Source organism: Primulina eburnea, chromosome 5, assembly GCF_022965805.1.
Source record: "Primulina eburnea isolate SZY01 chromosome 5, ASM2296580v1, whole genome shotgun sequence".
Classification (NCBI taxonomy): Eukaryota; Viridiplantae; Streptophyta; class Magnoliopsida; order Lamiales; family Gesneriaceae; genus Primulina; species Primulina eburnea.
In genome coordinates, this window is record NC_133105.1 from 5,793,298 (window position 1) to 5,865,386 (window position 72,089).

General features: G+C 35.8%; 5 protein-coding genes, 1 non-coding gene and 1 pseudogene across 10 annotated transcripts; 4 read left to right on the top strand and 3 right to left on the bottom strand.

The window, feature by feature from the left end:
- Nucleotides 1-15,361: 15,361 nt before the first annotated feature.
- Nucleotides 15,362-19,493, top strand: LOC140832678 (probable LRR receptor-like serine/threonine-protein kinase At2g16250). The gene is given in 6 exon segments (XM_073196816.1): nt 15,362-15,701; nt 15,820-17,127; nt 17,129-17,835; nt 18,039-18,167; nt 18,283-18,305; nt 18,499-19,493. Coding segments are annotated over 5 exon segments (2,694 nt in total). The 5' UTR covers nt 15,362-15,701; nt 15,820-15,897; the 3' UTR covers nt 19,104-19,493.
- Nucleotides 19,494-19,717: 224 nt separating this feature from the next.
- Nucleotides 19,718-30,599, bottom strand: LOC140832680 (uncharacterized). Of its 2 annotated transcripts, none has more exons than XM_073196818.1 (17): nt 29,868-30,599; nt 28,800-29,092; nt 28,440-28,517; nt 28,108-28,322; nt 25,048-25,140; nt 23,725-23,808; nt 23,526-23,642; nt 22,804-22,909; nt 22,549-22,608; nt 22,356-22,409; nt 21,678-21,735; nt 21,071-21,147; nt 20,665-20,735; nt 20,428-20,488; nt 20,224-20,332; nt 20,056-20,118; nt 19,718-19,973 (listed from the first exon to the last, which is right to left on the bottom strand). In XM_073196818.1, the coding sequence occupies exons 1-17, from the start codon at nt 30,157-30,159 to the stop codon at nt 19,945-19,947; spliced, it is 1,860 nt and encodes a 619-aa protein (XP_073052919.1). In that variant the 5' UTR covers nt 30,160-30,599; the 3' UTR covers nt 19,718-19,944. The 2 variants fall into 2 exon arrangements, with proteins under 2 accessions (XP_073052919.1, XP_073052918.1); XM_073196817.1 differs by having other exon boundaries at nt 20,224-20,283; nt 29,868-30,598.
- A 19,507-nt stretch (nt 30,600-50,106) lies between these two features.
- On the top strand, nt 50,107-50,179 carry TRNAA-UGC (transfer RNA alanine (anticodon UGC)). The gene has a single exon. It is a non-coding gene; the product is annotated as a tRNA-Ala (tRNA).
- Nucleotides 50,180-50,190: 11 nt separating this feature from the next.
- Nucleotides 50,191-52,338, top strand: LOC140832682 (uncharacterized). Its single transcript, XM_073196824.1, has 6 exons — nt 50,191-50,480; nt 50,575-50,682; nt 50,767-50,897; nt 51,624-51,724; nt 51,875-51,934; nt 52,064-52,338. The coding sequence occupies exons 1-6, from the start codon at nt 50,258-50,260 to the stop codon at nt 52,146-52,148; spliced, it is 708 nt and encodes a 235-aa protein (XP_073052925.1). The 5' UTR covers nt 50,191-50,257; the 3' UTR covers nt 52,149-52,338.
- A 136-nt stretch (nt 52,339-52,474) lies between these two features.
- Nucleotides 52,475-53,809, bottom strand: LOC140832683 (uncharacterized; annotated as a pseudogene).
- A 991-nt stretch (nt 53,810-54,800) lies between these two features.
- On the bottom strand, nt 54,801-61,338 carry LOC140832681 (uncharacterized). 4 transcript variants are annotated; one of them, XM_073196823.1, is made up of 9 exons: nt 61,057-61,338; nt 60,887-60,963; nt 60,115-60,779; nt 59,059-59,112; nt 56,331-56,433; nt 55,770-55,946; nt 55,591-55,689; nt 55,249-55,494; nt 54,801-55,172 (listed from the first exon to the last, which is right to left on the bottom strand). In XM_073196823.1, the coding sequence occupies exons 5-9, from the start codon at nt 56,394-56,396 to the stop codon at nt 54,891-54,893; spliced, it is 870 nt and encodes a 289-aa protein (XP_073052924.1). In that variant the 5' UTR covers nt 56,397-56,433; nt 59,059-59,112; nt 60,115-60,779; nt 60,887-60,963; nt 61,057-61,338; the 3' UTR covers nt 54,801-54,890. The 4 variants fall into 4 exon arrangements, with proteins under 4 accessions (XP_073052924.1, XP_073052923.1, XP_073052922.1 ...); XM_073196822.1 differs by having other exon boundaries at nt 59,268-60,779; XM_073196821.1 differs by lacking the exons at nt 59,059-59,112; nt 60,115-60,779; nt 60,887-60,963; nt 61,057-61,338 and adding exons at nt 56,557-56,602; nt 56,978-57,234.
- A 4,045-nt stretch (nt 61,339-65,383) lies between these two features.
- On the top strand, nt 65,384-70,715 carry LOC140831914 (uncharacterized). Its single transcript, XM_073195623.1, has 6 exons — nt 65,384-65,753; nt 67,049-67,107; nt 67,219-68,271; nt 68,516-69,565; nt 69,652-69,763; nt 69,881-70,715. The coding sequence occupies exons 1-6, from the start codon at nt 65,642-65,644 to the stop codon at nt 70,495-70,497; spliced, it is 3,003 nt and encodes a 1,000-aa protein (XP_073051724.1). The 5' UTR covers nt 65,384-65,641; the 3' UTR covers nt 70,498-70,715.
- Nucleotides 70,716-72,089: the final 1,374 nt, after the last annotated feature.

Below are 72,089 nucleotides of genomic sequence, written 5' to 3' on the forward strand. Positions count from 1 at the left end.
TCAAGATTGCGAATATGAAATGTTCTAACACTTGTAAATGCTAATGATAGGCTGAGAATACGAGGTGATTTTCCTTTAACTCGTCTGACGACTACCCAGCGCGAACCTGAACTGATTAAAACTAATTAAAATTTTTAAAGGCTTCCACAACTTTGGAGGAACCTTTTTTCTTACTTTCTTTTATGAAAGATACCTATCGAGATACTTATCTTGCTTATCATTTAGGATTCCTTATCATTTTCGGTTATTCCTTGTGAAAATGTCATATGTGATCACATCATTACTGGGCTGCCTCTCTCTTTTATTTAAAACCTTTGAACTTGTTTGGTCTTCCATCCTACAATTGGAGCTTCCCACCTTCAGAGGCAGGGGTCCAGGGACGTATCTATGTAGGTGCTACGGCGGGCTGTCTAAACCCATGGATGAGCTTTGTCTGATATATATGTTGAGTTGGATTTAATTTTAATATATGTTGTTGGATTTGAAATATATATATATATATATGTGTATATATATATATATCAGACAAAGCTCATCCATGGGTTTAGACAGCCCACCGTGTAGGTATATATATATATATATATATATATATATATATATATATATATATATATATATATATATATATATATATATATATATATATATATCTCAAATATTAATCTAACTATGTATGTGTATTATACCATCGTTAAAAACCTATTAAAAATCCATCAAAAAGGAAAAAAATGTTAATAAAAACATTATTTTTACCTACTTTTTGTGTATTTAATTAAATATATACATCGCGCTATATTTGATTAATTATTAATATTAATTTTGATAACATTAAATTTTAAGAATTTATTTCTACTAAAAGTTTACAATTTGTATCTAATTCAATCCACTGGGATATAAAATCTTGGATCCGTTCCTACAGAGGTCGAAAGTGTATAAACTTTAGAGTGATTCTTTCATGCCAACTATTGGGAATGTATTCTGTGACTTGGATGGGTGGAGGACAATAATCAATATTTTTTTATATATATACATTTTTTCAATCCTAATTTGGGTTAAAATATATATAAATTATTAAGATATCAGTCTTCTGAATTAATAAAATTTGAATATAATTTCATGTTACTTACGGGCAGACCCGTCCTTGAGGTGAGTTTCGCGAGGCAATCGTGTTAGGGCTCCTTCGCAAAACGGGCTCGATAGATAACCAATGCTCTAAACTAAGAATACGTCTATTGTGAGGGACGGTTTCACGAATCTTTATCTGTGAAACGGGTCAACTCTACCGATATTCACGGTAAAAAGTAATACTCTTAGTATAAAAAATAATATTTTTTTATGGATGACTCAAATAAGATATCAGTCTCACAAAATACGACTCGTGAGACCGTTTCACACAAATTTTTACCTTAAACTAATTTATCTCCGACTTAATTAAAAACATTGAATGGATATGATTTTTTAGATTGATGCATATTTATTTAATCGATTAAATTGATAAGCTATAATGGTATTCTCAATTAATATTTATGTATAAAATAATTGAATAAAAAATCATTTATAAAATGATAGAGTGTGAATCTATTAGTTATTTAACATTTATTATAATTTTATACAGTTTTACATTTTTTTACGAAGATTAAATTCACCGTCGTTGTTCTTCGATGCGTATTAAATAAACAATTAGACTAACGTATTAGCCTGCAATCACACTAACAAAGTAAACCACATTGGACTCACTTGATAAAGTGTTAATAGGGAGAAATTAAACGTTTCATCGTTATTCAAGCTCTCACTCACTCTACCGACTCCAAAATGATCATTGGCCAATTTTACATGGTTTTAATTGTATATAAATAAGGGTTAATCTTACTCAGAAAGCTTAAATGAAAATCTTATTAAGAAAAAGGTTCGGACATGGGGCAAGCACGCAACCTTGGGTAATTTTATGCTCCTTCAACTGTTTTACGCCCCATCTAATGGACGATTGACACACGCGTATCATCTTATGCAAAAAAAAAAAAAAATGAGATAAACTTGACCAATTTTTCCAAAAAAAAGAAAAAGAAAAAAGGTCAACTTATAGGTATTATAACAATAGCAACAGTTCCCCAAGATCTCGATCTCAATCTCAATTTTAACTCAAGAAAAGTTAAATTTAAATATCGAAAATAGGTTAAGTGGCCGTCAACGATCAAGGAAAATAAGCCGAGAAGAACCCCAAAAATAAATGTTAGAGAACAATTATTTTTACCTAAACAAAATCGTTGAAAAGCCATTATCCAAAATCAAAATGAGATTCTTTAAAAGATCGAAATAATAATGTTGAGCTTCAATGTTTAATCACTTGTATTCATGTTGAACTTCATTGTTTATTGTCATTCAGTGTGTTGTATCTATCAACACAAATGTTGTAAGTAGGGTGTAAAATATCTACTTAGAATAGAGGAATTTGGTTGCGATATTAGTAAATTGTTTCAATTATTTAATCTTTCAATTCCAAGGGTTTGTTGAAGCCTTTGTACTTTGGTGTTGAACGAAAATACTTTAGAGTCCATTTAGGGAGATTAATTTAAAATCTATAAATTTTGTTTATAGTATTTTTACTTATTGTTGAGTTAAACATACATGAGTGAGAAACCTCTTAGAAAATTCCCATGCGTCAAACTGTTGATGATTCGTCCTTTGATTTGGTTGATCAGATGAGTCATAAAATAGTGATGTGAGATCTTAACTAGTAACATTATCTCTTCTCGGGAAGAGCCGACAATAGAGAAAGAGTAAGACCGACCTCTAAAGACATGAAACATCACCAGTAGATGGACATGCACATTCTCGAACTCATGAGTCTATCAATCCGACCCATTCACACCCAAATAGTTGCACTATACACTACCACGAATATTAGAAAAGAAAATTATGTCTTGGTTAATAGTTATAATTTTTGGATTAATGGTAAGTACTGTCTTGGTTAATATTAGAAAAGAAAATTATGTCTTGAGGGGGAATGTTGGGTTAAACATGCATAAATAAGAGTAGTAATGTAATGAATGACTTCTTAAGAAGTTCTCGTGCGTTAAACTACTGACTTTGTGTTGCTTGATCTGATAGGCTAGGTGGACCATGAAAGAGTAACGTCAGATCTTAACGGATAATATTGTTTTTGCTGGGGAAAATGGTAGAGAAATTGTGATAATAATATGTAAGAGATATGCGACAATATCAGCAAATAAACAAACACCTCATCGGACTCATGCATCTAACAACCCAACCCATTAAGATTCAAGTAGGTGCACTTTGAGCTGCCACAAGTATAAATAAATAAATGTGTGTCTTGGCTAATAACTATAGTGTTTTGCCTAGTAGAAAGTGTTTGATCCTAACACTTACAATAAAACAGTAGATCAAATATTAAATCCACACTTCACTTATGTACACATTAGTAATACAAATTAGAATAGCTTTCAAATGTCACTTATTTGGTGAACTTGAAATTCATCTTAATTAATTTGAAATATTACAGAAACATGTAAAAAACGAATTTGTCGTTTATGGTCTTATTTTTCAAAACAATAAAAATATATTTGAACATATTTGAAATTCATCAATCTTAAGTGCAATATTAGGCAATGCTTGAGAGGAAGGATTTGGGCTGATTTGTTTTTTAATCTAGGACCCAAATCCATTTCCCCAGTTCGGCTGCAAAATTAATAATTAATATGGGCATATCAATTCATGTATTTTTGTGTGGATTTGAAGCCAACTGATCTCTTGAAAAAACCACCCATCTCTCTAGCCATTTCAAACCCCTCTTCTTCAAATGAACGTGGTTAAGTCGATGTTATTTAAGAGGACACTGCTTCCATATGATTTAGATGAACAAGATTCACACACATATGTGATTTTAAAAAAATTAATGGACTCTGTGTATGTATGTCTAAATTTGAGCCCTTGATTCTATCATGTGAGTAGTGTCCCTACATGTAGGATAAAATCAACCCATACGACCTATCTTTTCTTCGAATTGACGCACATCTTTAGCTCCTCTTTGTATCAATCTTGCTAGTTTTAATCAAAAACTTTTTTCTACTAATTTAATTTTGTATATCTTTGTACGTAAATTTGATTAAATGAATGATTACTGATTTTACTATGACATTTTAAGTATCTTTTGCGTAAATATGGTTCTGAATTCCATATTTTGCTCATATATTTGATATTTAATTATAATTCCACTGGATACTTGGTCTGAGAACCTGATTTTTTCCCATCTTGTAATTAATAAGTGTAAGAGATTTTTAGCATAGGATTTTTTTGTATTTTATAAGGTTATGCTTAAGGAAATATTTGTTGGGAATCTTTGGTATCAAGTTAATGATATTAACTCTTATGCATGATTATTTTCGAAAATTTGAGTAAGGAATATACAAGATTTGGGATAACACACAAATTAAAGAATTAAGGTATGATATGGCAAGGGGATTTCGAAAAAACCATCCTAGATTAAATGCCAAATTGGTGAGGGTTAAATATTGGGAAGGTAATCATCAAACTTGCACCAAAACCGTTAGATCTAGCAACCATATTTTTTCAAGCCAAATCAAGGGCCATGAGATCAAGAAATCTCACAACTTAGGTAGATGGATTTTCGAAATTTGGCAAGGAGAATTGGAGTCAATATTGAGAGAGTCAAAGCAAATATTGGTATGATTTGAGTGAATTAAACATCATTCTCCTCCCTATAAATACCTCATCACCCCTTTCATTCTCCTACACCCTATTTTCGAAATTCTTGCTGCATATTTTCGAGAATTCAGCAACTCTCCCTAGCCGAAACTCTGCCCAAATATCGTCTCGAAGTTAGCCTAAAAATCAAGCCGAAGTGCTGTCCGAACAAGAAGGAGAAGCGATCCAATTCTCGAAGCCAAACACCTACGTTTCTAGCATAAATACATACTGTAAGTGAGCTGTTTTAAAGGTTTAAAATTTCGGATATATGCATATGTGATTTTTCGGTATTTTTGAAAATACAGTCGAGTACATATTCTTTCCTACTCCTTTTCTTGTGTCGAATTGTCATACTGTTTTAAGCACTGTGAGGAGTCGACTGTATATGGGTGGGAATCCCAACCATGACGTACCCTTACGCGGTGGGGGATATAACCGCTATACGGCCTCGCCCCCTTAGAGGAGTAAAAATTAGGGACTGACGTCAGTGAACCATAGAAAGTTGGATAAATCACAGTGGCTGATGAATGTTATGCAAGTTTATGAAGTATGTATGAACTCATGATCTATGATTCGAAAGTTATGCATGTTGTTTTATTGTGCTCGATATTCCCCCACTTGCTGAGTGACGACCATATCACTCACCCCTTACTTACTCCCCACCCAGATAAGAACGAAGAACAAATGGGTGAAGAAAAACAAGAGCAAATTTGAGACGGAGATATCGAGTTATTCCAGAAGATTTAAAGATTAGTTTATGTTTATCGTTTCCGCACTATTAAAACATTTTAATCAGTTTATTTTGGTATTCAAGTTGTAAAGACGATTCTTTTATTGATTATGAGAAATAAACTGGTTTTGGTATATACTGTACTGCGAGGCTTGTTGTTTGACGATTATGTGATTGTTGGACAACGCCGGTGTCGACTAACCCCGGTCTCGGGGCGTGACATTTAAGTGGTATCAGAGCTGCCAGGTTCATAATCCGAGTGGGAAAAAAATTCGAATTTCAAAAAAAAAAAAATCGGAAATTTTTGGATTTTCGGCCAAACAGCGCCTTAGCGCGCTGCCGCGTTTTTCGCCGATTCCGGCCGCGTCCGGTAGTATTTTTTTCGATCGCCAACCTGTTCTAGCATTTTCTCGACGAAACGAACAAAAGCGCTCATTCAATTTCAGATTTCGTATTCAGGTAAAGCCGAAATTTCAGATCTAAGAATTTGGGAATAAACCCTAAAACGCCGAAAATATTTTCGTCCAATTGCCCTACCAATCCTACTCCGATTTTAAATTAATTTTACCCAAACGATACGCAATCCATGGGTAACGTTTAGCATCAATCAATTTTGGAATCTGATCAAGAAATCAAAAACACCCAATTTCGAAGGAGTGGACCGATTTTGAGCGAGTTTCGGCCAAATTAGGCTGTTTTCCGACCGATTCTGGTCATTCCGTCACCGGTTCCGTGACCCTTACCCCGTCGCCGACATACGCCTCTGCTCCGACCGTACTCCGGCGAGTCAACACGGCGAGTCAACTCGGCCGAGTCAACGAGTCAACCCGCCAGCATGTGTTCTTCAAAATTTTTTGTAGGAAACTGAATTCGGTTCCGTCAACTGATCTGAAATCCTCTCGATATACCCTTCGAATCCATATGTTCTTATCTAAACTTTTCATTTTTGGAAAATATCTCGAAAAATCTCTTTCAACGCGTTCTCGCAGTGCTTATCGGAGTTTTATGGAATTTTAGTAAGGAAACAATTAGTATTGACCTATATTGTTGGGATTGTATTTGTCTGAGATAAGTTGACTTAAGCTTCTGACTTAAGGTGAAATATTTGATTTGGGGACAATAAATTATTTATGGGAAGAAAAAAAACTAGTATGTGAAAATCTGAGATTAAGAGTTATAATGAGTTTTGGATATTCCAATATAGAATTTGATTTTGGGTCGATAGTTAACTATGTGGGCATTATGTTTGGGTTAGTAAAAATGTTAAGCGCTAACTTTAAATATGTAGGACATTGGAAGATCTTGTGAGAAAATATCATCAGGTTAAGGAATTTATATTATTTTGAGATAACAAGTAGGTTACGACCTTACGTAAATAAAATAAGTTATGAGATATTGATGGTTATCAAGGAAAGTATAGTACAGTAAGTTTCGACTTTTATGGTACTAAGAATGATTCAAAGAGAATGACATTCAATTAACTCATTTGTATTAGAGCATGATAGGCTCATGATCTTGATGAAAGTAAGATTTAGTAAAAGAATAATTATTTAAGGTAACGACTAGGTTATAATTTTCGGGATTTAAGTCAATAAACTATAGATTGATACTGAGTTAAGTTTCCATATTCTATATGTGTTTTAAGTTTTGAGATAGTAATCGGGTTAATTTAAAGGTAAGATAAAATTAGTATCAATTCGTATATATTCAGTGCCGACTTGATTCAAATCACTTCGGTAGATTCGACGTCATCCTAAGGATGAACTGATTAGCTAAGAACCGTGCAATAGTAGATGGCCAGAGTAAGAATGTCAAACTCTGAACCCCGAACCAAGAAGAAATCAGGTACCATGGTGATAGCAAGGAACATAAATACATTATTTTCTGTGACCCAGACTTGGAAGCCATACTATTGGGAGAAGAAGTTTACCTAGCAATGGTAAATAAAGTGCAAGAAGGAGAGGAGCGGAAGTTGGAAGATATTTCAGTAATACGAAAATTTTCGGACGTTTTTTTTTTTCTCTAGAAAGGCTTCTTGGAATGTTCTCAGACTAAGAAGTAGAGTTCGAGATAAATTTGGTACTGGTGATGCATTAATCTCCAATACACTGTACCGAGTGGTTCCAAATGAACTCGAGGAGCTAAGAGAACAACTTCAAGAGTTGTTAGACAAATACAAATTAGACCAAGTGCGTACAGTCCTATGTGTAAGGAACAAAGATGGAAGTATGAGATTGCGTATAGACTATAGAGAACTCTATAAGATCACAATCAAGAATAAATATCTTCTTCCAATGATAAAAGATCTTTTCAATCAACGTAAAGGAGCTATAGTCTTCTCCAAGCTTGACCTAAGGACGTGCTATCATCAGCTATAGGTCAGAGCAGAAAACACCACAATGTCAGCATTCAGAATAAGGTCATGTAAGATCAAAATCAGGAGTATCAGTGGACCCAAAGAAAGTAGAGGAAATTCTAAATTAGCAGAAACATAAGAATGCAACAGAAATTGGAAGTTTCTTTGGATTACCAGGCTATTAGCTGAAATTTGTCGATGGCTTCTCTTCAGTAGGCGTATCACTGAGAGACTCGCACAAAAGAACTATGAATTCAACTGGAGAGAAAAATGTTAAAGAGCTTTCAAACATTAAAGTAGAAGCTAGCATCTACACCGATTTTGGTATTATCTGCTGAGGACAAGGATTTTACCATCTACACTAAAGCATCAAAGGAAGATATCATATACGTATTCATGCGAGACAGGTGAGTCAACTAAAACCGCATGAGAAAAACTGTTCTACTCACGATCTCGAGTTGGCAGCAGTAATATTTGCTTTGAAAACTTGGAGACACTATCTCTTCGATGCAAAATGTGAAATCTTCAAAGACCACCAAGCCTCAAGTGTTTGCTCATTCAAAAAGAATTAAAAATGAGGCAAGAATGTGGATAGAGTTATTCAAGGACTCTGAGTTGACAATAAGCTACCACGCCAGCAAGGCAAATAAGGTTGTCGATGCTTTAAGTCGGAAAAATCACGAGTAAGATAACCATAGCATCACTCTCTGTACAACCATGTCTTCGGGAAACAGCCAAGTTAAATTAGATTCGAGACATAACACTAGAGAAGTTCAATGAACAAGCCAAGGAAATAAAGTCGTCAGAATTTCAAGTGGATCCAGGTGGAACCCTAGGGATGGGAGGATGATTGGGTGTGCCAGGCATCGACAATATTCGATAAGAAGTGATGTAAGAGACGCATAAGTCAACATCCCAAATCTATACCGTCAGTACAAAGATGTATAGGGATTTGAAAGAAATTTTCTGGCGAAGAAGGATGAAAATAGACGTCGCCGAGTTTATATTTAAGTGACAAGTATGCCAACAAGTGAAAGTCGAGCATAAATGACTGGAAGGACTACTGCGACCGTTAGAATCCTAGAATGGAAATGAGAACATATTTCCATGGATTTCGTTGTATAATTGTCAAAGTCAATACAGAGTCATGACGGGATACGTATAATCGCAGATAGACTCATAAAATATGTGTACTTTCTACTCGTCCAAAGGAATTATAATATTGACAAGTTGACTACTCTATACATGGATAACATTATACGGCTACATAAAGTGCCTACAATCATAATGTCGAATAGAGATCCAAGATTTGTGTCACGTCTGTGGTAGAGCTTTTAAAAAGCTACGAGAACAAAAATTACTCTTAGTACGGCTTATCACCCTCAAAATGATGGTCAAACAAAGAGAATGATTCAAATTCTAGAGGATATAATAAGGGCACGTTCCATAGACTCCATTTGAAATCTTTTACGGACGAAAGTACCGATCACCACTGTACTAGGACAAAATAGAAGAAACAATCATAACTGTGCTAGAACTAATCCAATAGACAATGGAAAGGTGGCCATCATCAGAGACAAACTCAAGGCTGCATAAGACCGGCAAAAGAGCTAGTCTGATCTTAAAAAGGTGACCAGTGGAATTCACATCGGGTGAAAAAGTCTTATATAAGGGTCTCACTAAGGAAAGAATCATTAGATTCAGTAAAGTTGGAAAAGTGAAACCTCGTTACGTAGGACTATTCGAAATTCTGGAGAAATTGGTAAATTGGCTTACAGAATAGCACTGCCACCAAACATGTCAAGAATCAACAACGTGTTCCACGTATCCAAACTAAGGGGGTACATTCCAGACCCAAGTCACGTTTTAGAAGTAGAACCACTCTTGACCGAAGAAAACTTGGGAGAAGAACTGAAATACGAAGAAGTTCCTATCAGAATTGTGGACACCAAAGAACAATTTCTTAGGTGACGTATCATTTCCTACGTCAAGGTACAGTGGTCCAACCACACAGAGCGGGAAGCAACTTGGGAAGTTGAAGAAAATATGCGAGAGGAATATCCCTACCTATTTGGAGACCAGGCCAACTCCAGTTTCGAGGACGAAACTTCTCATAAGGAGGGAGGGATGTGAGAACCTGATTTTTTCCCATCTTGTAATTAATAAGTGTAAGAGATTTTTAGAATAGGATTTTTTTGTATTTTATAAGGTTATGCTTAAGGAAATATTTGTTGGGAATCTTTGGTATCAAGTTAATGATATTAACTCTTATGCATGATTATTTTCGAAAATTTGAGTAAGGAATATACAAGATTTGGGATATCACACAAATTAAAGAATTAAGGTATGATATGGCAAGGGGATTTCGAAAAAACCATCCTAGATTAAATGCCAAATTGGTGAGGGTTAGATATTGAGAAGGTAATCATCAAACTTGCACCAAAACCGTTAGATCTAGCCACCATATTTTTTCAAGCCAAATCAAGGGCCATGAGATCAAGAAATCTCACAACTTAGGTAGATGGATTTTCGAAATTTGGCAAGGAGAATTGGAGTCAATATTGAGAGAGTCAAAGCAAATATTGGTATGATTTGAGTGAATTAAACATCATTCTCCTCCCTATAAATACCTCATCACCCCTTTCATTCTCCTACACCTTATTTTCGAAATTCTTGCTGCATATTTTCGAGAATTCATCAACTCTCCCTAGCCGAAACTCTGCCCAAATATCGTCTCGAAGTTAGCCTAAAAATCAAGCCGAAGTGCTGTCCGAACAAGAAGGAGAAGCGATCCAATTCTCGAAGCCAAACACCTACGTTTCTAGCATAAATACATACTGTAAGTGGGCTGTTTTAAAGGTTTAAAATTTCGGATATATGCATATGTGATTTTTCGGTATTTTTGAAAATACAGTCGAGTACATATTCTTTCCTACTCCTTTTCTTGTGTCGAATTGTCATACTGTTTTAAGCACTGTGAGGAGTCGACTGTATATGGGTGGGAATCCCAACCATGACGTACCCTTACGCGGTGGGGGATATAACCGCTATACGGCCTCGCCCCCTTAGAGGAGTAAAAATTAGGAACTGACGTCAGTAAACCATAGAAAGTTGGATAAATCACAGTGGCTGATGAATGTTATGCAAGTTTATGAAGTATGTATGAACTCATGATCTATGATTCGAAAGTTATGCATGTTGTTTTATTGTGCTCGATATTCCCCCACTTGCTGAGTGACGACCATATCACTCACCCCTTACTTACTCCCCACCCAGATAAGAACGAAGAGCAAATGGGTGAAGAAAAACAAGAGCAAATTTGAGACGGTAGAAGATATCGAGTTATTCCAGAAGATTTAAAGATTAGTTTATGTTTATCGTTTCCGCACTATTAAAACATTTTAATCAGTTTATTTTGGTATTCAAGTTGTAAAGACGATTCTTTTATTGATTATGAGAAATAAACTGGTTTTGGTATATACTGTACTGCGAGGCTTGTTGTTTGACGATTATGTGATTGTTGGACAACGCCGGTGTCGACTAACCCCGGTCTCGGGGCGTGACACTTGGATTATTTATTTGTACTTATTTGGGCAACAGATTTTTGTAGTAATAACGTAGATAAACACAGCATATCCAAATACATGGTTATTTTGTGTTTTTAAGATTTTCCAATTCAAGCAACGATCATTCGATTGGAAGCATGATGTCTGGGCATTGATCGAAGATTATTTTTTTTTATGTAGTTCAAATTTATTTGAATTGATAATGGATAATGAATTTCAAATTTGGTTGTACTTGAATGGATAGATTTGAGAATTGAGATAATTGGATTTCAAGTTTTTGAGTTGCTCGGATGTACAAAAATCGGATTAAATTGAATTTCAAATCTATCCATATCCAGTTATGTAATTTTTATACACATTTCTTGTATCATTTTCGAAATCAAATCTCTCACTTCAAAACAAATTTATCGATCCACGTGCCATTTTTTGAATTCCTTTTATTAATAAAAGATGAAATATAGAATATTGTTATAAATCATAAAAGAAAGATATATGAGTAGAGAGAATTCTAAAAGAAAAGAGAGAATGAGTCAATATTCATGTGTAATTTTCATTGAACACAATCACCCTATTTATAGAGTAATATTACAACATACAGATTTTTATATATATTATCTTGTCATATTTATCTTGATTACAAATCTTTCAAACCTAACTAACTAATATAATCATATGCAAAAAAAATATATTTATAACAAAAATGTACATCTTACAGTATTTTTACATTATTTGTTTAACAAACACCTTTAATTTCATCAAATCATTATTTTAATACTTCATCAGTTTTCGAAAAAGTTATTCCGAGTCTTTCAATCAGTTCTTAAGATCGAATTCAGTGTAATATTTTGATGTTCAATTCAAATAAGAAGATTTCAAGAAGATAACTATTAAACTCTTTATGCTCCCGAGTCTGAAAAATTCTTCTTACAATTATATGTCGACCGCTCTCCAATCTCTCAAAGATCATTATTATTTCCCAACACATTGTATATATAAATAAATAAAAAAAAAAGAAAAAAAAAAACAGATGCCAATTCCAACTTCAATTCCAGTCTTTCGAAGGTCATTATCGGTAGAAGAAATTTGTTGCCATCAAACAATTAATGATAGATTACCATCAAACATCGATAATTATTAATGAAAACATTTTTTCCATTTAAAAAAAAAACAAGTCAACTCATAAAAATAACCTAACGACAAGTGAGTAAACGCTTCTGGTCAACGTCATTTTTGGACACCGATGCCGTTTAATATTCAATATTTTTAGGCTGTTTTTAGGCTGAATGTTGAAGAGAATTAAGTAGTGATAGTACCCAAATTGCCTACAACTTGTATAATCTGTAGTATAAGATTTTTTGTCAGACTTCTCAATCAAACTGGGTTAACTTATCTTATATCAGGCGTGTTTAGATAACGTGAGTTTATCACATTTTTATAAAAGTTGACATATACGTTGATGATCTGAAAGTTAACATTTGACCATATTATAGGGATAAAATAATCTATCAAATGGGGTGGATGCCATTTATCGCCTAATAATTTAAATTCTCAATAATTGAGCAGAAAATATTCATCTCTAATTATAAACACACGTGTAGTTAAATGTCGGAGTAGCTCTATTGTGATGTAATATCACGATTCTTTTTTTGTGAGACGAGTCAATCCGATTAATATTTAAAGTGAAAAGTAATATTTTTTGAATAAAAATTAATATATTTTTTCGTGAATTTTATTTAACACTCGTGAGATTATAAAGTTTTTGTTTAAATATCGATTACTCGAGGACAAAATTAGGGCTAGCAATAAGATTGAGACATAATTTTCAAAAGAAAGAAATTTAATGATATAAAATTTTACAAGTCGGCCATGTGGGTCATAAATAACGCGTTGAAACATTGGCTACCTCATAATAATTTTACGCAAAAATCAATCATTCTAAATTTATTCTTTTTAATAATATAATTTCTTTTCTTTTTTAAAAAAAATGTAAATTTCATTTACGAATTATGTCGATGGAGATTAAACAAGATAAAAAATTGTGAAAAAAGTACTCTGGATAACATGAAACGTGAAATGTAACAAATATAGACGACTAAAATAAAATTCGACAAAATGAAATCAAAATCGCAAAGAAATGAATGTACAATATCAACGAATTTGTTACCCTGTATCGTAGGCGGTGCATGATTGGTCAGCTTTTTTAAAAAAAAAAAACAAAACAAAAAATTTGTGTGGTTGTGGGTGTGCCACGTAGGCAGACGCCCACAAATGTGCAGGAAAAGAGTATGCAGAGTATCATTGCTCCAATATCAAAATTGCTAATTATTATATATATGTTGTGAAAAAGTAAAAATTTATGGTAAAAAGTAAAAATCTCAAACTCTCAAAATTTACCAAACTACACACTTTATAATATTTTTCTCTCTACTCAATTGTGATTTTCTTCACAAATGAGAGATCTATTTATAGAAAATCTTTACAAATAATCCAAAAATAAAATAGATCATTACCTCATCATCACACACAAATTTCTAATTTTTACAACTCTTATTTTCAACATTCAAATATTCAACTATTACTTTTCAATATTCAAATATATTATTTTCAACACTCCCCCTTGTGATGATGATCATGATACGATGATGTCTTCATTACGTGTTTTTGTACTGCCTCGTTAAAAACTTTACTAGAAAAACTCATTGGGATAAAAACCATAGTAAGGGAAAAAGAGTGCAGTCACGTAAACTCTCTCTCATGTTGACACGAACAATTCTTCACAAATTTTGTAGATTGCGCATCCCAATATTATATATGTGTTTTCTGAATATTGTCGTAGGAAGTGCCTTTGTGAAGAGATCTGATGATTTTTCACTTGATTGAATGTGACGAACATCAATACATTTATTTTTCTCAAGCTCTTTGGTGAATGCGAAGAACTTGGGAGGAATATTAAATTAGATGAGATTGGTAAAAGAGAAGACTTGGACTCACTTTTTTTCCTAGTTTGCTGTGTTGATCCAATTCTAGTAGAGTGGGTAATTTGAACATCTCCCAATTGAAAAGATTTTCAATTTTACTTTGTATAATATATATTTATTTTTGAGAAAAAAGTCTAATTTCTCGTTTTACCTTCGTAAAATTATACTACTTTTGGATTAAATGGTTAAGTAAGCATGAGTTTAGTATACACTTCTGTAATAAATTTATGTGATAATTATGTTCTTATTTTATAGTGGTACTTTATTCATTTGTAAAGTTCACATATGAAATTGTATTGAATTTTCACTCATCTTGGGAAAATAATTGTTGTGAATTAAATTTTGGAAAAAATATAAATTTGATAATATATCTATATTTTTTTTTTTTGATTTTGACCTTCAATATTGTCAAATTTCAGTTTTACCATGTACGGTTTAATTTTTGACAATTTTAGTCGTTCTTTCGCGAGAGTATGAAATGGCACGTGAGATGTTAGCGTCATGTCAGCTTTTATGTTGGAACCATGTTATCGTTGTCAGAAAAATGGCTAAAATTGTGAGAATAACAAATATAGCGGACTAAAATAAAATTCGACAATATGAAATCAAAACCGCAAAGAAATGAATATACAATATCAAAATTGCTAATTATATATATATACATATGTTTATTACTAGAGCTATATATGTTATCGTCATGCGACAAGATGTTTACGTAAATATCTTATAGATCTTCACTACATATTTAAATTCTTGCGAGATGTAACATCTCACGTTGGTTTCAAGCATATAAAATTATTTATTTATAAATTAAAAATGGTTACTTTCTTTGGTGTGATTATTTTATAACAAAGTAGACTTAGAATTGTAACTTATGATTTAAGTTTTAACTCAAGTCATTGTCCTTTTAAACTGGGAACTTCATATCTAATCACATAATTGCCGCCATAAATTAACTACGTCGTCCATATATAATAATAATTAATAATCAATAAACGCTATTTTCTCCTTGCATTACTTGGCAATCTGCCGCGATATATCGCCAGCGCCACCGGCCATAGGCTGAGCGCCGCCAAGTCAACTCAGGCTCCCCATTCATTGATTGGCTCTCTCCCTCTGCCATGTAAACATCAAGAAAATCAAAATATGTACAAACAGTGGTAGCCGTAGACCAGTATACGTCTTGCCATCAATAACGCAAACTTCAGTCTTCATTGTATAAATACATTTTCCCACACACAAACACGTATCTACACCTTCACACTTCACGCGCAAACTTGTTGAAGTGATTGTGTTGAAATGAAGAACCAAAACCCGTGATTATATACCTGTGCGTATTTATAGCAGTGCGTATATTGCTCCCATTTTTCACTCGCGCGCTCATGATTGTGTTGTTTTCTTCATATTGAATACCATCTTCTTCTTCTTCTTTTTTTCCATATTTATTTTTTTTTCTTTTTTCAGAGAGAGAATAGTAAGAGGGCTCGGTACGATGAAGATCAGAACAATTCAGGGACAAAGTTGAGGGCTTGGGTAGAAATCATGGATGCCTATTTCAAGATTTTGGTTGTGATTTTCTTGTTTTTTCTTAATTCGTTAGTGATTCAGTCACTGAGTGATGATTCAGAATGGCGGGCACTGTTGGAGCTTCGGTCATCACTGGGAATCATTGCTAAAAATTGGCCTAAGAAAACCAATCCATGTCTTAATTGGACTGGAATAGCGTGTGAAAATGGTCGAGTAACCGGGATAAACTTATCCGGGTTAAGGAGAACCCGGTTTGGGAAACTCAATCCGATGTTTGATATTGATTCTTTACCCAATTTTAAGATGTTATCTTCATTTAATTCATCAGGGTTTTTGCTTCCGGGGCCAATACCAGAGTGGTTGGGCCTAAGGTTACCTAATCTTGAAGTCCTTGATCTTAGGTCAAGTTCAATTTACGGTTCGATTCCACCATCAATTGGAAGTTTAAGTAAGCTTAATTCTTTGTATTTATCGGATAATTCGATTACTGGAATATTCCCATCTGCACTGGGGAAGCTGTATTCGTTGTCGGTTCTTGATCTGTCCCAGAATTTATTGACAGGGAATATTCCTAGTGAGATTTCAGCACTTGTAAATCTCAGAAATCTTGACCTTTCTTCAAATTTCCTATCAGGATCAATTCCTATTGGTTTTGGTTCACTTTCAAGTCTCAAGCTGTTGAATTTGAGCAACAATAGCCTAAGTTCTTTCATTCCCAATCAACTAGGGAACCTCTCCCAACTTACAGAACTTGATCTCGAGTACAATTCTTTGATGGGATCACTGCCGAATGAATTAGGGAGATTAAGAAATTTGAGGAAAATGTTGATTGGAAACAATGAGCTTCAAGGTTCACTGTTAGATGGCTTGTTTCAGAATCTCATTAAGTTGGAATATTTATCTCTCGGTATCAACTATTTTGATGGAAAATTTCCAGATGTTTTATGGGGAATGCCCCAATTGAAGTACCTAGACGTATCCAGGAATAATATTACCGGTGTTTTCCCAATCTTTGATGTTTCATTCAATGTTAGCGGTGCAGTCTTCAACTTTTCCAAAAATCGATTTTATGGAGATTTGACTTTTGTGATCGAAAAACTTCTCATCCTTGATGTGTCCAACAACTACTTTAAAGGATTAGCTCCCAATGCAAGCATAAGCAGTATTGTTCTACTTTCCAACAATTGTTTTTCTAACGTACGAGATCAAAGAAATTCAGAGACTTGTGCAGACTTCTATGCAGAAAAAGGGACTAGCGTATAACGATAATGCAGCGCCTGATGGAAGTCCAAAGAAAGATAAGCACAAGAGAAGGAAAAGATTGATATATATAATGATAGGCATTTTTGGTGGGCTTGGCGTTGTTATATTTTTAATATTCGGACTGTTGTTGGGTCTGAGGAAACGCAACTCTAGGAGTAAAAATCAAGTAACAGGGAGTAGAAGTGTTGAGCATGATATAGGAAAAGGTAACGATCCACCCCCTGATGCATCCATTGATTTGTCTAACCTGGGAGAATCATTTACATATGAGCAGATGGTCCAAGCGACATGCAATTTCAGTAATGAGAACCTCATCAAACGAGGTCATTCGGGACACTTATTTAGTGGAAAACTTGAGGATGAGCGGCTTGTAGTTATCAAGAAAGTAGATTTACGTTCCTTCAGGAAAGAATCATTCGTGTCAGAATTGGATTTATTCGGTAAAGTGAGACATAGGAGGTTGGTTCCACTCGTGGGACACTGCTTAGAGGACGAAAATGAGAAGATCTTGGTTTACAAATATATGCCAAATGAGGATTTGTCCAATTCTTTTTACAAGTTAATACATACAGAAGAAGAGGTAGAAGAGGTACGGTCTTTGGACTGGATTACGAGATGGAAAATAGCTATAGGAGCTGCTGAGGCCCTATCTTACTTACATCACGAATGCACCCCTCCTATTATCCATAGGTATGGAAAACTTTAAAACCACAATGCTTTCTCAGCGTACCCATGAGTAGCTAACTGAAATTCATTTTGAATCTTGAAATTTGATCAGTCGGAACTACAAAAATAGGTCTGAAATTCGCTTGCGTGAAAAATATATAGTCTGTTGTTTACTGACTTATATCACAGAACAGTTATCAACTTATGTGTATTCTTTATTTATGAAGAGATATTCAAACTAGCAGTATCCTACTCGATGACAAATATGAGGTGCGGCTCGGAAGTTTGAGTGAAGTTAGTGCTCAAGGAGCAGCTAATCCACCAAATTTGATCTCGAGGTTGCTTCAAACACCACAGTAAGTTGTTTTATAAAAACTTCATCCCTTTGTCTTCTTATCTCGGTGAAACTGTGCGTGACATACTCTGCTTTTTCCCTTAATTTTTAACACCCTTTCTCTTGACAATGTGCAGGACATTGGATAAACGACCTTCTGGTAAGAATACTCCTCTTTTTTCAGCAAGATTGTATTTTCCATTCCGTGGTTGTAATGAGTTTGTAATTTTAGTCTTGGATCTACACTAGTCAAGTCTGAAAATGTTTAGGGTCTGGAAAAGGCAACCCTGATATCAAAAAAATTATCCAAAAATCTTCGTGGAGTCATTAACATTTTGCTCCAAATATTCCAGGATCATCATTTATTACATGTACCTACGATGTGTACTGTTATGGAAAAGTTCTACTAGAACTGGTGACCGGAAGACTCGGACTCAGCAGTCTAAATGATTCCGAGGCCAAAAAATGGCTGGAAAGTAATTTGCCTTATGTTAGTCAACATGACAAGGAACTGATTCTTAAGATTGTTGATCAATCTCTTATCATAGATGAGGATCTTCTTGAAGAGGTATGGGCCGTTGCCATTGTGGCTAAGTCGTGCCTCAATCCTAAAACTTCGAGACGTCCCTCAATGAGGCATGTTCTGAAGGCGTTGGAAAACCCTTTCAAAGTTGTGAGGGAAGAAAGTTTTAGCTCCGGAACGCTGAGACAAACCCCATCTAAGCAGTCTTGGACTGCTGCATTCGTTAGAAGTTGGCATCGTAGTTCATCCGGGAATTCCAATGTTTCAAGCCAAACAAATAGAGAGATCATTGGTGGGTTGAGACAGTCCGGGAGAGTAGGATCACGTGGAAGTGGAGCGAATACTCATTCGTCTTCCCATAAACGATCATCGAGTGACGTTTTTCCTGAACCGGTGGAAATGCCAGATGTAGAAAGACAGGATGATGCTGGTTGAGTGTGGGGTTCAATCGTAGCTACCTTTTTTTTATCAGTTTATCCCACTCGCTGCATAAATGCTGCATTTTATCGAGTTGGTGACGGGGTTGTGGTCAGCTCAAGTACAGAATAGTCGGGGCAGCTTAAGCCACGAGTTCTTGAGAAGGAGAGATTAGGAGTGCAGAATAGTAGTTCTGGAGATAATATTGCCACTTCTTGAATCACAAGTGTAAATTGTACAGGAGCCGGTCGATCTTGGCTCAAATAAAAAATGTCGGAAGATTATTTTGATTCCCATATAGGCGTGTGTGGAGGAGCGTAAAAAAAAAGTTTCTTGAAATAATAAATGGTGATTTATGACGGCACCTTGTTTATATTCTCCGTTTGAATAAAATAACTTGGACCCAGCTATTGTTCTTCCATTACAAAGTTATTTATCGTTGTAGTGATTTCATTCAAAAGCATTTTGCACTTGACGTCTATTATTTATTTATTTATTTATTCCTCGAACACAAAAATCTCTTCTTTAAAAAATAATAAAAGTAAGATATGTATCTTTTTTCCCCAACGGTTAACATTTGTTTTCATTATCAGTTTACCTTCAAACTGCAGATTATATATAATCATAAACAATTTACAATTTCAACTGGGATAATATTAACAGTATACCATCATACAAAAGCTATTCCGTGATTGTGGGGAAACCAATCAAACTATGCTTCCGAAAAACCAATAATAACTGGATATATACAAGGAGGTGAATCATTCACGAAGAGATCATATCAAGTTCATGAGGCATGAAATCTTCGCTTGGCCTGTAGTATTTGTCTGGGGAATATAGGCTCAAATTGGTAACCTGGCTAGTATACAGGCAAGCAAATCGTTCCACCTGAAATAACTCCAAACAAAAATGATTCAAAATCAACAATAAAAGGAAACACACCATCACTTTTGTTTTTTTTACGTCTGACCTGATGTGCAAAGCGAGAATTCTGATAGCCAGTCTTCATCAGTTGTCCCCAAACCTTGTGAAACTGAACATATTTGATTATATATGTAACACTTGACTTTTGGAACGACCGTGGATAAAAATAACCTTGTTATGTGCTAAAGATAAGCAACTAATAGCAACTTCTTACCTCTTGATGACATTCTCTTTGAGCTTCTTGATGACTCAACCGAACTTCTTCCCGCTGAGACTGGTAGGAAAACATTTTGGGCAAAATTCAGGAAAGATATTTTCAGCATCTGAAGCAGATGAACCAATTACGCATAGCAAGAATCCATACTTCTCTTAAAACTTAAAGAATCCGATGCTACTCATCACCATATTATTCACTAACCTGCAATTTTTCAACCTCGGCTAGTTTGCTTTCCTTATTTACAACATTCACCTCATCGAACCTAAAAAGAGATGCACGATTTTTCTATGAGAAGAGGACACAACTTTTCCGGCTCTTTTATATGTCGAATAGTACAGATGAATATGGGACAGCAGCTGTCAGAATGACTTTGACAACTGAAGCTGTAAGGCAATGCCAGATTTCACCACAGAAGAACAACAAAGAGTTGAAAGTCACCTGAGAGACCACTTTAGATGGTGTATCTTGTCTTCGATGTGATCACGTTCATTCCTCAATATTTGAAGTTGCTAAGAGTAGTACATGATTTATTTAGAATAAAAAAGACAACCAAACCAAGATCAGGGAATTGGGGCATTAAGCAAATGAAAACTATAAGAGGATAACACAGTTAAAATAGCACGGAATCACTTTCTCAGACCCAATGTTGCACCACTAGATCTAATCAATTCAGCGGAAAACTGAGAGAATGAGTAAACCCAAAATAAAATTCTTTCAAGGCCTAAAAACCTTATATTAGGAGATCAAAGATGGACAAATGCACTGGTATTTGCAGCATTCAGCCCATCATTGAATGATCAACTGCAGTGCTAATAAGGTCAGTCAGCCAGACAAGGTTGTTTACCTTGCGTGTATCCCTTAATGTCCAGAGAAGTTCGATTTCCTTCTCGAGCTCTGGGACAACAAGCATTGTTCTCCAACCTACAAATGATGATATTATTCTGAACCAGACTCAGAAAGAAACATAAATTTTCAAAACCTGAGGACTATAAGATGCTTATACAGGTATATTACAAGAATGTTAAACAACAATAATCATCTGAATTGAAACCTGCGAAAAAATGAAATCTGACAGAACTTAAACTCCGGTTCCAATTTAGTTCTACCTTCCAAATACATTTCTCAAAACTCTTTCCAAAAACTGTATCACTTGTGCTGATTTAGGTTAAAAACGACAATCGCTTTATTTACAAGATTCAATTAAAGTTCCTGCACATGTGAAATTAATAAATGGAATTACTATGAATTCAGCTTAATAACATGTTTTACACAGAAAAAACAGAACACAGTGGCAACTTCCGTCAGTGCGGAAAAATGTTTGGACATGCAACTTATTGGTCAAGTTACGTAGAAAGTCAACAACCTTAGGATATAGAAGCAAAAGTATAGGGTTAAAGGAGTCAACCAGAAAAAAATATATACACAATAATGTGAGAAATAATGAAACATACCTAAAATTTTTTTACTGCGCAAAATATCTCCATATATATGGTCCCCAACATAAAGCACCTAACACGTGAGAGAAAATGAATACTCATACAGAGAAAAAGAGTACTCGTACAAACTGATGTAAAAGACATAAAGCTTCCAACTGATGAAAAACATGGCAACACCGAGTATTAAAAGTTACTCGTTATACCTTCCTATATCACTGTTCAGTAACTACACTTTATCAGGAAACAAATTTACCCTTCAAGAAGTGCATAGGAGTGATATTCATTTGTTTTTTAATTAACTTGGTTTTAGTTAAGGGTGGGTATTTGGAGAGTCAGGAAAAAAATACACTCCGCATTTTTGCAATAGCTTCTTATATTGATATACATGGCCTGAAAATGCGAAATACTTTCAATGACTTCATTTCTTGAATGATGAGGGTGTGAGGCGACTCACGTGCAAGAAGAAACTCATTGCAAAGTTGAATCCATAAAACTTTGCCATCACATAATTCGCATCCACGACCTAAGGTTTTAGATAACTATGCCTACAATTATCGAAAATTGACATGCGTCCCTTCATGCATTCAAATGTGTATTCGGCAATTTAATGACACTTGAAATAGCAAATATATTCTAAATAAATAAAAACATCAAAAGGACATGGAAGACATCTTCACAAAGAAGAAAGATTACCTGGGAGCTTGACTCTATGGACAGTAATTTGTGAAGATGACCCACATTTCCTCCCTGAAAATGTAATTTAACAGAGAATCACAATAACGCAGCAGACTGAAGGATCAACATTTACAGAAAATAAAACTTAAGTCCTGCTGATTTTCTTTCACTTAACGACTAAATTTATGTCTGCTGTTAGGTATATATGTACCTGAAAAACTTGGAACTTTGTGTCTAGGTTCTTCAATGGAAGCCTCAGAGAAGAATCCACCTAGGATAATTAAAAAATTGAACCCGGCTCCAGGAAAAGTAGCACGCAATTCAGAAAAAACCAGGATGAAATAAACTAGGGGACCCGTCCCCTCCTCCTACCCAATCCCCGTCCCATAACCCTCCTACCCAATCCCCGTCCCGTAACCCTCCTAAAGGATTTTGGGGGATTTTTCCAGCCCTAATATAAACTAACCTGAGGCATAGGGGTTCCGTTATCAGTATTAAGAAGCATTCCTGACTCAGGATCAACCTCAAATAGATTAGCACGATTTTCATCATGGAAAAAGCTTGGTTTTGCACTGAAAAACAATAGTGGCATAAAAGTGTCTGGAGATAGTCCCATTATGAGAAATATTAATAAAGTATCAGTCGGAAAGAGTTTTGCACATATTTTGAAGTGAGAAATGAACTACCATAGAAGTGATGCATCAATATCTTAGATTGCTGACTCATTTTCATTTGATAAATAGATGCGAGTTAGGAAAGTCATTTGCAACCCAATCCCCCACCCACCCCCTCACCAAAATAACAGGCTAAATTTTTCCAAAAATGGATGCTAAAATCCATCCGAAACATGTTGTTATCCTTGTATTAATGAATGAAAAATCATGGTATTAATAGCATTAAGATGAATTATTGTTGTTTGTTCACTATGCACTGCTCTCTTCTGAATTCAGTTCAGAGATAAACTAGAACTGTGAAAAAATGATGACGAAGAATTCATATGAAGATGCTTTATACATCGTGATGGGAAAGACAGTATGGTCCCACCAAAATCATTGACAATTTATTACCATTTGATCACTTGTCTACTTCATTCTTTCAAATCTGGTTCAGTGATAAGTTAAAATGGCCAAAAACAGAATCATTTAGGCACCGCAGAAAGACTTTCAAGCATCAGGAAAAGCTTATTACCTGCCAGTAATAACAACATCAAAATACTGAAGCCAGTCAAAACTTGAGGCAGAGCAACCATCCAATGCTTGCGGGCCACAGAGGAAGTTCATTACGATGTTTGTATAATCCCAAAGGCTGAATAAAAAACAATACGAGATCACAATTAAATTTGAGAAGGGAACACATACACATAGCTTCAGGTTCATGGAATCAATACCTGTTAGTCACTAAAAATGTAGCACGACCAGAGTCTCTTAGCATCTTTAGCATGGGAACTATTGAAATGTCCTCATTGATATATCTGGCAACACAAAATAATGGACAAATAAAGGTTTGATCTTGATTTGGGATTATCATTCCTTCACCCAGCAGAGGTGACAAAAAACTCTCAACACGATCTTCCCAATCTTTGCACTCGTCATTTGCAAGAGGTTACTCATGCACAAACGTTGTTATATCAAAAGACAGGAATCGCTCAATAATACTCATATTCATAACGTGAGTTAATGGAGATCTGGATTAAGATAAATCAAGAGGCCAAAGCTCAGAACAGATTATAACAAAGATGATTCTAAGCATATCAGGCCACAAGAAGAAGAAACAAGTACGATCGTAGAACATAAGATCGACTTCCTGCAAGTATTGAGCATAAATGGAGCAATTTCTGCCAAAATGGTTCAGCTACAATTAATGAAGACATTTTTTTTGGTTACAACTAGAACCACAGATGCTTGTCATTTTCAACAAACATGACCTGGAGGTTTGAAATTCTGGAATAAAATTTAGTACGAATGAAGTTCAACAATTTGTTGTCATTTATTTATATATTTTTCATAACATTAAGCATCCTTTCAGAGAATTAAATGAAATAATGATGGCCGGATGGCGGTTAATATAAGAATTTTCATGCTCTGGCAACCATAATCTATGTTTCCCAAATGACAGTCCCCACATATACGAGTGGTAATATCAACATTTTGTACATCTTAAGATGCCAAAGTCATGTCATATGATTCAAAAATTATGTGACATGAAATATTTTTGAGCGCATGAGAATACTCCATCAACATGTTCATATAATGGTAACTTTAGCTCTACAAAGCTATTTTAATCTCAGGTATGTGAAGCCGATGACAAGCCTGTTGTAGAAGTATTTGTATATTTAAGAAGTCCTAGTGTTCATTGTCTTTTGAAACCCAAACACTGTTTGAATGGTGGCATTCGTGCACATGATTGACCGCTGATAAAATTGTACATGACAATGATGATTCGTCATGTAAGGTGAATGCATGTAATTTTAGCAGTCCCTTAACTTATTAGCAGTAGCAGAAAGTCAATCCCGGTTTCAAACCAAATAGGAAAGATGGAAAACCATATGAGTCAGAAGAAAAGTATCTGCTCACGAACAAAGAAAGCCATGTTATTGATGAAACTGATAAAGATAATTAGCAAACAGAGGCAAATTTTCAGGCAGTTACGCCTTATTTGGAAAGACAATTATTATTCTGTAATTTAACGTGGCATTTGATTTTTAGGATACCTTTTAGGATCTTTTGCAACCATCTTCTTTAATGTCCCATCACGATGGCACAAATCAACTGCAGCTCGAACATCTTTATACATGCGACCGTATCTGCCACGTAAGTATGTGCAAAACATCAATATAAGGTTTACATAAATTAGAAAAGAAAATCAATGAATATGTTGGAACAAATGTTCATGCCAAGCATAGGCAGGAAATCGTATAGCCTCATAGTCTCCTAAGTCAATATAATCAAGCCCCGTATGGTCACAACAACATATAGTTGGCATTTCAAACCTACAAAGATACAGCAGTTCATACTAAGATTTACAGTAGAATGATTAGTATGTTATCTTCCTCAACGGTTTCAAGCATTTTCTTATTGGCATGTATTTTCAAGAACAATAGCTAATAGCAATAAGCTGAACTAGAAGCCTCAATACTACCTCAAATGCTCAAACAAATGTGTTTTTTTGTCAAATTTTATTATCCAGGACCAGAAGAGAGAAGGCAACATATTCTTTGTCAGAGCTGACAAAACTTGTTAGATTTTGTCTGCTGGATTTTATTGATTCAGTCTACGACAGAGTAACCTTATCGATAAGCTTTACAAAATGATTGATTTGTTAACTATATAAAGTGTACAGTTTTCCCGAGACACTCACAATGGTCAAGGACCAAGGCATTTAAATATTAAGCGTTATTCATCAAATATTAAGCGTAAATAATCTTTTTTTTAATATAATCTTAATGTCAAGTAAAACAACAGATAAAATAATATATAAACATGATAATTTTAAAACCAAACATGTACATATCAACAATCATGTTCCAAAAAACACAACTAAAATTGTAATATTAGTTGTTATATAATTATCACATATAAAAAAAGCTAAACATTGTCTAACTTTAGGTTGACTTTGATTCAATCTCATATTTTCATGTGGCTCATCTTGGTGTTATTCGAAACAAACTCATTTTATTCGAGTTAATTTGGAGAAAAAGGAATGAATCTTGAATTCTTTTGGGGAAAGAATTTCAGACTGTTAAAATTCAATATAAAAGTTGTATTATTCTATTTTGTAAGATAATATTAAACTATTGTAATATTAATGTTGAAAGTTGAAACTAAAATACTGGTAGTTTATTGAGCATTAAGCGCGCCTAATGCAGTCAAACAAGGTGTTGATCGAGCTATTTCCTGTTACGATAACGGTCATGCGCGTACTTATGGTATATTTGCTTCAGTGGCCAAGATAAACAGTCAGAATTCTACTATCATTAATCACCAACTTCTGCTTGTATTTGAAACAATTCGATGTAAGAAATGTTTTTCTTCATGGTAACTTAGAATAGGACACATTCATTGTAATTCCTCAAAGGTTCAAAAGGAATACGAGAAGTAGCAAGGTTGCAAGTTAAAGATAGCATTTTACGGTCACATGACTATTTCCTAGAGCTTTGTTTGGTATATTTCCAAAGTGATATTAGTCATAGTGTAATAAACAGGTTTAAGGACTCATATTCAGGGGGAGCAACAGCTCTCTTGGTTTATGTTGATGATATATAATTATGAAAGGTAACAATGAAAAGGAAAAACGAGCCCTGAAAAATGTCTAGCCTGGGAATTTGAGATAAGAGAACTTGGTAAACTTTAGTAATTTTTTGGAAATTTATGTAGCCCACTCCAGCAAAGGCATTCTTATTCCACAGACCTTTTGAAGGAAACAAGAAAGTCGACGTGTAAACTAGCATCCACACCAATTGACACGAATCACAAACTTGGCGAAACAAATCAAGATCCAGCCGTTGACATATAAATGTATCATAGGCTAGTAAGGAAGCTCATATATCTAGCTCATACTAGGCCAGACGTGTTTGTTGTAAGTATGGTAAGAAAATTTAAGCAAAATCCCAAAGAAATTCATTTGCAGATAGTAAACAGACTACTACATTAACTAAAAAGAATCCTAGTGAGACAATCCTGTTAAAGAGAAATGGTGAATGCCTCTTAAATTTTACACTGATGTAGATTACGTAGGCTCGCATTTGACAAGTAAGAAGCAAAACATAGTAGTAAGATCGAATGCAGAGGCAGAGTTCAGAGCAATGACTCTAGGAATATGTCAATCCCCATGGATCAAGATACTTTTAGAGGACTTGAAGATAAGGTGGAAAGAATCCATGAGATTACTCTATGACAACAGCTCTACCATTAAAATAGCCCATAATCTCGTTCGACACGATTGGACGAAGTACATTGAGGCAGACAAGTACTTTACTAGGAGGAAGCTGGATCGTGGACTGATTTGTACCCTTTATATATCGACGAAGGGCGAGAGTCTTGATGGTACAACATTTTAAGGAAGGATGAACAAGATGTTGGAAAATAAATAAATATATATATATATATATATATATATATATATATATATTTTGATTTTATATATTACATTTATATATATATATATATATACATATATTTTTTGATTTTATATATTAAGAATGTATATTATTAATTTCCTAGGATTATGATGTTATTAGTTCCTCGTTTTTGTAGGAGATTTTTTTCTTCGTTTTTACTCTAATTATTGCTGTAAATCAATTTATATTTTTATATAAAAAGGCCTGTGCTGGTCTAACATAATATAATTATTTGCTTCCCAAATTATTAATAACCAATGCAGGAACATAAAGTATTCTTACTCTGCTGTAACTTGCCCAATTTATTATCCTCAAAATTCAATTTATTTTTCAAATTCGCATTTTCACATTATTTCAACTTCCCCCCAGCATGATTATTTTGAATTCAAGTTATCATCATCCCCAATAACAATGGTGTTATTCTATTATATCCCTATGCATTACTATGTTTTAAATTTTAAATACCACATATCTGTGACATAAAGAACTCACACATTTATTACATGATGATGATAATTTGATATATAAAGTAGAACATCTCTAAATAAAACCAAACATACAACATAATTTCCATTTATTCTGAAAATATATCTTCAGAAAATATTTAGCGAAAACCAAAAACAAAACCAAACATAGCTGAAATATTTCTCTTACTCCGCCGGAATTTTTCCCGGATTGTTGTCCTTGAAGTCCACAAGTTGGGCAAACAAATAAGCTTCCGCGAGAGAAAAAAGGGTGTCGATGAGAGCATATTCAGGCTCATCGAATGAATCACGAATCAACGTATTTCCATAAGTGGCAACTTTATCTTCCTTAGATAACTCTCTGAATCCATGATAAGCCACCTTTACATACTTGTGTCGATCCATCTATGAATCATAAAACCAAATGAGAATTACAAATACATTTAACCAGATTTCAAATTGAAAAAAAAAACAAAAACAAAAACAAAAATGATAAATGCATTACTAGTAAACTGCACCTACCTTTAATATATTGCCTCTCTTTTTATCCAGAACTAGTCCTCGGACCATGTAAGTCCAATCAAAAGACCAGTCCAGCAACTACACAAAGCCAGTTATTTTAAAACATTAAATATCTTCACAGTTGAAAATAGGAAGTTAACAGAGAAACAAGGAAACATCCGCATAACATCATTCTCTTAACAAATGAGACAAAGTTCTTTTTGCTTGTCAGATAGTGGGGAAGTGGGGATTCAAATTTTAAAATACGTAACTAAAAGAAATTGCAGTAGTCTACTGCTTCATCTATAGACATCATCATATGCTTTCATTCTTTAGACTAGTTCTAACGGAAATGGTTTAGTACCAATAAAATAGTCCAACCTCTTTAGGATACCCCAAATCATTGACCAGCTTTCTGAGTGTGCCTTCATAGGCAAGTGACTCAAAAGTCTCTGATTTGTATTGTGCCAGAGTGTAATCCATATCAAATCCTACAGCCACGATATTCCTCATGTTTAAAGATCTATTGCAAAAGATTCGCTTTCCTCTAACAATCGTCCGCCCTCCTGGGGATGACCACACCAATGGGCACTTATCATCCTCCCTGGAGCCAGTCCCATCCAACTGCAGTGGTTTGCTTTCCATTATGTTACTGGTATGAAGTTGACTGTTGCCTGATTCATTTAAAATATAAAGAATGAAAAGAGATGGAAAAAATAGCAGTAAATAATGGTACTGAAATTATGAACACCACAATGATTAACTCACGACAGGATATCTACATGATTAGAAATAAATCAGCAGGAGAAGATCAAATCAGTAATTAAGAGTCCATTTCTCTGCAGACACGCAACTATATGCTTCGCTGTTGTTTGATATGTTTCCATCACTGTTCTTCAGAGAGATTTTGACGTTATTTCATAATTAATAAAGAATAACCAATCATAAGGAAATTGATATATTTCACCAAGAATGGAGGCATCATATGAAAGTTTACAAAATGAATGCTTTCGCTCAACATTTGATGGAAACATTTTCTGTCATTGATTAAATATATCTTTCAAAAAACATGTGACCGAAATACGTAAACAGTATGAACCAATAAAGGACGCTGGACTAGAGTAAAATCAGCTCAAGAACAAAAATAACTTTCCGTGAAACAGGTGCAGACCCAGTCCCACTAAATTCAAAGTGATATTTCTAAAAATTTAATTTTTTTCACTCAATTTACATTAAATCATGACTAAATTTAGAGTCCGCCGTGAATAAACCATGCAAAAAAGCAAAACATTCCCCAGAAATCAATAAAACTAAATGTCAGCCACCATCAGAACCCAAAAAAAAAAACTATCAACGTTCAAGTTCAACAACATTTCGTACCAAAAAAAGAAGAAAGATAAACTTTAAAGTTAGTAGCCTAAACCATGTCAGTCGAGCAAGTGAACAAACCTCTGCTACGATTCACCTTCCTTTCACTAGGCAAACGATGAGAAATCGAAGAACAGAAAACTCCGGAATGAAAATGTGGACCTCTCGGTGACGGAAGTGGATACAAAGACTGTTCGCGAAACGTCAAGGGAGAGGAAAAGATCGAGAGGCAAAGGGAAAGCGAACGGGCTTTGGGAACGCGCATCTTCTTTAAATTATTATATATACATTTCCCAACATGCGAAGGAAATTCAATCAGCAGCAAAAAATGCCAATCACGAATGGGATTCGATACTCCTTGTTGTTGATGCATTTAATACCCAGCTTCAGCAGCAAGCCTTGTCTCATTTCCGTTAAGGAATTTCGTATTTTTCTACTGCTTTTCCAGTTTCTCACCTTTCACTTTGTTCTCTTACGCAAAGGTTCGGAGGAATTTCAGCATCAAAATGATGAAAAGGCATCAAATTAGCTGTAATCGGAGTCAACTCCCGCCACGTGGCGGCGGACAGCGGAGGTGCTCCTTTTGGCGTGGTGGCTTGGTATCGGCGTGAAATGTATGAGTAGCTGACGTGGCGGTGATGACGCAGTTTTCCCTTTTTTTAATGATAATAATATTTAATATAAAATAATCTGTATTATATAACTGACAGAGTGCGGGTGAAGGGGGAAGGGATGCCGGGTAAGGAAGCCACCGGCGTATTTTAGCAATGCCCTAAGGTTGTGGATGGAGTCCACGGACTAATTTCCTACCTGGAATTTTTCTCCATTTACTATTTTTTTAATATCATTTAATTAAAAATAAAATTTAGAAAGAAAAAAAAATCATTGATTGATTAAGAGATTCCGGATATTCTGTCATTTAAAATCTCCTCTCTCCACGTTTATTGAAGTTATATAATCAGATACCCATATTTTTTTCGTCTATTCATTAAAAAAATAAATTATATTTTGAAATTTTTTTATTTCGAATAAGATAGATATTATAAAAAATTCAATTACTAAATAAAATCAATCAAACATAAAAATATACAAAGAAAACTTCAAAAGTTAACTTAAGATTTTGGAATAAAAAATATAAAATCGTCAATTTTAAAATTGTTCGTAGATGAAACCATTAAATAAAAAAGAGCAATTTTTTTTTTGCTTTATATACACTTCAATTTATCATGAACAAATTATTTTTATTATCTTTTTTTCTTTCTAAAAAGTATCATAATATGAAGCAAAAAAGAAAGTTATGTTATGCTTTAACTTAACGTTGTAAATCCTTTAAAAAAAAAACTTAAAATAGTAAATTGTATCTATATATATAGGAAAAAGTCATTTCATTATATTTTTAACGAAGGTATGCTATAGAAATTGAGTTTCAACTTAACTTGATGCAATAAATCGAATATGAGATATTAATATAGAGATAGTTGGCAAAATAACACGGAAAGAAAACAAAAACAAAAAAAGAAACAAATCGCTGCTACTGTATTTCAAATAAGAGATCATTTTGCGAAAATAATATTTTAACCAACCTCATTTTCAAAATTTGAATATTATTTAAATTAATATGTAATTATTGCAATAAGTTTCCCTTATATTGAAAATTTACATTTTTGAACTATTTTTATTGTATTTTAAACATACTTTGAAAATTAACTTTATTAAATAAATAATCGATAAAATAGACCGTGTAGTTTTGTAAGGATCGTGTATCGTATTATCGTAAATCTTATATGATTATCGATAATTAATGAAATTGTCATGGATTATGTATTTGATGTATATCGTGACAATGAATTGAAAAATGAATATTGTATGAATTGACGTTGTAAAAACTTGATTGGAGAGGCCAGACGCCTAATATAGTACAAACATTAAAAATTTGTACAGAATGTGTGGCGCCCGGGCGGTAGAAAATGACCGCCCGAGCACCAGGATGTGTAGAATCATGTTCGCGGACAGAACATGCCGCGCCCGGGCGGTAATGTTTGACCGCCCGAGCGCGGTACACTTGACACTCGGGGGCAGAACCTCTCGCGCTCGGGCGCGAGAATTCTACCGCCCGAGCGCGATGGCGGTAAGGATAAGAATCAGAATTTTGTTCTTTCTCCTTTCATTTCACTGGTATCAACTTTCGAGAAAGTTGAAAGAATTCGATTTTCTTTCTTCCAAATCAACTTTGAAACGCCGTCTAAACGCGAAACAAATTATATATTTGTAATCTGCGCGTCGAGGGCTTCAGACTGAGGTAATTTTCTTCTAGTTTCAGCAGCTTTAAATATCAAAGTGCTGGAATAGCATGTATTTGAAAGTGAATTTCTGATATGTAGTAGAATAACCGACAATAAACTTATATCTGAGGTCGGAATTGAATTATGATATAATTATGATTTGATATGAATTTTTGAAGTTTCAAATGATATTTGAAACTCATATTAATGATTTTGGAATATGTTATTGATTGGAATGAGTATGTTATTGATGTAGATAAAGTGTAATATCAATATCTTCAGGCTACATCAACCGGAACGAAGAATTGAGGTATGTTGCGACCGGGTAACATACGACAGGTATCTGTATTATATGATATATGATTGGATGGATTGGATTGGCTTGGAATACGTGTCTATGTGCCTATTTGATGATTTGATGTGGCATACATGACATTGAGATTTGAGTATCGATGTACAAAATAAATGTTTTGTTAAAACACATCATTTTATGCATACATCGATACATGACATGCACGTTGAGCTATGATCCTTGGATACCCAGATATGATTTGATTGGATTCTGGGGTTTGTGAACACAATCGCTATGCCGGTATTATATGACCCGTAAAGCATAGACAATTGTGGCCCCATATGATTGGATATGAGATGTGGGATTGATGGCGCTTCGTCGACGCTATCATATGTGTATTCCCATATCGGCCGGTGTGCCAGCTCGAGCATTGATTTGATTTGATAGCGATTCGATTGATTCTGACATGTGCTCTGTGGATGGGCATTTGACCTGATACCTCCACGACATACATGCATTGCATACCATATATCATTATTTAGATATCCGTGGTATATATGATTGGTTGTTCCATACGGAGCTTTGCTCACCCCCAAGGGGGGCTGTTGTTGTCTTTGTGTGTGGACAATGGCAGGTACTCCAGGATATCAGGAGACCGGAGATGGTATTTCTGGAGGGAGCCACAGCTTGGGCTGAGGTTTTATGTTTATGTCTTGTTCCTAGTATATATGTATATGTATCTATATACCGGGGCATGTCCCGAGGATATGAGTGGTTTGTATGCGATTGGTTTTGATTATGTGTGGGCGTGTTTTATAATTTGAATTTAGATACTATTTTTAGTATTTAAATATCAGAAGAGATATTTTGGGCTCATTGTAAAGAAATTTTAAATTCGTTTTCCGCTGTAATTACTTGACCATAATCAAATGCATTGTAATAACGATTAGGAGCTAAGGGCCCCACACAGAGTGGTATCAGAGCATAGCTGGGAATGCTCTATTGAGTCTTGTGTACACTTGAATAGGCACAAATGAATTGTGCGTATGTGTTTGACTTATTTGTATTACTTGCTCTTATATGATTTGATTTGAGTAAGTATCTGATGAGATTGATGATATGAGATGATGGTATGAGACGATGAGATTATGAAATTGATATGAAATTGTGATATTCATCTTTTGATTTGTAGATGGATCCCACAAATGAAACTGCGAGTAGCAGTACTGAGAGGATTGTTGGGCAATTTGAAGGGTTGTCCATGGATGTTGTGATGGCTCGATTCCAGGATCTGAAACCACTGAAGTTCTTTGGCACTGAGAGTGCTGAAAGAGCTGAGGCCTGGCTAAAGGATATCGAGCACTTGTTTAATATTGTTGAGTATTCCAAGGCTCGGAGACTGAAACTTGCTTTGTATCAGCTGAAAGACCGAGCTAAATCTTGGTGGGAAGCCGCTGAGATTGGACTGAAAGAGGCCGGGACTGAAGTCACCTGGGATGTCTTCAAGGCCCAATTTCTGGAGCAGTATTCTCCTCCTTCGTATTATACTGCTCAGGAGAATGAATTCAATAATCTGCAGCAGGGAACGATGTCTGTTGCGGAGTATGCTTTGAAGTTTTCTACGTTACTGAAGTATGCACCTCACGTAGCTGGGAATGCGAGGGCAAAATATAACAGGTTTGTAAATGGTTTACATCCTGTTTTATATACATATGTTTTTTCTGGATTGCCTACCAGCTACGCAGAGGCAGTTGAACGAGCTAAGGCAGCCGAGGCTGGATTAAGGCGAGGAGGTCCTCAGTATGTTCCTCCACCTTAAGTGTCAGCTCAGTAGCCTGCCCTGCGTCCCAGAAGCAGGAAAGATTATTTTGTCTAAGAAAGTTGAGCATAATTGTGTATTGATATACGAGGATAATGTGATATTTCTGAATTTGATTGTCCTCCCTATACACGACTTTGATTGTATTGTTGGCATGGATATCTTGATGACGAATCGAGCTACTGTTGATTGTTGTCATGGAGTGGTTCGATTTCGACCGATTGATGGACCCAAGTGGAATTTTTATGGCAAGGGTTCCCAAGCCAAAATTCCATTGGTATCTTCCTTGGAAATGTCTCGATTGTTGACTAGCAGAGATGAGGGTTATCTTATCTACGCTATTGATATTTCGAAGAAGGAGTCTTCTTTATCCGAGATTCCAGTTGCGAAAGAATTCCCGGATGTATTTCCCGATGAGATTCCTGATTTTCCTCCTCATCGAGAAGTTGAGTTTAGTATTGATCTTGTGCCGGGGACTGCTCCCATATCTAAAGCTCCCTATCGCATGGCACCTTTGGAACTGAAAGAATTGAAAGAACAATTACAGGATCTTCTCGATAAGGGATATATTCGACCGAGTGTATCACCTTGGGGAGCTCCAATTTTATTTGTTCGAAAGAAAGATGGTATGATGCGAATGTGTATCGACTATAGGCAACTGAATCGGGCTACTATGAAAAACAAGTACCCACTTCCGCGTATTGATGATTTGTTTGATCAGCTTCAGGGTACTTCTGTTTACTCGAAGATTGATCTTCGTTCTGGGTATCATCAAGTACGAGTTCGAGACGAAGATGTGCCCAAAACTGCTTTTCGTACGAGGTATGGCCACTATGAATTCTTGGTTATGCCTTTTGGTCTCACGAATGCTCCTGCTATCTTTATGGATTTAATGAATCGTGTCTTCCGAGATTATCTGGACCGATTCGTTATTGTGTTTATCGATGATATTCTTGTGTATTCGAAATCGAAGAAGGAGCATGCTGAACATCTGAGACTGGTACTTCAAACTCTTCGTACTAGTCATTTGTATGCCAAATTGTCCAAATGTGAATTCTGGATGGACAAAGTGGTATTTCTGGGCCACGTCATTTTGAGACATGGCATATCTGTTGATCCTGCAAAGGTCGAAGCTGTACTGAATTGGCCAAGACCTACGAATGTTCCTGAGATTCGTAGCTTCATGGGTTTAGCTGTGTAGTGACCCGTTCCAGAATCACCTACTAATGAAGAACTAAGCATGCAATTAACTTAATTAATAATAATCAGAGATAACAGCGGAAATATGGCCGACGAAAATAGCTATACAACCCAATCGAAATCAGAACAACTCAAAATATATTCGGTACAACCATATCGAATAGAATAGTACTGAAAACTAAACCAACCAGCTACTCACTGTCCTCCTCCTGCTCTTCCTGAGCCATCCAACCTGAGGCCTGCCCCATGGGAATGGGGTGTCCAAGATAAACAAAACCGAGGACGTGAGCGATAAGAACGCCCAGTACAAAAGCATGAGTATACAAACCTATATGAAATGCACATGCTATGATATGATACCAGGGTAGTCAAGAAACAGGAGCAACAAAGGATCTCAAAATGCTCAGTCTAGAGGCGCCAAGTGGATAGTGCCGCGCGGTACTCCTCTGGGTCACTGCATCCACTGCAAGAACAGACGTGGACCTAAAATGTCCCGGATCACCGAAGCCCTCCGGACCCGTCGGCCACTGTGTACTCTCGGTGTCCATGCGTCCACAACACAAAACAGGGCTGAGCGGCCCCACAAGATATAGCTTATCTCGAAAGAGATACAGCTCAACAGTAAAGGCTATCTCGAAGGAGATACGGCTCAACATGAAATGCGACATGCATCATACAGCGTGACATAATAGCATGCATCATATGACATATATCAATGCACCACATAATCATGCAACACATATAAGAATGTATACTCGACCAGGATATCTCGGATAGTACTTTCGTACCTCTATCACTGCAATCCTAATCCACTGGAAAACCAGACAAACAGGTCTATTCCAAGCCTATTCATCAAGTGAAAACCATCACTAAAACTTATCTACCAGACTTAACTAGATAATCCTGAAATAATAATGATACAATTCCAAACCTTCGTCCGTCGCTAGCCCGCTGATGCCGCTAGCTCCCAACTAGAGTACAGCTCCGCTACAAAACCAGTAGCTCCCTGCTAGTGCCTGAACCTCGGGAAAGACTAGAAACCTCTCAGAAACGACTAAAACGCTCTGGAACGCTCTGAAATGGCGAGTAAGAAATGAAGCCTCGCGCCTCTATTTATAGCCAATGTTCGGACGATCCGATCCACTTCGGAAGCTCCGATCCGGTACACTTCGGACGATCCGAACCCACTTCGGACGATCCGAACCTTGCATGCGTTCTACGTGTCCAGCCACCTGTCTCGGACGATCCGAACCCTTGCTCGGACGATCCGAATTCTGCATGTCTGCCACGGGTCCAGCCACCTGGCTCGGACGATCCGACATCTGGCTCGGACGATCCGAACCATGATCGGACGATCCGAACCCGGTTCGGTCCTTTCGATCCCACCGAAAAAATTAATCAAATAATTAACTCAAATTAGGAATCGGGATACTACAAGCTGGATATTATCGTCGTTTTATTGAAGGATTTTCGAAGATAGCTAAACCTATTACTCAACTGACACAGAAGAATCACCGATTCATTTGGTCAGATGAATGTGAAGCTAGTTTTCTTGAATTGAAGACGAGATTAACCACAGCACCTGTGCTTACTATTTCCTCAGGTACCGGAGGATTTGTGGTGTGTACAGATGCGTCTGGTAAAGGGTTGGGCTGTGTTCTGATGCAACATGGCAAAGTGGTTGCTTATGCGTCTCGTCAATTGAAATCTCATGAAACACGTTATCTTGTTCATGATCTCGAATTGGCTGCCATTGTGTTCGCTTTGAAGATTTGGCGCCATTATTTGTACGGAGAAAAGTTTGTTATCTATTCGGACCATAAGAGTCTGAAATATCTCTTTTCTCAATCTGATTTGAATATGAGGCAACGCAGGTGGATGGATCTCCTGAAAGATTTTGATTGTGAGATTCAATATCACCCTGGATCGGTGAATGTTACTGCGGATGCCCTGAGCCGGAAAGTTTATGATTCTGTTTTAGCTTCTGTCAGTGTCGACAAGGTACATGAGGATATATGTACTTCTGGCTGGACTTTTCACTCGAATTGGAATTCTGTCATTGTCTCAGCATTGCAAATTGAGCCGAATTTGATATCGAAAATACGAAAGGCTCAACGAAGCGATGCTCAGATCCAAAAGTCGAAAGAACTTGTATCTGCAGGACATCAGTCTGGATTTCAGATTTCTTCTGATGGTTCTTTACGACTTAATGGTCGGCTGGTAGTTCCTAATGACTCTGATTTGAGATCTGCCCTTCTTCGAGAAGCACATTGTAGCAAATACAGTATTCACCCTGGAGGTCGGAAGATGTATTTGACATTGAGACCTCAATTCTGGTGGAAATGTATGAAGAAGGACATTGCTGAGCTTATTTCGAAATGTCTTGTCTGCCAGCAAGTGAAAGCCGAGAGAATGAAACCTGGAGGATTGCTCCATGTTACGCCTTAAACGCATACAAATCTCGAAGATGAGATTAATGTTTTTAATGCTGTAACATATCCCAAAGTTTTTGTTTTTGATGATACCAAAACTTGGCTTAAAAATGTACTAATGTTTTATATTGAGGCATGCAGGAAACTAAGAACAAAGTTAAGTTCGGAAGATCCGAAGTTGGTTCGGACGTTCCGAAAAGGTGCCGATCAGAAGCAAAGTGGAAGCTGTTCGGAAGCTGCGAGGAGCCAGTTCGGACGATCCGAAGACGTGATCGGACGTTCCGAACACAAGCAATCAAATCACTTGAATGCGGAGACAAATTGATCTGACTGTTGATTGAGTAAGATTTCGGACGCTACGAAGGACATGATCGGACGCTACGAAGTGTTGAAGATTTCAAATCTCTGGAAACGCGGGAATGTTCGGACGGTACGAACTTGAGTTCGGACCTTCCGAAGCTGGTCATACACTGTCTGAAAGAACCGTTCGGAAGAAACGAAGCTGGATCGGTCCCTCCGAAGCATATGTTCGGACCCTACGAAGTCAAGAACGGACGATCCGAAGTCATCCCAGAATTACGCAAATTGATTTCAATCACATCGGACGTTCCGAAGCATAAACAGAAGATCCGAACCTTGGCGTCCAAGACTAGTATAAATAGGCCTTTGAGGATGCATTTTCAATCATCCCACTCCACTCTCTCTTGTCTCTTACAAAGCTTTCTACTATCTCTTGTGTGCGTTGATTAAAAGAGTTGTAATATCAAAAGAGTTGTGGAAAAAGAGTGAAAGTAATACTCTCGAGTGGGTTGTAAAGTTCGTGGCTATCCTTGGAGCCCTCAAGGCCAAGTAGACGCATCGAGGCGTGGTTGTAAAAGCTAGCTTGGAGCTCCTAAAGCCAAGTCGATATAGTGATACCTCGATCCTCATCGAGAAGGGGAGACGTAGACGATTCTTCGTCGAACTTCCATAAACATCTCTATCCCTCTTTACTTTACGCATTTACTTTACTACGCATTTATTTTACGTACTTACTTTACGCATTCATTTGTGATTGTCCCTCAAGTCTTCCGCTTGCAATTTCTGCAAACTCGTTTTAAAAACGCTAAAGGGCCTAAAAGAACCTATTCACCCCCCCTTTAGGTTCTTCAAGTGGTATCAGAGCAAGGTTTTTCAAAATCTTTTAAATGGCCAATCTAGCAAGCGAGTATGCCCAAGGACAATCCACAAATCGTCCCCCTCTTTTCAATGGTACTAATTACGGATATTGGAAAAATAGAATATCTCTATACATCCAATCCGTCGATTACGACCTTTGGAAAATAACGGTGAAAGGTCCCTATATCCCCATGAAAACGGTGGATAATAAGGAAATTCCTAAGGGAATGGATGACTTCACCAAGGACGATATGAAACTTATCTCTCAAAATGCTAAAGCTATGAATATTCTTCATTGTTCTCTAGATATGAATGAATACAACCGAATCTCGGCTTGTACCTCCGCCAAAGAGATTTGGGATAAATTGGAGATTTGCCACGAGGGAACCAATCAAGTCAAAGAAACGAAGATAGACCTTCTCCAACTCAAGTACGAGACCTTTGAGATGGAACCCAAGGAGGATATCGACACCATGTTCCGGCGGCTCACCCAAATCATCAATGAGCTTGCCCAACTTGGTGAGAACTACCCAACTAAACAAGTGTGGAGGAGAGTCCTTCGAGCATTACCGGCGGAATGGGATGCAAAGCGCACGGCTATCATTGAATCCAACAAGGGAGATGCGGCATCCTACGATCTTGATCAACTTCATGGGACCCTAAAGACCCATGAACTTGAAGTATCTACCCGGAAGGAGACAAAGAAAGATGATGATAAAGTAAAGGCGAAAGGGATCGCCTTGACCAGTCAACTTGAAGATAGCGACGATGAAGAAATGGCACTCCTCACTAGAAAGTTCAAAAGATTCATGCGGAGTTCCAACTTCAACAAGAAAGACAAAAAGTTTGAGAAGGAAGTGACCTGCTACAACTGTCAACAAAAGGGTCACTATGCAAACGAGTGTCCCTCCAAGAAGAAGGCCGGCAAAGACAAGAAAAAGGCCCTTCTAGCCACGTGGAGCGACAGCGACAACGAAGAGGAGTCTACCCTATGCTTCATGGCGAAGGAAGATCATCTGACCGACTCGGATGACGACGAGGTACCCTCTTACGATGAATTACTCTCCGCGTACACTAGTATGTACAATAAGGCTAAGTCACTTAGAAATGAGAATAAGCAACTTAAAACTGAACTAGAAGCTAGGATGCATGACAACACTAAGATCAAAACAAACCTAAGAGACTTAGAGAAAGCCTTCAACAAGTTCAATGTAAGTAGCGGTAAACTAGAAAACCTCTTGAGCATGCAAAGGTGTAACTTCGACAAAGGAGGTCTAGGATATGAAAAGAAATCAGTCAACTTCGCTAGTCTTATCGCAAAGGCAAAACCAAGAACACCACCAACATGCACTTACTGTTGTAAGATAGGCCACATAAGACCTAAATGCAAGAAACTTAGACACCAACACAACAAGAATAGTTATTGGAAATGGATCCCCAAATCCCCAACTACTACTAACCCCAAAGGACCTAAAGAAACGGGTACCAACTATCAAACTGTATCTCAACCTTGTAGGGACAAAGGGGAGACAAGTCATCGAGCACTTGGTATCTTGACAGTGGATGCTCTCGACACATGACGGGAGAAAAGAAGCTGCTACAATCCATTCGACCAAAAGAAAAGGGATCGGTGACCTTCAGAGACAACAGCAAAGGGATCATAGAAGGCATCGGCTCAATAGGTATATCTAACTCTACTATTATTGATGATGTACTTCTTGTGAAAGGGCTTAAACATAACCTCCTAAGCATTAGTCAATTGTGCGATAGGGGTTATGAAGTCAAATTCACACCACACGATTGCACTGTATCACTCACAACTGACAAAACCATTAGTTTCAAAGGTTATAGAAGTGAAAATGTTTACAAGGTCGATTTAAAGATTTCATCTTTTTCAAAAATAAAAAGCCTTGTAACATTAAATGTTGATGACAACATTCTTTGGCATAGACGACTTGGTCATGTTGGGATGAGCACCATAGAAAAACTTTTAAAACTTGACCTAGTTTCCGGAATGCCAAAGCTGAATTTAAAATTAGATTCTTTTTGTGATGCTTGTCAACTTGGTAAACACACAAAGGAATCTTTCAAAAATAAAAATTTTGTATCCACTTCTATGCCCCTTGAATTACTTCACCTAGATTTATGTGGTCCCTCGAGGACAACTAGTCTAGGAGGAAAATCTTATGCTTTTGTCATTGTAGATGATTTTTCACGTTTTACTTGGACATTGTTTTTAGCCCACAAAAATGATGCCTTTGATCATTTCAAAATTTTTGTCAAAAAGGTTGAAAATGAGAAAAATCTTTTGATCAAACAAATCCGTAGTGACCACGGAACGGAATTTCAAAATGAAAATTTTTCAATTTTTTGTCAAAGCAAAGGCATTGGTCTCAACTTTTCTTGTCCTAGAACTCCTCAACAAAACGGTGTCGTTGAGAGGAAGAATAGGACCCTAGTAGAGATTGCAAGGACCATGCTATGTGAGCATTCTCTACCAAAATATTTTTGGGCTGAAGCAATGAGTTCTGCTTGTTACATCATCAATCGCGTATCAATAAGGCCAATTCTCAAGAAAACTCCATACGAACTATGGAGAGGGAGAAAGCCTAACATTTCTTACTTCCGCGCTTTTGGATCAAAATGCTTCATCCACAACAATGGTAAGGACAACCTGGGTAAGTTCGATGCTAAATCGGACAAAGGTATCTTTCTTGGTTACTCTACTTCTAGCAAAGCATATAGAGTCTTTAATAAACGTACTTTACTAGTTGAAGAATCTATTCATGTCATATTTGATGAAACTAACCCTTGCTTGCCTAGAACTGTTGTTTCTGATGATGATGATATAGATATCCTTGGCGAAAAGTTGGAGTCCACAAGCCTAGATGATGTTCCTAAAGATCAAGAGGACGCACCTCTTCCGAAGGAGTGGACTACACACAAGGATCATCCCATGGACCTCATCATTGGTAGCCCATCGAAGGGAGTATCTACTCGCTCTTCTAATATGTGCAATTATCTTGCTTTTCTTTCTCACATAGAGCCTAAGAACATAGAAGAAGCTTTACTTGATGATTCTTGGATTATTGCTATGCAAGATGAACTAAATGAATTTAGAAGGAATAAAGTTTGGAATCTTGTACCTAGACCCACTGATAGACCTGTCATAGGAACTAAATGGGTATTTAGGAACAAGTTATATGAGCATGGTACAATCACTAGAAATAAAGCTAGGCTAGTAGCTAAAGGATATAGTCAAGAAGAGGGAATTGATTATGATGAGACTTATGCCCCTGTTGCTAGACTAGAATCCATTCGCATGCTACTTGCTTTTGCTTGCTCTAGAGACTTTAAATTGTTTCAAATGGATGTTAAAAGTGCTTTTCTTAATGGTGATTTGAAAGAAGAAGTGTATGTTGAGCAACCTATTGGTTTTGAAGATGTGCACTTATCTGATTATGTGTATAAACTTGATAAGGCTTTGTATGGTTTGAAACAAGCTCCTAGAGCTTGGTATGAGAAATTATCTACCTTTTTGCTGTCTAATGGTTTTTGTAGAGGTAAAGTTGATATTACCTTGTTTACCTTGACTAAAGACAATGATTTGCTGATAGTACAAATATATGTAGATGATATTATTTTTGGTGCCACTAATGAACACTTGTGTAGAGATTTTTCTAAGCTTATGCAGGATCACTTTGAGATGAGCATGATGGGCGAACTCAACTACTTCCTTGGTCTCCAAATCAAGCAATGCAAGGATGGTTTCTTTGTCAACCAAGGGAAGTACATCAAGGATATGCTAAAAAAGTTTGGGATGGAGTCTTCCAAAGCCTCATCCACACCTATGAGCACGACAGTCAGACTCGACAAAGATGAGGGAGGTAAACCTGTTGACCAAAAGTTATTTCGTAGCATGATTGGCTCCCTACTCTATGCGACTGCTAGTAGACCTGACATTATGTTTAGTGTTTGCTTGTGTGCACGATTTCAATCATGTCCAAAGGAATCACACTTATTCGCCTTAAAACGCATTTTCAAATATCTTTCAAATACTCCAAATCTCGGATTATGGTATTCTAAGAACTCATTTTTCGATTTAAAAGCTTACTGTGATGCCGACTTTGGAGGATATAAGGTGGATAGAAAGAGCACTAGTGGAACTTGTTTCTTTTTGGGAAATTGCTTGGTGTCATGGTTTTCTAAAAAGCAAAACTGTGTTGCACTTTCAACGACCGAGGCCGAGTATATGGCTGTCGGTAGTTGTTGTGCACAAATTCTTTGGATGAAGTATCAATTACTCGACTATGGTGTTACTTTTTCAAAAATTCCAATCTTTTGTGATAATACAAGCACCATATGTCTAACAAAGAATCCAGTTCAACATTCTCGTACTAAACATATTGACATTCGACATCATTTCATTCGTGATCACATTGAGCAAAATGATGTTGAACTTCACTATGTTGACACCAAGAATCAAATTGCTGATATTTTTACAAAACCACTAGATGAATCTACTTTTACTCGTTTGCGTGGTGAACTTGGCATGATTGAGTTGTAAACACTAGTCGAATACTCTCGTACATATTTGTTAAATTGAGGGGGAGTATTATTAATGTGAGCATTATAATGTCGGATAATACAAATTAATTGTATTTATCCATAATTATGGCTCAACATTCATTTATGTGCTAAATATTTTAAATTTTAGGTGTTCCTCATCTTGGCTACTTCGGAATCCACCGAACGTGTTCGGATCGTCCGAACCGAGACATAGAGAGTCGCGGGATGCGGATTCTTAGATTATGTTTTTGTTATTTTTGTTTATCTTTATGCATCATTGTATAAAAGACTTGCATTTATTAGTGGATATTTTACCTGTTTATTTGTCTCTCTTTATGCTTATGTCTTTTTGCTTATCACAAAAAGGGGGAGAATTTATTTGGTTAAAATTGCTATTAAATGGTTATTAAATAAATTCGCCTTAATTCAACCTCTTAGACTTGTTATTTGATTAAGGGGGAGTTATTTAATAATAATTTAGATTATGTTGATTATTGTTTCTCAATTTTTAACCAAGTTTTGTGATCATCAAAAAGGGGGAGATTGTTACGCCTTAAACGCATACAAATCTCGAAGATGAGATTAATGTTTTTAATGCTGTAACATATCCCAAAGTTTTTGTTTTTGATGATACCAAAACTTGGCTTAAAAATGTACTAATGTTTTATATTGAGGCATGCAGGAAACTAAGAACAAAGTTAAGTTCGGAAGATCCGAAGTTGGTTCGGACGTTCCGAAAAGGTGCCGATCAGAAGCAAAGTGGAAGCTGTTCGGAAGCTGCGAGGAGCCAGTTCGGACGGTCCGAAGACGTGATCGGACGTTCCGAACACAAGCAATCAAATCACTTGAATGCGGAGACAAATTGATCTGACTGTTGATTGAGTAAGATTTCGGACGCTACGAAGGACATGATCGGACGCTACGAAGTGTTGAAGATTTCAAATCTCTGGAAACGCGGGAATGTTCGGACGGTACGAACTTGAGTTCGGACCTTCCGAAGCTGGTCATACACTGTCTGAAAGAACCGTTCGGAAGAAACGAAGCTGGATCGGTCCCTCCGAAGCATATGTTCGGACCCTACGAAGTCAAGAACGGACGATCCGAAGTCATCCCAGAATTACGCAAATTGATTTCAATCACATCGGACGTTCCGAAGCATAAACAGAAGATCCGAACCTTGGCGTCCAAGACTAGTATAAATAGGCCTTTGAGGATGCATTTTCAATCATCCCACTCCACTCTCTCTTGTCTCTTACAAAGCTTTCTACTATCTCTTGTGTGCGTTGATTAAAAGAGTTGTAATATCAAAAGAGTTGTGGAAAAAGAGTGAAAGTAATACTCTCGAGTGGGTTGTAAAGTTCGTGGCTATCCTTGGAGCCCTCAAGGCCAAGTAGACGCATCGAGGCGTGGTTGTAAAAGCTAGCTTGGAGCTCCTAAAGCCAAGTCGATATAGTGATACCTCGATCCTCATCGAGAAGGGGAGACGTAGACGATTCTTCGTCGAACTTCCATAAACATCTCTATCCCTCTTTACTTTACGCATTTACTTTACTACGCATTTATTTTACGTACTTACTTTACGCATTCATTTGTGATTGTCCCTCAAGTCTTCCGCTTGCAATTTCTGCAAACTCGTTTTAAAAACGCTAAAGGGCCTAAAAGAACCTATTCACCCCCCCTTTAGGTTCTTCACTCTATAGTCTTGAAATCCCGAAATGGAATTGGGAACATATTGCTACGGATTTTGTGACTCATTTACCTCGTTCGCCCAATGGCTGTGATGCTATTTGGGTGATTATTGATCGGCTTTCGAAATCTGCACATTTTATTCCGTATGAGCGGACTTATCCTTATAAGAGAATGACCCGTTTATACATTGAGAATGTTGTGAGACTGCACGGTGTGCCAGTCTCGATTGTATCTGATCGTGATTCCAGATTTGCTTCTAAATTCTGGGGTAGTTTCCAAGAAGCGTTGGGTACGCGTTTGGCTATGAGTACTGCGTATCATCCTCAAACTGATGGCCAAACTGAGCGTACGATTCAGACGTTAGAAGATATGTTGCGTGCGATTGTGATGGACTTCAGAATGGGATGGCAAGATGCCTTACCATTAGTTGAATTTTCTTATAATAACAGCTTTCAGACGAGTATCGGTATGGCACCGTTTGAAGCTCTATATGGGAGACGATGTAGATCACCGTTATTCTGGGATGAGATTGGTGAGAGACAATTGATTGGACCTGAAATGATACAGTAAATGAACGATAAGGTTCAGCTGATTCGGCAGCGGATGAAAGCTGCCCAGGATCGTCAAATGAGTTATGCGAATAAACGAAGACGACCCTTGGAATTCCAGAAAGGTGATAAAGTGTTTTTGAAAATATCTCCCTTTAGAGGCACTGTTCGATTCGGCATGCGAGGGAAGTTATCTCCTCGATATGTTGGTCCGTATGAGATTCTCGATCGAGTTGGTGATCTTGCGTATCGATTGGCATTGCCACCAGCTCTATCTGCCATTCACGATGTATTTCATGTTTCTATGTTGAGGAAATATGAACCAGATCCATCACATGTACTTGCGCCTGATGAGGTTGAACTTGATCCTTCTCTTTCCTATGTTGAACAACCTGTTCGCATCATGGATCGAAAGGAAAAGATATTGAGAAATAAATCGATTCCTCTAGTACGAGTGCAATGGACACGACATGATGTTGAAGAATCGACGTGGGAATTGGAGAGCAAGATGCGCGATTCGTATCCGCATTTGTTTGATTCTACGACATCTATTCCATTGTATTCGATGTATTCTGATCCTTATTCTGATTTTAGCTTTGATATGTACTATAACTGGTAACATATGTTTGTTTGCCCATGTTATGTATATAGTGATGTTTGAGATTTCGAGGACGAAATCTTTTTAGAGGGGGAGAAATGTAAGGACCGTGTATCGTATTATCATAAATCTTATATGATTATCGATAATTAATGAAATTGTCATGGATTATGTATTTGATGTATATCGTGACAATGAATTGAAAAATGAATATTGTATATGAATTGACGTTGTAAGAACTTGATTGGAGAGGCCGGACGCCTAATATAGTACAAACATTAAAAATTTGTACAGAATGTGTGGCGCCCGGGCGGTAGAAAATGACCGCCCGAGCGCCAGGATGTATAGAATCATGTTCGCGGACAGAACATGCCGCGCCCGAGCGGTAATGTTTGACCGCCCGAGCGCGGTACACTTGACACTCGGGGGCAGAACCTCTCGCGCTCGGGCGCGAGAATTCTACCGCCCGAGCGCGATGGCGGTAAGGATAAGAATCAGAATTTTGTTCTTTCTCCTTTCATTTCATCGGTATCAACTTTCGAGAAAGTTAAAAGAATTCGATTTTCTTTCTTCCAAATCGACTTTGAAACGCCGTCTAAACGCGAAACAAATTATATATTTGTAATCTGCGCGTCGAGGGCTTCAGACTGAGGTAATTTTCTTCTAGTTTCAGCAGCTTTAAATATCAAAGTGCTGGAATATCATGTATTTGAAAGTGAATTTCTGATATGTAGTAGAATAACCGACAATAAACTTATATCTGATGTCGGAATTGAATTATGATATAATTATGATTTGATATGAATTTTTGAAGTTTCAAATGATATTTGAAACTCATATTAATGATTTTGGAATATGTTATTGATTGGAATGAGTATGTTATTGATGTAGATAAAGTGTAATATCAATATCTTCAGGCTACATCAACTGGAACGAAGAATTGAGGTATGTTGCGACCGGGTAACATACGACAGGTATCTGTATTATATGATATATGATTGGATGGATTGGATTGGCTTGGAATACGTGTCTATGTGCCTATTTGATGATTTGATGTGGCATACATGACATTGAGATTTGAGTATCGATGTACAAAATAAATGTTTTGTTAAAACACATCATTTTATGCATACATCGATACATGACATGCACGTTGAGCTATGATCCTTGGATACACAGATATGATTTGATTGGATTCCGGGGTTTGTGAACACAATCGCTATGCCGGTATTATATGACCCGTAAAGCATAGACAATTGTGGCCCCATATGATTGGATATGAGATGTGGGATTGATGGCGCTTCGTCGACGCTATCATATGTGTATTCCCATATCGGCCGGTGTGCCAGCTCGAGCATTGATTTGATTTGATAGCGATTCGATTGATTCTGACATGTGCTCTGTGGATGGGCATTTGACCTGATACCTCCACGACATACATGCATTGCATACCATATATCATTATTTAGATATCCGTGGTATATATGATTGGTTGTTCCATACGGAGCTTTGCTCACCCCCAATGGGGGCTGTTGTTGTCTTTGTGTGTGGACAATGGCAGGTACTCCAGGATATCAGCAGACCGGAGATGGTATTTCTGGAGGGAGCCACAGCTTGGGCTGAGGTTTTATGTTTATGTCTTGTTCCTAGTATATATGTATATGTATCTATATACCGGGGCATGTCCCGAGGATATGAGTGGTTTGTATGTGATTGGTTTTGATTATGTGTGGGCGTGTTTTATAATTTGAATTTAGATACTATTTTTAGTATTTAAATATCAGAAGAGATATTTTGGGCTCATTGTAAAGAAATTTTAAATTCGTTTTCCGCTGTAATTACTTGACCATAATCAAATGCATTGTAATAACGATTAGGAGCTAAGGACCCCACAAGTTTTATGTTCTATCATTTATGAAATCTATAAAAATTAATATAAATCCAATACACTTTACACATTAATAAAAAGATTAATAATTTAGTTTTGTGATAAATCGATATTATAAAATAAAATTTGAATAAAGAGTAGTTAGTGAGACGAGGTCACGTGCTTTGAACAAAGTTTGGCACAAAAAATCGAGGGCTCTCGGAGAATTTACCCACGTAAAAAGCAAGACTTGATAAATTATAAAAGAGTAGGTCTCATGTGAGACCGTCTCACGGATCACAATCTGTGAGACGGGTCAATCCTACCCATATTCACAATAAAGATTAATACTCTTAGCATAAAAAGTAATACTTTTTCATGGATTATCCAAATAAAGATCCGTCTCACAAAATACAACCCGTGAGACCGTCTCACACAAGTTTTTGCCTTTTTAAAAAGAAGTGGTTTCGCACTTGTGGAGATACCGATAGCTTTTGGGTAATAAATTTTATGTACCTAATATAGAGAAGTTGGTATTACGGATGCCCATAAATCTAGTGATATCCGTAAAAAAATGAATTGGGCTTAAATATGTACCTATTTTTACCGAGTGAGTCTCGTGTGATACCGTCTCACGGATCTTAATATGTGAGACGGGTCAACCATACCCATATTCACAATAAAAAGTAATACTTTTAGCATAAAAGTAATACATTTTAATGGATGACCCAAATAAGAGATTCGTCTTACAAATACGACCCGTGAGACCGTCTCACATAAGTTTTTGTCATTTTTACCACACAAAAAAATTTAGACTAAGATCAAATATTTGTATATCTTTACCAAAAATATTTGGATTAGGGTAAAACTTAGGACGAGTTAAGAGTATAACCATCTCTAATGAACCATCTCTAATTTCAATAATATATAGAGAAGACTATTGTAAAAACAAATGGAAAAAACTTGTGTGAGAAAGTCTAACAGGTCGCATTTTGTAAAACGAATCTCTTATTACTTTTTATTGTGAATATTGGTAGGGTTGACCGACCCGTCTCACAGATAAAAATACGTGAGATCGTCTAATAAAAGACTTACTCAAAACAAAGTACAATGAATTCATTGATCATAATTTTATGGGGAAAAGATACTATTTTTTAAAATGCTATATTATGTGTTTTTTAAATAATAATAAACACAAAAAATAATAATAATCTCCAGAATTAAGTAAAGAGTAGGGCTGACACCTCTTTATTTTTTTACTTACACATGTCTTTTTCTTTTTATTATTATTATTGCATTTTGACACTACGTTAATCATAATCAACCAAATTAATCATTAAACTAATTTTGTTTCATGTTTATAACATGTGTTATATTATTATTGTTCTCAAATTTTAAAACTTAATATTTTATATTTAAAAATTACGTGAACTTTTTATTTGATAGTAAAACTTTTACGTTATTTAAATTTTCAATTCTATTATTTTTATTTTTGTGGTAGAATCATATAAAATGTCAAAAATCAATATTTTAAATTTTATTATTATAACAAATTCTATGTTATACTCATATATAAACGCTAAGAAAATTATTTAGCTATTGTAAATGTTATACAATATAAGAGATACAATTATCAAACTCAAATTGATAATAAAAAAAATTTGACAAATAAAAAAATAGAAGGGTGTAACTCACCTGGTGTAGGATAGAATTGGCGGAATAAGATCTATTGATTTTATAAATTATCTGAAGATTAGTTCCCGACAAATCAGAGGTGGGCCCAAAACCCACAGGTCCCACGATCGAAACTTGTTTTTGTGATATATGTTAATATTTAAATAAGTTGTAATTTGCAAAAGACATAAAGGGGATGTAGCTCAAATGGTAGAGCGCTCGCTTTGCATGCGAGAGGCACGGGGTTCGATCCCCCGCATCTCCAACAAGGTAACATTTTTTTTTTCGTTTTTACTTTTTTCCTCCGATAAACCAAATACGGCTCAAAAAGCACCCAACCGCCATGCTGCCGTTCGCCGCCTCCCTTATCCCTTCCGTCCCTCCTGCCGTCCACCCACCAAGGAAGTCCTTAAATCCACCATCATTTGGACAGTTGCCCCGCCCATCCCTGGAAGCTGAATCCATCTCCCGCAGAGATGCAGCCATTTTGTTCTCGTGTATTATCGGTCCCGTCCTACCTTCTTTCGTCCAACCACCTCAGGCTTCTGCATTCTCATTTGGCATCTGTACTCATTCTTTCCACCATTACATTTCACATTAAGTATAAACTTAGCACGATTATTCTTGTTTGATTATCGTTTTTGTTTAATAAATGATTAGCAGGACCAAAGGAATGGCTTAAAGAACAAAAGAAAAAATCTTCTAAGTTTTTGTTGGCGCCTGTTGACGCGTCGCGCAATTTCCTTCGATCTGCTTACCTCTTATTAAGTAACTATGTTTTCATCGATTTGTTTGTTTATCTTATTTCACTTTGGCATTTGACACTTGACACGATGAATTTGCGGGACATAGCGGAACGTGAAGCAGATTTCAGCAAAAATGATTTGGAGGAGGTTCAGAAGCTGCTTGTCTCTGCTGCTAGAGATTGTGTCCCTCAGGACAGGAATTCTTTTGTTGTATTCCAATCCAAGACTGGAGTTGAGGTAACTTCATTATTTTCAGTTAGTTCAACCTTAAAGCCTTAACATGTGTCGATAGTGTATTCTCCTTGTCGAAATGGTTTATTGTACCCTAGGTGTTTGAAAGATCGTCTGGTGTTTTTAAGTTGATCTTAGATTGTGTGTGATGTTTTTAAACAGAACCATGAATATGAATTTTTGTTTGCAATTTGGTTTATTGTACTGCAGTTTTAGAAAGTTCATATTGTGTTAATAAACTGTTGCTACTTGATACATTTTTTATGTTGTCTAGTGCCGGTGCAAATGTTCTTGCATTGATTGCTGCCAAGTAGGGTGCTTAGCTTTGTTAAACTCCTAGATGCTTAATTGCTTATTTATAATTAGTGCTCGTCCACGTTAGATATCATACTTGTTGTAAGCCGTCTGACTCCGTGGTGAAAGACTCGTGCAACTCAGCAAAACATGAAAAAATAGAAATTGGCTTACTATTAAGCAATTCCACTTAGCTGGACTCCATGGACTTTAATCTTAGTTTTCAACTTTCATATGATTTTATCCATTATATGTGTTCTTTTTTTATGATAGTGCTCACTAGTTGCAACAACAAACCACCTTTAGTGCTGAAAAAAGATGATTGATGGTAACTTATAAGTGAGGAGAAAATGTAGGTTGACGAAGTTTAATTGATGACATTTTATAGTTTTCATTTAGAAGGAAAATTAAATGCAATCTCCATACTCTTGGTTTTAGGTATGCACATTCCAGTTGATTCTGAATAATGCATCTTCTTTACTTGATGACAAAGATCCAAGCAAGTTGAAAGCTGAAGCCAAACTCAGTGATCTCATACAGTATGTTTTCATTTGGTTGATTGATCCTTAGCCTGTTGCTTTTATTTCTCGGAATCATCATCAAGGGACTGGAAGTAAGAGATAATCACCAGTTTTTTTCTAAATTTATTTCAGCAGATTCATTCAAGAAAATTTTCATCTCTTATGCAGATCATTTACATCTCTTCGTGGCATGACTAGAGAAGGGGATGTTCCACTGACTACTATCAGGTATGTAAGGCAAGTGCTTTGCTAGCCTACACCACGCTATTCTAATCACTCTTCAAATTGGAGAAACTTTTGGAAATTTATTGATTTGGAATCATAATATGTTATGTATCATATTTTATTGTCAAGCAGGCAAAGAGTTGTGGTTGCACTTAAGGATACAATAAATTCTCTGAACAACTTTGAGCAGGGTATCAGGAATTGTCTTGAGGTCTGATCGCACTAATTTCTGAGAAGGCCTAAACCACCAGTTCTTGGACATGAACCCAAATGAATTGTAAAATAGGTGACATTATTTTTTATGACCAATTTTAGGTGCTGTTAATAACGGCTTCTATGGATACCTTGTATGAGTTCACTCAGTAATACAATGTTATGTTTGTGTCTTTCTAGGCTTTTTAATTTGATCTTTTGGTGTACATCACTGTATCACACGATATCAAAGTTGCCCCGTTGAAGCTTTAAAATTTTGATTTATTAAATATTTTTTGATGTGCTTGATTTCAACTTTCAAGGTAACAGGTCATTTGACCTCTCGTTTTTGGTCAATCTTCTAAATCTTGACAAATGTGTGTGACAGTGCGAGTCCAGATATTGAGTTGCGCCAGATTTGAGATAGCGTGCCTTTTGTATGTAGTCACCATCCATATCAACTTCCTTCGATGTTTTCTGATTGATAAGAAAGTAACGAAATGAAAGGACTATAGGCTATGAAGCACAATCCATTTATCAAGAACTTTTTTGTAATTTATAAATATCCTTTTGCATTTGTAGATTGCAAATGGAAGAGTTTAATGGTTTATGTGCATTTGCAATGGATGGAATCATTCTATCTTCTTGCATTGATATCATACATATGGAAATTATCCAATCACCCATTATAATCGAAGTGGTTGAATTTTTTTGAAAATAGAAAGAGCATCTTATAGTTTTTCATTGTAGTACCATGAAACATAGGTGCAGATTCTATGCTAATGCCTTTCAAGTTGAAGAATGTCAGACACTAAACTCCTTGCTGATTTAAGCCTCAAAAAGGTTCTGCACCACCCGTTATACGTTGATTCTACCAATTCGATTATGATAGCTTGAAGATGATGGACATTTGTGACTATAAAGTGAACCATTTTTGTTCATCATCAATGCTTTATATTTCTTATAAAGTTGCTAACTGGATTATTTGCTCTCATTTAATATCACCAAGTCTATGACAACGTGTACTAAGATTTATCACCTACCACTATAACGTAAAACTGCAAGTTAAATATGTATATCAAGTATTGTACTGAAACTTCGCTCATACAAAATGTTTGATTGGGTGAACCAGAGGCCTGCAACAAATACAAGCAGCCACATGGTATACCATCATCTGGGTGAGTTTGAATAGATCTAGCCAAGCTGCGTAACTTATTGAACAAATTTAGTGGATCTTCCAATAATCCAAAATTAGCATCTGGGTCACTAATCGCAGTAGACATGGAAAGTGGAGCTCGATAGTGTTGTTGCTTGTTTGTTCGTGAAGTCTGCTAAGAGAACTATATGGGTAAGCTGGCATTTTTCGGCAATGATTTTAAGTACTTTCATGGCCTGACAATGTGGTAGATAGTACAAGATACCCTCCAAAATGCATACTTATTTGACTCGAATCCTGATATTTGAAGTTTTTGAAGCTAGTGTCTTCTGTCAAGTCAGCTGCCTCTTGTGTCATTGATTTGGCTTTCACAACGGGTTGTTGTTGCTCATCTATTGATTCACTGCTGCCTCAAGAATAACAGTTTTTGCTTGCAGAACCTCTGGGAAATCAACCTCGAAAACACTGCTTTCTTTCAAGCAACTTAGGCGATACGCCCTTGCATCCGTTCCCGCAGGCAAGAAGGAACGTCATCTTATTTCTTGAAATTTTGATATTTGTTTATTGTGTTCGTTCATTTTGATATACTTTTTACTGATCGTAAATAAGCCTGCAATTATTTTATTGTGTAATGTCTCTAGGAAGGATGAAATTTATACATTCGCTAAATTTGGACTTTGCTGCATCATTTGACTGGCAGTTTACAAACAGATTAGGGGGGCAAATTTAAAAAAAGTTCCAATCTTTATACATGTTCTAATCGTTTTAAATGTCTCTCTGAGAGAAACAGGGCAGACTGGAGATGAGGAGTGTTTCTGATTTTTACCGCGTTTACATGATAACTGCGACAAAGTTGGAGATGGACTCTACCTTTGTGCTCTTTATTTTTTGGACGAGATTAATTATGAGCATTTAAAATTTTTGGTCTTCCATACCATATATGGGTGATCATTAGAAAATTTAATATTGTGTTCGACAAATTAAACAATATTTTCGGAGTAAGTAGAATGAACAAGTTACCATCAAATGGTTGCTTTCAGTTTCCAGTGGCATATCATTTCTAAATTTAAATTAATATTATTCTTTATGTTGATGATGAAGTTTATTGAAAGCCAAATTTGTTTTTTTACTTTGTCATGGATCTGAACTTCAAGAAAATGAAACATGTTTCTTGGTCACGTTAAATAATACTTTTTGCAAGTTATATTTATTTATATATAATATTGTTTTAGACAATTCATTTGATGACATTTAATGAATAAGCATAATGCACATTCAATTGCATTTGCTTGGCGCATTTATAGGCTTGTATCCAGTTTGTAAGCATACATTAATCTTATATATATTTCATCTTTGCCCTAATTTTTGGCACCCATTCTTCATGAAATGCCCATGCAATTAATCTATTTTAAGGGAAAAGTAGAAAATGCACAAAGCAAAATCCTTTGCCCCTCTATTCGTACTTTCATATACTAAAATTAGTGGATAGTTCAAGAAAAATCGAACGGAATAGGCAAGGCATTTGAGCTAAACTCAAGTTTAATAATTTTGAAGACAAATTAAATGATTTTTAAATCGACTTGATTTATTTTCACCTTAGCTAGAGAAACTTCAACTAACTGGTGGAACGAGGCATTCAGGCTCCGGAACCACTTCAGCTCCAATAAACTGGTGCTGATCAAATCCCCAGAACTTGGCAGCTTTAATGTCGTCTCGTGCCATTTGCATGGAGAACTCCTCATGGTCATACTGTAGTGTGGCTTTGCCTCCAAACTCAGTCGGGAGATTGTCTAAGTCGAAATGTGAACGCATGAGTTCAATACTATCTTTGTTCTTCATGTAAACAAATTTGACCTTTTGAAACGTTTTGGGGTCCAAAAAGTACTTCACGACCTGGAATTCAGACATATATACATGTCTTAACACCGAAAATCATGTATGTGACATCCAAAAGTTTATGGAAACAAACCTTCCAGAAAGCTTCAAATACGCGTGGGGGGCTGTACAGAAATGCTACGGCTAGCCTTTCGGGGTAATGATTTTGGAGTATAGAGGCAGTTTCCCGAGCGCATTTGATAGGGACACTGGTGCTTAAAGACCATCCTGTGAAATCTATCAACCATGCCATCTGTTCTTGATCTTCTGGAAGATTGAGGATGGCGTTTTCAATGAGGTACACCAGGTGTTTAACCTGGTTTTCTATCGAACTTGTATTCTGAAAAAATGGAAAACCATAAGACTTCACAAGAAAAGTGAAAGATTAAATATTTGATCACAATTTCAAGATTCTTCAGTAGTGACTAGTGAGTACCTGTTTCCCTGGCCTTAGAATAAGAACAGTCCTACCATGACGATCATGAAAATTTGCTCGAAAAACCTTCCCAGTTTCACCTTCCATTGCAACTTCATGCTAAAAACAATTACAGATTGGGACAATTTATTGAAGTGGTTACACAAGTTATAAATGGGAAAACTTTTTTTGCCTCTTACCCAACGTATCTCTTCGGGTTTATAGCTTGATCTCCATCTCAATGTCTCTTCTAACATTTTCTTTGATTTGTCGACATTCCAGTTCCGAGCTTCCAGATATCTCCTCAAGCATGCTTCGGTGCAATACTGCAGATTGCGACCTAAAAGTGGCCCCAGAGAAGCTTTAAGCTCATTGATCTGCAAGAGGGTTTAAACAGGATAAATTTCAACCATATACGTACTGAAGCAGTGCTTGCAAATTGAAATTTAATGTCTGTACAAATCAATCTTGTTGCTGAATCACTTCTTATTTGCCTTATGTCTAACAGAACAGAGATGGCAACCAGTGGGGATTTTTTAATGTCCTAAAATTTTTGCTAGATTTTCTACATAAGCTATTTAATTTTCGGCCTCGTAATGTGAAGTTTGCCGCAACTCTTGGCTATCAGCAGATGAAGTTTACATTCAAAATGGTGAGAAAAAATTGCTTTTATCTCTGCTTTGGCGAATTCAACTAAAAACTGTGGTTTCACATAGAAGCATAAATGTTCTGCTCTCAAACTAACATGGATTTATAATTACCTGGCGAGCGTGCTGCAGCTCAACACTCTCCTCATCTTGTGGGGAATTACTCTTGCGTCGAAACATGATGTTGGTCGTGATGATGCGAAGCAACCAAGCTTATCTACACCAAGACATTGTGTAAAACCATTACGCTACTAATCAGAAATCACATAACAGAACAGCAGAGGAGCCGAACAGAAGAAACGTGACATCTACATAGCATAGATAAGGTTTACTCGAGTACCTTTACAGGAAAAGGCACATAATTCAAACGACGCTTACTCGAGTACCTTTACAGGAAGAGCATATAATTATAGTCTTCCCCATTTTATTTTTTTTTAGTGTAGAGTGTGGACATTTGTGGATTTGGAGGATTGCCGGGAACTTACATACAGTACAAAAATCTAAAAGCAGAACAAATTTCTCACAAAATAAAATGGCTCTGAGCTGCCTCAGAAGACCATAACTTTGACTCACAGTGATACACACTAACTAAAATGGTCAAAGATAATTCAACGATCAAGATTCAATGCCCAGATCGAATGAAATCCCACTTCTAATTTTCATAAACAAATTATACATGCATTAAAATAAAATCAAATACAAACCCACTGTAAAATGAACATTAAAGTAAAAGAAAACAAAGCAGATGATAGATTTCTCACCCGTCGTCTATAGATAGTGAAAATTTATGTCTTTTTGTTATCTTCAGAACTTCTCCATGAACTTAGAGCAGCTCCAAGAAAAGCCCACAACAAATGCTTGTTCACACTTCACACGCACAAAGATAAAGCATAAAATGCGATCTCAGCAGTGTGCGTAACGAAGTGCCGTGTGAAGGCTCTGATATGGAAATGGGAAAATGATGGTAAAAAATGAGAATCAGATTTTTTTTCCCAATATAAAGGAAATGTCCGGTGTATTTGTGAATCTAATCTCACAGGCAGTTTTGTGTTACATAAATCACAGGCACGATGTAACCTTAGGATCTGTCATTTAAAGTAAGAATAGACACGTGTTAATGGATCTGATAATATCTCAAAGTGGTCTCATCTAGCATGATTAACAATCTGAAACCAAATCCAATTCACCACATAAAGTGAATTGAATTGGATTGTTTCAAAATAATATATATATATATATATATACATTGTATTATAATTTAATAATTTAGTAAAAAATATAATTTTATGTATCATATAATTTTATGTAAACTATATACGGAGACAGATAACGAACCCAAGGATAATAACAACAAATACTACAGCCAAATAATTTTTCAAAAACATTTAAAAACTTATGGTGGGGGGTATCCCAAACGACAAAGGATCTCGAAAAAAATCTGGGCACATGAAGCATATTCTGATTCGATTCCACCAATAACAAAGAAAGGAATTAGATGCTCCTAAATGGAAGAAAAATGTTTGTCAAGTGTTTATGAATTGTAAGAATTCATGGCTATATTTTAATTTTATCATAATTTTTATTATTATTAAAAACACTTAACTTGATATGCATAGGATTTGAAATCTACTTGAATTTAAATGTATCCAAGGGAAACAACAAATTTTACTGTACATTGCACGTTTCACAACTTAATTATTTTAAGAAAAACTGCTATGTTAATATTATATATATTTGTGACAACTTATTTTATTATTTATATTATCAAATTTCAATTTTAATTCATATTTTTATTATTTTGTAATTTTAGGCTCCTCTTATGTCTAACTCAACATGATGTTGATGTCTAACTCAACATGATGTTGATATGTGTACATACAGCACTTTTCATGAATAAAACTAAAATAGTCAAAAATTAAAATATACGTTACTAAATCACATGAATAATAAGACTAAAATCGTCAAAAAATTAAAATATATGTTAATAAAATTAAAATTGGACTATACATAGAATCAAAATCAAAATCACAAATATAAAAGACCAAAATTGTGGTTTTTTATCATTATTTTAAGTCAATTAACTGATCACTACCGCATGCTAGACTCGCGGCAATTTGAACCTTTTTCTGCCGTGTTTGAATCCAAACATGATTAACCAACAAACCACAATTTTACAATGAATACATGTATTTGCCATGTCTGAACTTGATAATATCGTTAAATATTTCAAATATTTGCCGCTGCTGAAACAAATCTTTAAATCGACTATTAGAACAAGCAAGACACAACAAAATAAACCTCTATAAATAACTCAACCTATTTACAGATAATTAAACCAAACTAATTGCGTAGGATTTATTCAGCTGGTACAATCACAACGAAAAAACGAGGGTAGATTAAAAACAGACCATGTTTGAAAATCCCCTCCAGCACTCAGCCAGAGTCGGCCTCGATCAACATTCAACTCCAGAAACAAATACAGTAACACAAATGCCATTTTTTGCAGCAAACATCCTACTAAGAGTGTCGTTGAGACTGCCGTGTTGCACTCGTTCCAAATACTGCAAATTTTCAGGCAACTTCATTAAATCGGATTTTTAGTCTGATCAGTGATAGCCAGCCAAAAAGAAACATCTAATGTATTAAAAATTAATTACAAAGAAAATTCAAAGGCTCGTCCGTGTAAATTGAACTGAATCATAATGTCAGAAACGTATGTTTCAACTCCAACAACCTCACTACGAATATTACACCATCCACCGGACACGACAAAACATAAATTCTGAAGACTATACCATAATAGAAGCAAACACAACGAACTCAAAATAGAAACTGTGGTTACCAAAATCCAATCGGGAAATCTGACAGCTTCCTTGGAAAGTCTGGTCACAGTTATCTGCATCACATGTAAATACTATGGGACATCTCCACAAAATTCAACAGACGAAACAAGTCTTTCAACCAACAAGCAAATGCATATTCACCAAATATTTGTGCTCAATGTATGCTATGCAGGCAGACAGCTTAAAACAGAGCAAATAATAAAATTACATTCAGCAGCCGAACGGATGCAGCAAAAGATTCAAGATAAAAGCTTCCAGATTCAATCAGAGCAAAGACGCAAATGTAATGCATATCTTCCAACCACCCCCACACAGCTTCCGGTAACAGCAACTGGCTACATTTGTACTAGGGCACCACAGGCCGCAGCAGTCTTCTAACCAGAGTCATGATCCTTGATCTACCACCACTGACATACGCCTCCAGGAAGTCTCATTATCCTTTATCTATTACAATTAACAGACGCCTCCGAAAAATTTAAACCAAGTTTCTTCCCGTATACGTTCAACTTTACTACATATCTCGACAGCTCTTTGTGCAACAAATATTTCATTAGCATAATTGATATTTATCAAGGCATATAGCTTCATGATGCATACAAGAATTTCGAATGACTTTCGACATAATAATTCGCATGACGACTTCATGATAAGTAATCATTTTAGTAATGTATATTGCTGAACAAATTATAGGACAACTAGTTCTGGATCGAACATCAGAACTTCGTCTATCAAACACAGTCGCTATTATATCCGTATGCAGAAAGTGTAGCATAACATTTTGTACGGCATGATTACAATTCACCCCCCAGGAGTGATGTAGTTTGAAAACCTCAATTCCAATTTCACAACCAAAGTCGTATACACAACACTTTTTACCGAAAGATGATGATGATTGCCGAAGCCCACAACATTGATAATAATAAGTTTATATACAAAGATACCAAGTTTTATTTCTAAAAATCCAATAACCATAAATTTATTTATTAGAAAATTATTGTATAAAAATTTTAGACGTAAAAGCGTTCCGAGTGATACGAAGGAAACCTGGTTTATACCTTTGAATTCGTTGATGCTTTGGATGACAGAATCCTTGTTGGCGTGCTTACTTCTTTCATCTCTAATATTGAGAATCAGTTGGTATCATATGGATTGAAATAGTGTTTGATTAGTTGCTGTAATCAGCAACACATTCAAGACTAAACTGCGGTGATAGATTGCTGGATGTGCGCCATGGAAGGAAACAAACGCAGAGGGAAAGAACGGAGAAAGAAAAAGGGAAAAAAGACAACGCACACGAGAGAGGAGAGTCGGGCAATCTCCCGTACCATCTCCCCTCCAAAACAAAAAAACCTTTTTTTATTGAATTAGCGACCTGCCATGCGAGCGCACCCATCATGGCAAAGGTCAACATCGACAAACAATCACCTCACCTATCAAGTAACACATATACCACTCTTTTCGATCTCTTCTTTTACACTACTATTCCTACCGTTCTTTCACAACAAAGAACTCGATGATGCTATTGAAGAAATAACATGCAGTAAAACACAGTTACTTGTTAATTGCATCCAAACCGTGGAGATCTCTACGTATAGTAATCTCTGTTCCACTGGATAAATCCTCCACGCATCAATTGTTTCTGAGACGGGAGTAAAGTCCGACTCCGGTGAGAGAATTTCCTTTCGAAACACCTTGTCGTCGAATAAAATCAACTCAGGATCTAAGTTAAATCAAAACAAGTAAAAAAAACCAAACATAATCTTGGCATCATGATAAAAATAAGATTCATACAATCCGAAATCGATAAATTCGGAATCGAAAACTCACCGAAAATCGAGGGCACGCGACTCTGAGAAAAAACGGCCTCAGATGCATGACTTCATCAATTGATCCATAGATCACCTCTGCATAGGGTGAAAAGATATTAATACATACAAAACAGTCTTGAAATACCGCCATCAAAGACTACAGAAAAGACAAGCAGATCCACAAACTACCTTCATCGAGTAATCGAACTCGTCGAAAAATCTTCCGAGCCCCATCGATCGAAATCAACGGAACCCAAAGAAAGGTCCGTGAAACGTATAAAATCGTAGAAAATCATTCGGCAAGCCAAAAAAACTCAAATCTACTATCGAAACGTAGATCGTCACACGATCTGACGGAATATGGAAGAAATTTTTACAAGAGAGAGTCAAAGAAGCGAAGATCTGAGGAAAAAGAAGCCAATTAGCGCACGAAGGCTTCAAAGTGAGGCGGCGATAAAAAAGCTGGAAAGGTAGGGCATTATTTATTGAGGGGGTCAGATGATCGAACGGCTATGAATTAGATGTTTAAACGGTGTGGATACGATATGTAGAGTAATTGACGGCTGGGATTGGATCCCAGTGGAAGGAAATTTCTGGATGCGAGTATTTTACGGGGCTGAAACTTGGAATAAATATGAGCATTATTGTATTAGTCTTGATTTGACCCTGAAACAAAACGTTCGCAGTTATTTCGTGGCAAACATTGGTGTGAAATGATCTCAAGTATTTTGTGAGTCGGATCCATAAAAAATATTAATTTTTATACTAAGAAGTATTAATTTTTATTGTAAATATCGATAGGATTGACCCGTCTCACAGATAAAGATTCGTGAAATCATCTCACAAAAGACCTACTCTTATTTCATTATGAACCCATGATAAAAATAGGCATATTATTGGATCGGTTTAAACTGGTTCAGAATTGTCTATCGATGAAATCGAATCGATTTTGTATGCTTAAGATTAATTTGTTCAGGGAATATCATAATTGAGAGAGCAACACATTCCAAAACTGAAATCAAATCAGGTTAGATAGAAAATCAGTTTGTAGTGGATTAAGACCATATTGAAATAATTTATTTTTAGAAAAAAACATTAAACCTTAAGAAATTATATATAAGTTTCAGGTCAATTATATTTTATTTATTAATATATGTAGTGTACGTACTATCTGATATAATATGGTCATGGACCAATTCCGATACCGTTTCGGATCCATTTTGAAGCAAGGCAATCTGATTAAATGTTGATATTGAATTTGATTCAAACTTAAATAAATTATATTGTTTTATATAAAATCGGACCGAATGCGGATTATTTAAAAATATATTCAATATGTTAACCATGCTTAGGATAGACTATTGATTTATGGTGTGTTTGGTTGAGTGGATTAAATAAGGATAGATTAATAGTCAAATATTTATCGTTACAATTTTAAGATGTTTTAATAATCATGTTGACCCGATTTAAGATCTAATTTTATTAATCAAATAGTTATCCATAAAATTAGATCTTAAACCGGGTCAAAATGATTATTAAAACAACTTAAAATTTTAACGATAAATATTTGACTATTAATCTATCCTTATTTAATCCACTTAACCAAACACACCCTAAGTGTAATTGAATGAATCATGTTTCCATTTTGATTCTAACCGGATTGGGTTAGAGCATGTTTAAGAGTGAGATGAAGTTGTATCGATAAGTTTATCTCATGTTTTTTTAGTGGTGAGATGAAGTTGGAGAAAATGTTAAAATATTAAAAAAAAAATCTCATTAAATAACCTTTTTTATTTCTAAACAAGATTACAAATAATTAAAATTTAAAACACAATCAAAAAAACTACACATAATTTATAATAACAAACATAATTAAAATTTACACATTATTAAAAAGTGTACAAATTTCACTATGCATTTCCGTGTAAACTCCAAATATATACAATCAAATTTTTTTTATAATTTATTATTAACTTTGGACTTTTTTTTACAATTTTTTAATTTTAAATAGTTTTTGAAAATAATAAAAACTTAAGAACGACCAGTTTTTCTAGAAATTATATAAAAAAAAGGGTGTCAGATGAGTACTTTACTCGTCCTCGTCCACTGTATGGGTGCTCTTAAGTCTTAATCAACTTTTTTATTTTTATTACAATCACGCGGAGCGGAGATTCGAACTCGGAAAACCAACTAATATGGTAAGCTTAATCTGTTTTTAAGACCATAGCTTTGTATTTTGGACCAGCTCAATCGGTAACGCGCAGGTCTTAAAATATAATAATATAATATGCCCAATTACAATCATTTTTCAAAAATATAGAAAATCAACGCAATTTAAAACAAGGCGACCGCCTGCCAATCTTTATATTTTTGTAGTTTGTTTTTCGGTTTTAAAATTATCATAAAAATTAAATGAGAAAAATAAAATAAAACAAACAAGTAACTATTTTTTTATGGAAACATTGTCTTATATATTTGTCTCTTATATTGTTAAATTCAATTTTAATTATTTTTTTCTTAAATTTTTTTCCCGACATGAACATATGTACTGCCACATTAATATATTCATGAAAAAATTATTGTAATTGCCAAAAGTCGAAATATACGAGACCAACACTTAAATTTGACAATCTAGATAACCAAAATCACAAAGAGACAAACATAAACACAAAACCAAAATTATATGTCCATATTATTAATGTTCGATTTAAAAAAATATGAAAAATGAGCTTTTGACAATTTAATAAAGGCAAAAATTTGTGTAAGACGGTCTCACATATCGTATTTTGTGAGACAAATCTCTTATTTGGGTTATCCATGAAAAAATATTACTTTTTATGTTAAAATATTACTTTTTATTGTGAATATCAATATGGTGTCCCGTCTCACAAATAAATATTCGCGAGATCGTCTCACAAGAGACATACTTTCTAATAAATTATAATGATTATCTCCACAATTTACGATGATGGAACAGTATTCGCTACCTTTTCTCCAGTTCGTTCGACGCTACCCCTTGAGGCACTTCCCCAAGTCATTCATTTTTTGCCACGTGGCATTTATATTTTAATTATCTTTTTGTACAACACAAGTTAAATGAGAATTAAATGATTGTTGTAGAATTGTCATGCAAACAACTTCTGGATTATTTTTTTATCTGTTAGATCGTTTTTAAAAATAGTTTTCACATTTCCAACTCTAAATTTTTTTTATAAAATAGTTCAAATATTTTATAGTTTTTTCGTAAATTTTTTTTTTATAAAATATTTTATAAGTAGTTTGGACGTATCAACTTTATTTTATAGTTTTTTCGTAAAATTTTTATAAAATATTTTATAAGTAGTTTGCCCATCCACGAGCTCAAATTATCATCAATTTTACAAAAATAAACAGAAACAAATCTCAAATTGCTTAAAACAAACACAAATATCTACATTATATATAAAAAAAAAATTGTACAGTGGCAAATATAATCCTCACCTAGTCACCTTGCCTGATTCAATGAGATAAGGTTGTTTCCGTCTTGAAAGACAAGAACGAGAAATGAGAGGTTTTTTGTGGAGACAGAGCTTGCTTGATTTTATGAGAGAGGGCTTGCTTGATTTTACGAGAGAGATTATTTCAGAAATTTCAAAATTAACAGCAAAGTCTAAAGCTTGCTTGATTTTGGAAAACTCAACCATGTTATACAAAAAGACAAATAAAATATAAATGTCACGTGACAAAAAATGAATGGCTTGGGACAGTGCCCTAAGAAGTAGCGTCGAACGAACCATTTTCTCCGTGCATTAGATAAAATTACAAACTGACGCAACAGATGCCATATTGGTTCTTGGCCGAAGGTGGTCTTTTATCATTTGTCCGTGGGATATCGGAAAATTGTCATACAAAGCTTTTAAATTGACAATTATTAACCCATACACTTCTCCATTAAAGGCAGTTAAAGTTGCCAGTTAGCACAATAAATATAATTTTTACACCTCACATGGTCCGTTACTTCCTATTCAAATTAAAGTGCTATTATTATCTTAGTTTCACGGTAGAACACCCAAAAAATTAAACAAGATAATTGCATTGCCCGAGCCACCAAATGACGATCTATCAGCGATACTTTAAAAACAAAACACACAGTGAGTACGTCTTTTTTGTCCCTTGAAAATAAATATAAAGCATTCAAATGAAGATGTTTACTGTCAAAAGTGTCGAATCCTTCCAGTTTCATTGAACAGTAGAGAAAGAGGTGTGGATGGACAGTGGAGTTTGTGACCAAGAAAGCTTTATTGTTAAGCCTTGAAATCTCACCCTTCGGTCATGCTTGGAGTTCAATTAAAGCAATACTTTCAAGTTTTACCCAGACCCCCCCACCACACCCACACACACACACAGACAGACAGACACACACAGCTAAGATCTTTCCACTCCTAAGTCCTAAATACCGTCACATGTTACTCTGTAAACGAGAAACAGATTTTTTTTATAAAAAAATATATAAAAATTAGCTAATGTGTGTATGGGTGTGGAATGTGAAGTGTAATGTACACATCAACCTCCATTTCGATTGCCTTCCCTAACAATCCATCTCACCCAACACTGACAGAACCTTCCCACCTAAGTGTCAAGAATAAACCTCCAACACAATCAAAGCATATATTCCCTATTTCATATGCTCGAGCTGTTCTCCAAATTTAGTTGAGTTTCTTTGCAAGTTGATCTACGTAATCGGGTTTACCTGAAATTATTTCCGAAATTTCCGAGCTAGGTGTAAATAAGAAACATGGCAGCAAAATCAGATTTTGCCCAGAAGCTGCTCCATGACCTTCGTGTGAGGAAGGAAAGGATGGCCGCCACTCAAAATTCAAAGCCACGCCCAAGACAAACGCCTAGAGGTAAATTGTGGCAGATTATGTGCCTTGCATGAAATTTTTCACATTCTGTTTCCGACAAGCATATTCTGTAATTTAGCATTTAACTGGAAGGCAGAATTCATATGAACTCGTGCATCCATTTAGGAAGTTGAAAAAGAAACAAGTCTTCCGGACAGGATTTCTTCTAACTGAAGCCAAAAAAATCCATGAGAATTTTTGACATCTCTTTTCGCTTTATTAGCAACTATAGCACAATTATGTTCAAATGGTTCCCGATAGAATTTTGTTTAACATAGAACTAAGAATTGTGTTTCTGACATGTAAGTATTATCTCATATGTTGTAACATATTATAACAACATGCAATGGAATAATATAACACGCAAATAATTAACTTAATTAAAAATAACACATAAATAATTATACACAATTGAACACACTTATGACATGTCTCAAAGCAAATTAATAGCTAGAAAATAAATTGAGTTTACAAAATCAAAACTAGTGAAAAACAAAAACTATTTCTTTGTCAAGTCAATGAAGTAAATTGCATATTAAGTATCAACAACAAAAATAATCAAATTACAAGAATGCAAATATACATGGCCGAAATTTGGAGCAACAAAACGATTTTTCAATCAGCACTTTGTACGAATGTTGTCTCCAACATGCACAACAACACAATGAAAATCTCCTCCTATTGGGCATTAAATTCTAATTTCCAATATCTAGTATATGCAATACAACTTAATTTATGCTTTAAATTTTCGAATTCTTCCTATGGAGTTTTCAAATCATAGCACTCAAGATTTGCTTCTTGATTTTCTTGAATCTTGATCTTCTTGAAATACTAGTCTTCTTGACAAGCCAAATCATGCTCATTGCTAGGCAAACTTTTGAATTTTATATACACAAATCTTCTTATCGTGTAGACTTTTATTCATATCTCTTAATATATATTTGTGAAATATATATCCATAAATATGTGATAATTTCGAAAATACAATATCACAATATTAAGTTATCTAATCCTTTTATCTCAGTTTTTACATTTTTACAAGTTTACTGGATTTATCCAAATATATCCAAATATTAAGGAGCTTTGAAACTATGCGGATTCATTATTCGAAAAGTCCAGTCCCCAATAATGAACCAACACTCACCTGACAACATAACTTTAATTTGTATCACAAAAAATATGGCTAATAGAGACAAATACAAGGCCCAGGTTGGTGCTAGCAAATGGCAAACAAGCGCTTCAATTCTCAAATCTCTCTTGTATTTATTCTAAATTCAAGTCTATTGTCTCTGAATCAGCAGAAACGCAAGGAAATCCTGGCCAAACTTATAGAGGTGGTAGACAAATAAATGGATATGTAAGTTTTGATTATACTGTAGGCACGAACATTTTTATTTTAGCGGTAAATGAAAGTTATCTGGAAGTGAATGAACTGACTCATCTACTTGGCATTCCCCACGTTCTGCAGGATAGTTCAAGAACCGGGAACTCGACTAGAAGGTCCGCTGGACACACTAAAGCAATCAGCACTGCAGAATCCTCCAATCAGATTGTTCTCTACAATGGCGGCAACAACTCAAAACAAGTTAAAGATCTTTCGATGGCCATAGCTTTCGCCTTTGAGAATGGTGGAAAGCTAAGCAAGATTGGCACTTCTAGCAGCAATCCATTGGTGAATTTTTTCCATCGATTTTCTCAGGGATCAAGGGAAAGTGGGAACATGGGTATAACCAGTTTCAGTAAGAATAACTATTCAACATATCAGTTTCCTACTGTCTCTCACGTTCATATCAGCGAAATAGCTAAAGGAGTGCAAAATATAAACCAGATTTTAAGAGCCTGCTCAGATGGCCTTGACTTCGACGGAAACTCGATTGAAATTGGGAAGGAACTACTGAAAGGCGCCATTAATTTGGAAGAGTCGTTAAGAATGTTAGTAAACTTGCAAGAAGCTTCAAAATACACAAATGGGAATCAGAAAAAAAACCGTATAAGGTTACTTGAGGATGACGACGAGGATCAAGACAATTCGGATACAACAGCAAAACAAAAGCAACTGGATAGACCAAAGTTCTCCTTTGATAAACCAACCAGAAATTCTCCTTCTGCCCAAAGAGCAACCAAAAATGACACTCAGCTGCATCTATTGGCATTATCATATCTGGATGAGGCTGCTAAAAGACCCGTCTGCGATTCCAAAATGGTTCCTCACAAAAGATCTGTTAGCTGTGTCCCTAATTTTGATAGCCATTCTACGCAGGTGAAGCAAAGAATTAATTCGAGTTCTCCACACCCTGCACAAGAAAAAGGAAGAATTTCAAACGTGGTCGCGAAACTTATGGGACTCGAAGAACTTCCACGGCAGGACAACCCCACATGTGCACAAAAAGAATTAAGCATAAAACCCAAGGAAAGAATGAAAAGGACAGGAAAGTTTCGAGCAGAAACCCAAAGTTGCCTGATCCATTCAATGGAGACTGCAAGAATGGCTCAGTCCTCCGAACCGACAAGACTTCACCACTGACGAACAACTCGGTACAAGTCAGGGATATGAAGTTTAATCTTAAGGCTGGAAAGAGTCAAGAAACCTCAGATGCAAACTCCAAATTGAGAACTTCCGTGAGATATCAGAAAACTTCGACAACACTGACAGTTGGATCGGATGCTGTGTCAGCTGTAAAACTAGGAACCAATGTGATAAACAAGCAAGAAAACCGCACAATTCAATCAAACAAAGTATCCGGATTTCAAACTTACCAGGATAAAGAGCAAAACCGAAAATTTTCAGAAAAGAAGAAAGGAAAATTTCAGGGACGAGGGAAAGTCATGTGCTTCTCTTGGATAACAAGCCGCATCAGAAAGCACAACAAAACGGCTTATTCTTCAAAGATGATGACATAACAGGAGAAACTATAGAGTTCAATGCAAGATCAAATCACCTGGAAAAGAAGGATGTAAAGAAGGATCTCCCCAGCAATCTACGAAATCCCCAGGACAAACGTACATCATTTCAAACGCCTGAGTCTAAAAAACCTGAAACTTCAGAAGACAAGCATCAGGAAGTGCAAAAAGAGCATTCATTTATCGAACAAAATTTAATAGCCAAGAAATACAAGGGGTGTGAAGAGGAATCCATAACCTCATCGAAAACCAATCAAGGTTCAGCAAATATGCATAAGAAGCAATCACATCATAAAACTACACCTGTGAATGGGATATCGGCGAGGCTTGTTGAAAAGGTTTCCTCGAAAGATCCGCCAAACAACACGTATCAGAATGATCCTCCCATAGTTGAAAATCACAACAGTGCTGCCAATCAGGAAGTGATCAAGAAAGAAGACCAAAGCCATTATTTATCTTCAAGCGAACCAAGATGTGATCAGGCACAGGCAAGTAATAGCACCCCAATGTGCACACAGGAAGAGCCTGTTGCTGCATCAGCCACACAAAAGAAGGGAAACTCTAAGAAACTTCAGAAAAGTAAAAACCCTCAGAAGATAGAAGTAATGACTAAACGGAATGATAACGTCAGTGGATTGCCAAGGTCAATGAAAAAGTCAGCTACCTTGTTGCAAGATTTGAAACAACACCTGCAAAACAAAAGCAGCAGCACCGGGAAATCGGAGAAACAAATGGGTGCCCAGGTCAGAGAAGGAAAAGTAGACACTATGATGCATGGACAATCAGAAATGAAAACAGAGCCATCAAATCAGTTACGGAAGTTACCAAAAGAAGCTGATCAGATGACAGCACTAAGCTGTTTGGGGGAAGAGGACTGCCAAAAAGAGAACACATTAACTCTGATGAGTGGCACTGTAAGCCAAAGAATAACTTTATTGGAATGAAATTATATCTCACCATTCTAAAATGCTTACCCCAGGTTTTATTGGTACTTTTGCAGAGTGATGGTTTGGCTTCAAAGTCCCAAAAGGTGTTCAATGATCAGCACAAAGTGGAACAGCTCGGTACTTTTAGAGATGAAGAAGCAATCAAACAGTGCGATCAAAGCCTTGGTAAGTATATTGTATTAGTTTCAAATTCTTCTCAAGGATCCTGTTACTCTAGACTCTATTTTCCTGCAAAGTAGGCTCGATTAGTATTCTTGATTTATTGTGGCCATAACTTTCCAGACGACCTTAAAGAAAGCACGGACATAAAAGATCTTTCCCAACTTAATTACAAACAATTTTCAGAATCATGGAGACAAGAGCAGCTGACAGAAGATGAAAAGAATCTCAAGGAGATACTAATAAAAAGTCAGCTGTTCCTTAATGCCGCAGAGGCACTTTTCAAGCTCAACATACCTTTCAGCTTTCTTCATGCTGGGGATCCAAGTGGTGAAGTAGCGAACAAGAGGCTCGTACTGGACTGTGGATATGAAGTCATGAACAGAAAGGCAAGGCGGTATCAAGTCACACATCACCCCTACACGAACACTACCGTAAAGCGTGCTACGCCAAGGTCCTTGGATGATTTGGTCAAGATACTGTGCAGAGATATAGAAGTTCTAAAGTTATATGGCCGGGGTCGGGCCGGCGAAGCTGATGTAGCAGGCTACCTATGTAACATGCTCAACAAAGACATCCATAATGAGGAACCTGACGTGAACAGCACATGGGATTTCGAATGGAACAAAATGATGTACATGTTCCCTGAAAAGGAAGATGTCGTAAAGGATGTGGAGAAGTATATGCTGAACGGATTACTTGATGAAATCAGCAGCGAACTCCTCCTTGTAACTGTTTAGGCTTGATTGGTAGAGTATACTGGTTTTGTAGTGTGCACAAATACAAAAAAATGTAACATAAAACAAGAAAGGAGTGGCAATCATGAATACAGTAAAGTAAATAAAAAGAATTACTGCATGTTTTCTTTGTAAATTTTGTATGTGCAAGTTACAACATAATCCAAGAATACAGAGGAGTTTATGAAACACTGCAGGGAAAAAATATATATACAAGGCATTCACTCCTGTGTTGCTTATCAATGTGTTTATATTGCATGCTAAGTACACGTTGTTACGTCCCGAGCCCGGGCTCGCACCTATGTGTAACTCAAGTTGCTATAGAAGTCCATTGTAAGCCATTATAAACTCATGTGGGACTTCTGTCACGCCTCGAGCCCGGGCCCGCGTCTGCGTGACTGCAGGATGGGCCCCTATAGCAACTACTTCGTATTCGTCATCGCTTTACGAAAATGATTAACTCAGATTGCTAAAAGTCCATTGTAAGTCATTATAAACTCATTTTAAATCTTTTATTTTTAAGATATGGGACAAGTATCACACATGTTACTTCCCCTTTTACAAAAAAAAGTTGAGCATTTTGAGTATTTATTTTTGAGTAATAATTCAAATAATTTAAGAACATTTATAATCTTTCAATTAGAATTCGAACTTTAATTCGAACCAAATTCAAGCCCAAAGTTTTAAAATTTTCGAATTTCGAACTCGAATATGATTATCAAACCTTTGAATTTTCATCATATTCGACTCAATTTGGTTCGTTTACACCACTACTTATATATTGAAATTTATAGAAGAGATAAAGATTATTTAATTGAGAAAATTATATTTTCGATCTAGTAATTTGTATTTTTTCTTATTTTAGTCGTATGAATACATTTGCAGTCTTAGACATAAACTTATATTTTATTCTAATTTTGGACCTTTTATTTTTGCCTAAAATTGAAATTAGTCACCGAAAATTGCTAGGCTTGCGGTCGGATATTTGAAATTGGAAAATAAATTTGTAGTTTTGGTCTTCTGTGGCTAACTTCCACATAAGCAAATAAAATAAAAAATAATACAAACAAATTGACTAAATTTTCACCAAAACCCACAAATTTATTTTCCAACTCAGTATATCCTACCGTCAGCTAGACAATTTCCAGTAGCCAATTTCAATTTTGAAGCACAACTCGATTTGGTCACTTCTTCGGAAAAAATTGATTACTTGGTGTGGAATTAAAGTGGTAGTGGTGCCCAACCACCAAAAGATGATCCTCCTTTTATGCCATGATAATTCACGAAGCAACCAAAAATTCTACTATTGCACAAGAAGCAGCCCTTTTTTATGACAGAAGATGGGACCATCTTTTTGGCTCTGTTTTCTTAATACATTAGAATCATTTCATTTTATTTGGACTTTTGCTAGTAACATTTTTTTCATAGGCAAAAACTTATGTGAGACGGTCTAACGGGTCGTATTTGTGAGACGAATATCTTATTTGGATCATCCATGAAAAAGTATTACTTTTTATGCTAAGAGTATTATTTTTTAATTTGAATATGAGTAGGGTTGACCGGTATCACAGATTATGATCCGTGAGACAGTATCA

Bases quoted from the DNA above. Each gene is read 5' to 3' on its own strand.
- LOC140832680 (XM_073196817.1), bottom strand. From the start codon at position 30,159: ATGCATCAACAACAAGGAGTATCGAATCCCATTCGTGATTGGCATTTT. The intron at 28,518-28,799 runs GTTGGACTATTT...GGCTTTGTGTAG, and splicing joins ATTTGGGGTATCCTAAAGAG to TTGCTGGACTGGTCTTTTGA. The intron at 22,410-22,548 runs GTACATATATAC...TTACATTTTCAG, and splicing joins CAAAGTTCCAAGTTTTTCAG to GGAGGAAATGTGGGTCATCT.
- LOC140832682 (XM_073196824.1), top strand. From the start codon at position 50,258: ATGCTGCCGTTCGCCGCCTCCCTTATCCCTTCCGTCCCTCCTGCCGTC. The intron at 50,683-50,766 runs GTAACTATGTTT...TGCGGGACATAG, and splicing joins ATCTGCTTACCTCTTATTAA to CGGAACGTGAAGCAGATTTC. The intron at 51,935-52,063 runs GTATGTAAGGCA...ATTGTCAAGCAG, and splicing joins GTTCCACTGACTACTATCAG to GCAAAGAGTTGTGGTTGCAC.
- LOC140832681 (XM_073196823.1), bottom strand. From the start codon at position 56,396: ATGTTTCGACGCAAGAGTAATTCCCCACAAGATGAGGAGAGTGTTGAG. The intron at 55,947-56,330 runs GTAATTATAAAT...ACCCTCTTGCAG, and splicing joins AGCTGCAGCACGCTCGCCAG to ATCAATGAGCTTAAAGCTTC. The intron at 55,173-55,248 runs GTTTGTTTCCAT...TCTGAATTCCAG, and splicing joins TATTTGAAGCTTTCTGGAAG to GTCGTGAAGTACTTTTTGGA.
- LOC140831914 (XM_073195623.1), top strand. From the start codon at position 65,642: ATGGCAGCAAAATCAGATTTTGCCCAGAAGCTGCTCCATGACCTTCGT. The intron at 68,272-68,515 runs TGACGAACAACT...TTACCAGGATAA, and splicing joins AACCGACAAGACTTCACCAC to AGAGCAAAACCGAAAATTTT. The intron at 69,764-69,880 runs GTAAGTATATTG...ATAACTTTCCAG, and splicing joins ACAGTGCGATCAAAGCCTTG to ACGACCTTAAAGAAAGCACG.